The sequence below is a fragment of the Leptosomus discolor genome, chromosome 12 (assembly GCF_034619465.1).
Source record: "Leptosomus discolor isolate bLepDis1 chromosome 12, bLepDis1.hap2, whole genome shotgun sequence".
In the NCBI taxonomy this organism is placed as follows: Eukaryota; Metazoa; Chordata; class Aves; order Leptosomiformes; family Leptosomidae; genus Leptosomus; species Leptosomus discolor.
Window position 1 is genome coordinate 11205156 of NC_141402.1, and position 69481 is coordinate 11274636.

Here is a 69481-nt window from a genome sequence, read left to right on the forward strand (position 1 = left end):
AAAGCTGGTGCCAGCTTTTCGTGCACTTCTTGCTTTGTGCTATCTGCAGTCAGGCGTCTCAGGCACAGGCAGGGCAGCGCTAACAAGTTGCTTGAAAACTTTGCAGCTTTGTGTTCTGCGGCGGTCTAGCAGAGGACAGAACAGCTCAACAGATGAAGGATGGATGTTGAGGGGTGAGGAGAGTGAATCCACCCCTTTTCTCTGCTGGGAGAGTCACTTGATCTCTCTATGGTCCTATTATAACATGCCACCTTTTTTTCTTTGTCGGGATGCTTTGAGGAGCCAAAGGGTCTTTCAGGCAGTGGGATATAGAATGCTGTGTCACCGTGAGGCTAGAAATGTACCCTGTGGTGACACACCAGCTGCCTGCCCTCTCTTCCAAAAACCGCTGCATGTATTTTTGACAATGGGATTTAAAGTCCCACAATTTGTTCCTGAGCTTGATGAAGTGAACGTGATGGCCTGCCACGGGGTATGTCCCTGATACTGTGGGCAGGCAGAAAATCTACTGGGTTTTAGCTAGCCACCTTTTCACTGCAGAGATTTGTGGGGGATGAAACTGAAAGTACCTCTGCAATGAGTGCAGCCAGATTTTGAGTGCCTGTGCACTAGCTACAACCTGTGTTGTTCTCGGATTAGTCTTTACCCTGAGCTCAAACCACTGTGTGAAAACCCAGCTATTGGTAGAGAGTGAACAAATGGTTATCCCTATCGCTGCGTTACTTGGAAAGTGCTTTGAATTCACGTACAGAATTGCCTGAATAGGCTTTGTGGGGCCTGGGAGGATTTTTATCGTAGGATTTTTAGTGCTTGTTGGCTTTTTTAGCGCTTGTTGGCTTGGCCCTAGTATTGGCATGGCTGCAGGGCAGGGAGGTTTTGTGAGCACTCCCTGAAAACAGTGAGGACCCAGTGGCTTCCCTTCGGAGAGCTGAGCTGAAAATGATTGTAATGAATGGGAGGGGATCAGGCGGAAAGCTGATTCTGCACAAACTGTTTTGTTTAAAAGTGTGGTTTAATGCCACTGGTAGGTTCTGCAGTGCAGACAAAGCCCTGCTTTAAAAAAAAAAAACAAAAAAACCAAACAAAAAACCCCACAATGAACAGCGTTTGGGAAATAGAATTCAAAATGCCAATAGCAGGCTGCAGTGAAGGGTTTGTCTTGTCTGTTGGCTAACCCTGACCTATCTGAACTATTGTTCCTCGTTGTGGCAAACCCTCATTGCTATGAGCTCTCTGCAAACACACGCCAGGCACTGATTTCTGGGGCTTCGAGTGAGAGAAGAGAGGCAGTTATTGTTCCTCTCCTCAGTTCAATGACTAGTGAAGTGGTTCCTGTGTATAAATAGCATAAAGTGCTTTGGGATCCTTCAGGATAAAGGAGGCCTTATGACATACAAGAGGATGTTGTTTGACGCAGAAGGAGTTCCCGCTGGTCATGCAGTGTGTGCCTGCCTTCCAGCTCCTGATGGGGACTGGGTGCTTGGAGGGGCCGTTTGCTTCCCTGGTTATCCACTTCTGGGAGCAGCAGATGGGGGCTTTCTGCTCTTAGGATGTGGTTTGTTAGGACCAGAAAGCCCTGTGAAGGGTTTTTTGTTTGCTTTGTAGTGGAACAGTAGACACACACACAGTCCTGCGCACGCTCGATCGCTCTTTCTTTCTCTCTCACACTTTCTTTTTCTTAATGGTTGTGAAATTGGTTTTATGCTAAGGTCCCTTTTATCCTCAAGGATCACAAAACCAGCCATCACTTTGCCCAGGTTTGCCTAACTCCCTCATAAAATACTTAATTCGCAGGTATGTGTGTGGTGCTGAACATGTAAATCCTTGCTGAGTTTGAAATTTATGCTCATTGTTATTTGTGCTTCAGTAAGTCCCTCCCCTGGGGAGTAAACAGTCTTGAAAAAATCAGCGGAAGGGCTAAGTGCTCTTCTCCGGAGAGACAGCTCTTGTCTCCAAGAGCAGGCAGCTCCTCAGGTGTGTTAGGCACACAGTTCCTCACTGGATACCTGACTGTCATCAAAATTAGCAGGAGTTAAGGGTCTACATCTCTCTTGAGGGGTCAATTAAAATATAGCAGCTAGAGCTGGGGTAGAAGAAAGGAGGGATTTAGCAATGTCCTGAGGGGCGACAGCAGGACTGTGATGTGCCTGTGGAGATGATGCGTAGACCCAGAGGGTGTGAGGTGAGATCCTGCCAACTTGCCAGGATGGGATCTTGCTTATCCTAAGTTCTTTAGAAAGGTTGAGAGGCAGGGCCAAGCAGGGTCTGCCAAAGATGGCCAAGAGGTCTTACTTGTTGAATGTAGGTGGCTATCTAAGTTGTCTCCACCTCTCCCAGAACCGCTGTGCACATTCCTGGTAGGAGCAGGTGATGTGGCTGGAAAACATTGCTTTGTATTCCTGACTTCTCAGCAGCCCCTCAAGGCTCCGGGCGAGATCCTTTTGCCTGTACTGCAAGGAAGATGACTCCATGCCCTCAGGAGCCCGTAATCAGTTTAGATAAAGGCAGAAGGAGATAAAGGCACTTTCCAAGCTGTGGTCTGGGGAATCTTATTCAGCAGTGCCAAATGAGTTCAGCTTCCAGGTGAAGGGTCAGGGAGGAGGGTTTTGGACCAAAATCTGTTCCGTGTGCTTGCCCCCCGCCCCCAAGTATAAATGACAATTCCTGAGAAGGAGCTTCTGTGCCTCACTGGATGTCTGGCTCGTGTTTTGCCTTCTCCCCAGCCCTAGAGGCACAAGTACTTTGACTTTCCAGCACGTTCCAACATGCTGAGATGGAAAGCAAAGCATTCAACTTCGCATCCTGAGTTGGCTTTCTCTTCTGAAAGGGCGGGAGTGTGGGAGCAGCTTGAAGCAGATGAATAAATGGTAGGGCACAAGGGCTGCTGGAGGAGAGTTTGGGTCCAGCTTTGGGACTGAGGATGTTTCAGAGCTATTGCTTGCTTTGCAGGTGACCGCACTGCCTGTGCCTTCCCTCCTGTCCCTAGTTCCTCAGAAAGCTCCCTTGTCTGATCTTTACTGTAATTAATGATTCCAGGACTTCGTTTGGGCTGCTTCTCAATGGCTCAAGTGCTGGTATTTCCACTGTTTCTCTCAAAAGATGTTTTTGTGGTCTAGAGGCTACATAGTAATGTGAGCCAGCAAGTTTCTGGCTCTTACCAGAGCATTCCTTTTCATAGGGAATGGAAGCAGGGGTAATCCAAGCCGATGATAAATGAAGGTGTGTTGCCTGTGCTATACTAGGTAAAGGCCTGCAGGAACCTCCTCTTGAAGATAATAGGAAGTTAAAATGGTTATGAATTGTGTTAAATTTGATCCACTAGTAAAAAGTAACTTTTTTCTCTTCCTGGGTGGTTTGCAAACACCCTGTTATCCCACCCGGACACCTCAGTACTAGTGCTTCCATATACTGGTACGGGCAATAGATTGGAGTTTAAGCCTTAGGCTGTGAAGTAAGTTAGTGTCAGGATGTAGATGAAAGGATCATTAATTCGGTATCTAAACAGACAGGTTAGGGAGGAAGAACTGCTGTTCTCTTTCACCTCTCCATCCTGCTGCCTGCAATGCCAGTGGAAATGGATTGTGGGGAGAATCAAACCTGCCTGTTGTGGGATGAGGGTGAGGTGGCTGAGGATGTGGCAGTACAAATGATTGCAAAAAGTTTGGGACCCTCTGCCTTAGAAAAGCAGTACAGCACCCTTATTCAGCCTAGCTGCCTCCACAGAAGTGCCAAGCTGTGGGATGACTCGCCAAGGTTAGAAGGACGGGGTGCTGGCAAGGGCCCTCAACCTGTAGCTCTGTGATGTGCTGGGTACCCTGGAGCACACTTGAAGTCTTACCAAGATGAGGCAGGGGCTCCTGAGGTAATAGGAGCCAACAGGGAGACACCAGTGAAATACCTCCAAGAATTAAGGTGTGTTCCTCTAAAAAGGTGATGTGGGCAACAGCCCAGCTGAAGTGCCTCTGCACCAATGCACACAGCGTGGGCAACAGACAGGAGGAGTTGGAAGCCACTGTGCTGCTGGAAATCTATGATCTGCTTGCCATGACTGAAACTTGGTGGGACAAATCCCATGACTGGAGTGTGGCTGTCAATGACTACAAGCTGTTCAGAAGGGACAGGCAGGGCAGGAGGGGTGGGGGGGTTGCCCTCTATGTCAAGAAATAGATGGAGTGTGAAGAGCTGTCTCTGAGGAATAGCGATGAGCCGGTTGAAGCCTTATGGGTAAGATTTAGAGACCGAGGCAACAAAGGGAACCTTGTGGTTGGCATTTACTACAGGCTGCCTGATCAAGGGGAGCCCGATGAAGCCTTCTTACTCCAGCTTCAGGAGGCTTTGCGCTCACAGGCTCTCGTCCTCCTGGGGGACTTCAGCCACCCCAGCATCTGCTGGGAAAGTACCACAGCAAGCTGTAGGCAGTCCGGGAGACTCCTGTAGTCCAGAACATTGAGGGTAGCTTCTTAAGGAAGGTAGTAGACAGCCCTAACAGAGGGGATGAGTTACTGGACCTGTTGGTGACCAACACAAGTGAGCTAATCAGTAACGTCAAGATTGGAGGCATCCTGGGCTGCAATGGTCGTGCGCTCGTGGAGTTTGCAGTCCTGAGGGATATGGGTCAGGTGAAGAGTAAAGTCAGGACCCTAAATTTTAGGAAAGCAAAATTCCAGCTGTTAAAGGAGTTAGTCAATAGGACCCCCTGGGAAAATGTCCTCAGGGATGAGGGAGCAGAACAGAGCTTTCCATAGAGTGCAAGAGCTCTCGATCGCTGTGTGTAAGAAATCAGGAAGGGAGGGCAAGAGACCTGCATGGATGAGTCAAGACCTGCTGGTCGAACTAAAGGACAAGAAGGAAATGCACAGGCAGTGGGAGCAGGGACAGGCATCCTGGGAAGGGTATAGGGATGCTGCTTGCTTGTGTAGGGATGGGGTCAGGAAGACCAAGGCATGGCTGAAGCTGAACTTGGCAAGGGATGCAAAGAGCAAGAGCAGCTTCTACAGGTATGTCAGCCAGAAAAGGAAGGTCAAAGAAAGTGTGTGCCCCCCATGATGAACATGACTGGCAAACTGGTAACAGTGAACGAGGAGAAGGCTGAGATACTCAGAAACTTTTTTGCCTCAATCTTCAATGGCAACCTTTCTTCCCACACCTCTTGAGCAGATCAAACTCAAGGTGAGGACTGAGGGAGCAAAGTCACTCCCACTGTAAGAGAAGATCAGCTTTGTGACCACCTGAGGAACCTGAACTTACACAAGTCTATGGGACCCAACGAGATTCATCCCAGAGTCCTGAGGGAACTGGTGGACGTAGTTGCCAAACCACTCTCCGTGATATTGGAAAAGTCATGGCAGTCAGGTGAAGTCCTCGGTGACTGGGAAAAGGGAAACATTGAGCCCATTTTTAAAAAGGGTAGAGAGGAGGAGCCTGGGAGCTGTCAACCTGTCAGCCTCACCTCTGTGCCTGGGAAGATCATGGAACAGAACCTCCTAGAAGCTGTGTTAAGGCACATAGAGGACAGGGAGGTGATTAAGAGACAGCATGGCTTTGCAAAGAATAAGTCCTGCCTGATCGACCTAGTGGCCTTCTCTGATGGAGTGACTACATCAGTGGACAAGGGAAGAGCTGTGCATGTCATCTGTCTGGACTTCCGTAAGGCCTTTGACACAGGCCCCCAAAACCTTCTCTCTAAATTGGAGAGTTACGGATTTGATGGATGGACTGTTCAGTGGGTGAGGAATTGGCTGGATGGTCACATGCAGAGAGTAGCGGTCAATGGCTCAATGCTCAGATGGAGGCGGGTGACAAGTGATGTCCCTCAGGGGTCCATACTGGGAACAGTGCTGTTTAATATCTTCATCGATGACATGGACAGTGGGATCGAGGGCGCCCTCAGCAAGTTTGCAGATGACACCAAGCTGAGTGGTGCAGTTGGGTACAGGATGCCATCCAGAGGGACCTGGACAAGCTTAAGAAGTGGTCCCACGTGAACCTCATGAGGTTCAACAAGGCCAAGTGCAAGGTCCTGCACCCAGGTCAGGGCAGTGCCTGGTGTCAATACAGTCTGGGGGATGAAGGGATGGAGAGCAGCCCTGCCAAGAGGGACTTGGGGGTGCTGGTGGATGAAACCTGGACATGGGTCGAGTGTGCACTCACAGCCCAGAAAGCCAACTGCATCCTGGGCTGCATCAGGAGCAGCGTGGCCAGCAGGTCGAGGGAGGGGATTCTGCCCCTCTGCTCTGCCCTTGTGAGACCCCACCTGCAGTTCTGTGTCCAGCTGTGGAGTCCTCAGCACAGGAAAGACATGGACCTGCTCGAGCAGGTCTGGAAGAGGGCCACAAAGATGATCAGGGGGCTGGAGCACCTCCCCTGCGAGGACAGGCTGAGAGAGTTGGGGTTGTTCAGTCTGGAGAAGAGAAGGCTCTGGGGAGACCTTATAGTGGCCTTCCAGTACTTGAAGGGGGAGCTACAGGAAAGGTGGGGAGGGACTCTTGATCAGAGAGTGTGGTGATAGGACAAGGGGTAATGGTTTTACACCTAAAAGAGGGGAGATTCAGACTAGATACGAGGAAGAAATTTTTTAAGATGAGGGTGGGGAGACACTGGCACAGGCTGCCCAGAGAGGTGGTAGAAGCGCCATCCCTGGAAACGTTTGAGGTCAGGCTGGATGGCGCTCTGAGCAACCTGATGTAGCTAAAGATGTCCCTGCTCATTCCAGGGGGGTTGGACTAGATGGCCTTTAAAGGTCCCTTCCAACCCAAACCATTCCCTGACTCTATGATAAATGTAGTAAGGTTGTAGAGAAATAACTCCTGTTAAGTTTAAAGGCACCTTCCTGTAGCTTCTTGCTTATCTGAGGGAGGTACTGTGCATTTATTCTGGGAGGTTGAAGCCTTGCTTTCGGAGGGCTGGCAGCAGCAGGTGAATTCAGGGGAGCTGTTTTCCATCAGAGCCTGCCGTGGTGCTTAGGACCTGTGTCTTGATTAAAGACTCTATTAAAAAGAGGACTTGATGGCAAAGTATATTATCAAATATTGATTCCCAGAATAATCTTTGACATAGTTCATGGTTCTCTGTATCTCTCTTCTTTTTCAGCTTTCTGCTTTCCTGATACAGCAGAGGACCAGAGGCAGCAAGAAGAGAGGAGGTGGAAGAAAGCGCTTGAAGAGGATTGAACATTTGCACTGGTGCTGGGAGCTGCTTTAGTGGTGAAAGGTTAGTGTCAAGACTGTTGACCCATGTTGGCTGTCAGTTTGGGGTAGATAATGGCACTCGATAGTTGTGTAAATTGGAGCTCTTCACCTGCAAGTTTTAGAGCTCCTCTCCTGGGAAAGCTTTACTTAATGACTTCTGGCTGCTTTCTGGGCTGTATGAGATGTGCTGGCAAGTTGATAAGCAGCTGGAGGCCCTTTCTGAGGATGTTCAGTGGGGTAGGTAATGTTTTCATCTTACAGAGAGGGAAATTAGAGAGGTCATGCTTTCAAAGGTTCGAGTTCAGCCTTGCTGGAGGACTTCAGTCAGTTTGCTGAAGGTAACAGGTTATTGGCCCACGCCTACATTGCACATACCAAGGGGAGGACGTGTGCTTTGTTTGCTAAGAGCTGCCTCAGGGCCAGGATTATCTGGCCCAGCTCAGACAGACTCCAGCTGATCCTTGCCCTCCAGGCCAGCAGATGCCCACTGGGTGCTGTATTGGCAGGGGGCTGATGATGTTGGACTTGCAGCCCTTTGGAAGCTGCCCTTGCTTAGCAGCATAGCTGCAGCGGGATTTCCTGCAGCAAGTCTTTCTTGTGTGTGTTGGCAAAGGTGTTAGAAGTTGTCTCACTTCTGGCATACAAGTTATCTATGAAATAGATGTCTCTGATGCGCTGGATACCAATTTTCTTGCCATCATTCAAAAACTAATACTTAAAAATAATTATGCTTTTAATGGCCTGGGAGCTATTTCATTTACTTTGGCATTGTTTCTTCCCCATCCGTCAGATGCTGCTTTGGGGCAGGTTGTGCAGAAAAAGCCTGCAGGCCTGGCTTTCTTTGCTGTTTAATTAAGTACTGTTACTGTGCAAGTTGAGGCAAATGTACCAAGCAACGTCTGTGATGACTAAACGGCTGTCTGGCCAGCAGGAGTGTGTGTGTGTGTGCGTGCCACGTGCTTTCTGAGCTGGGATGTGGGGGTGTGCCTGTATGTGCCTTTGGGCCTGCAAATAAAAGCTCAGTGGTCTGGTGTGGGGTAACCAGAGCCGGTCCTGCCATGGAGGTTTTAGGTGGCTCAGCACAACAAAACAGCTGCTTATGCAGTGCTCAGCACCCAGAACGGCAGCCAAACTGCTCAATTTCTGGTGCATTCCTGTTGTCATGTTTGTCCTGAGGGTTCAGTCTCAGTAGGATGAGAGCCCAAGAAAATCAGGCTGTGGAATAGTTTTACTTTTGAGGTGACTCCTGCCTTGCCTGGCAGTCATGCACTGTGTGTTCTTACCCAGCTGAGAGGTTGTGGCTTGCAGTCAAACTGCCCAGGATGAGCTCGCTCTCTTTTTTCTTTTTTTGAGATGGTTGTACAGGTAGGTCATCTTTTCCTTCTTGCTGTTCATGCAGGTGCTCCGCTATTGCTCCATTCTCTCGTACTTCATTACTAGCATCTCTCAATCTTTGATGTGTTTGAGCCAGCATGCCTCACAAATGGTTGCCAAAATGGCTTTACCAAACAGTCCTGTCATTATAAGTATGGATTTTACTAACCCCAAAAAATGTCATTCCATTTCACTGGCCAAAGTAGCCTATACTGGCAAAAGCACTTCTGAGGCAGTAAAATTGTGTTGCTGTAGGGCTTTTGCCAATTCATCATTCACCTGGAGCCTGTCGTGCCTCACAGCTGGCATTCCTCTGTCAGCAGGAGTTCTTGGTGCGGATCCTTCCAGCGTCACTGGGTTTAGAGAAAGATGAGGATCCTGCACTGGGGAGGAAGAGCAGAGGCAAGGGACAGACTAAGGGACTTGCTCAAGGCCATGCACAAAGTCTGTGTCAGAGTGAAGAATTGGATTCAAGCTGTTCAACTCCCAGTTTCTTGAATTAATCTTCATGCTCTTACCCTCCCTTCCATGTGCAAGTTCTGCTGCACTGAGTTTGTCCTTGTTTTCTCCTCCCATTTTTTTTACTTAGAGCATTGTTTCTCCTTGTCACATTGCAGTGTGTGTGGGCATACTAGGAGCCTGTTGTTGATTTCTGGTGAATTACGTAAAACTACCTCTCTTCCTTGTATGTCTAAATTTCACAGCCTGTATCCCATGTTCACTTGCTTAAATTTAACTAGGTGGTGAAGCTACTGTGTGTTGGACTGGACCAAGTCAACTTCATTATGGAAGTGCTTTTGGTCTTCTAACCTCTTTTTAATTTAGCAAAGCACTTCCCATTATGAAGCTCATGTCTAATTAATATGTTTTTATCACTTGTAAATACACCTCTGTGGCATAGGTGCCATTTCCTGTCCACTGGAGAGCTCGTTCATAATTATTGATGTGATTCAGAATAGACTTTTGCCTTGGTGTTTTAAAATAGAATATAACCACGTGTGTCAATGTTGCTGCTTCTCGTCTGGTTTCAAGAGTGATTCGTGTCACTTCTGAGGTCTGTTACAAAGATGACTGAAGCCAAGAGACCCTGGTCACATCAGTGAATTCAGGATGAATTCAGGATTCATCCTGACGCTGTGGCACACATCAACACCTCTGTGCTTTTTCAGACCACGAGGCTTAGAGCCTGAAGTCACCCTTAGCCTGCGAGGCACATTGTGGCTCCCCTCTCCACTGCCTGGGCTCTTCGGAAGAGGCATTTCACCAGTGTCTCCTGCCCTCCCTTGCTTTCCCTGAAGACCAGCATAGCTCCCTATAGCCTGACCCTGGCGTTGCAGGCGATGGGAGGCAGCAGGCCACCCTGTGTGAGGCGAGGAGCACAAGCACAGGACTTCCAGAAAGAGGGTCTGGAGAGAGCTGCCTTTAGCTGAATAGCTCGCTGTGTGAGTCGTGAAGCATGCAGAGGCAGCCACTGCCATCAGCTCCGCTCCTGGCCAGGAAGGTTAGCTCGAACAGGAGACAGCCCTGATTGCTTTCTGATTCATGGGCTGCCGTCCCTGCGTGAATCACCCTGCTTTATAAACCTGCAGCTGTTCCCTGCCAGCTTTCTGGAAATGGGCAGGTCCTCCCCTCCCAGAGCTGAAGCCCAGCTGCCTGGAAGGCCTGTACATGGTGCTCGGTGGAGCAGGACCTGCGGTCTTGAGGGGAGTTACAGGCTGTCTGTCATCTGAGTGCAGGTATGGTCTCAGCTGTGTGTCTGCCGGGTCCTTCCCCAGGGTAAGGTGCAGCTTGGTTTGGGATTTCTGAGCTCTCGGATCCCAAGGAGGGACAAGTTAGCATTCCTCGCTAGGGCCCAGAGCCTGCTGTAGGTGATACATGGAAATACTTGTAGTGGCTTTTTTTTTGGTGGGGGACATGCTTTGAGGGGAAGGGGAAAGGTTCCTGAAATCCTCTGGAGCAAGAGGGGAACCTAGGTCGAGGAGCCAGCCCCAGGACAGCGAGCGTTGTTGCCGTCCCCTGGCTATCAGTGGTATGAACCAGGGTCAGTCTCGGCAAACCTGTGGTGCGTTTTCCATTGTGCACAGCCCTGATGTTAGAAGAGGGGGACAAAGAGCCAAGCAGAGCCCTTAGAGTCTGTTACTGGGGAGTGCCTCTTGCATCGGGGCTGAGGTCCCTGTTTTGGGTTGTGCAGGCGCATGTGGCTGTGGGAGCCCGCCTCGCTGCTCCCATTCCTGTTCTGTGGCTAAATAAAGCCTCTGGGCGCTGTAAATCTGTCACCTTCCATCAACATTGCGTTCACGGGGCGTCTTCTCATGGAGAGCTTACAAGTCTGTTCAGCACATACGGTACCACCAGCATCCATTCCTCCCCACTGCCCTGGGCGTTTTTGTGCTGCAACATGGTAATTAATCTGAGCATTGCTAGAGGTTCCGATCTCTTCTGAAGATAGCTCTGAAGAGTTATTCTCCTTGATATATGCCACCATCTCAGAGCTGCTCCCTTTGCCAGTGAAACAGCCTTCTGCTGCCAACTGTTGTTGCCAGATGTTATTCTAGAGAAAAATGTTTTCTTGTGAAATGGCAACAGGGGACAGGCATGGATGGGACTGCTGGCATGTTCTCGCCCTTGCCTTCCCTGTTAGCTCCATTTATTAGTTTCTAAAGCACAGGCCTGGCTGGGGTTTTTGAGTGGGCTGGCATGAAGCAAAGGGAAACAGTTCCCTGCAAATAAAATACGATTATGTTGCAGAATGGGCAGCTGCTGTTCCCAGCCCTGGTTCATCTGTCTCTGAAGGCAGATGTTAGCAGTGTAGCAGCAAAGATAATAATGACTGACTGACCCAACCTGATAGCTGCTTGGTGTGCAGCCTGGCTGTGCGTACCCTTGGCTCGCTTGCTTTACTGCCAGCTGTTTTGCAGTGGGCTTGCCAAGGTCCATGAGCGTCTTTACTGCATGGCTGGGTTGCAGCTGCAGTGGGTCCCTGGAGGAAGCTCGCCTCACTTGTGGGAAGAAGTTGTGTAACCTAAGTGAGCATGAGCTCCGTACCTCTGGAAAAGGGGAGAGGCTGTTTGCCTGCTGGCTTTCAAGGGAATTGCTGCTTTAGGAAAGCCTTTTGCTCTGATATGGGTGCAAGATGTTTGCGTCATTCCCTGCCGGCTGGCAGGGGAGGAAAGGGATGATGTTTTAATTGAATGCAGGAGAGGTGGTGTGGATTTGGTTGCACTTCTGCAAACTGCCTCACACAGGTGATGCTGGCAGGGATGCTCTGGGCAGTGCTTTTGTCCAGTCTGCCTGGTCAGGCAGTGGTGAGAATGGTTTTATTTTTTTTGAGAGGTTCAGACCTTGTGACATCAACAGGAGGCAGAGAAGTGACATGGAGCTGCACTTGCTGCAGACCTACTTCTGAGAAACTTGTTCAGGGGTGTAACAGATCTGTAACACTGCACTGGGACTGACCCACAATGAAGTCCCATTCATTATGTATCTGCAGTGGCATTTTACACTGTCGGATCATCTAAAGCTGGTGGTTATGTAGCTGGGACAGCTCCCCTAGGAGACAGCTGTCCAGTGAGAAGGGCCATGAGAAATGAGCAGAGTGAAGAAGAGAATTAATTACTCCGATGTGTTGCTGGGGTTAAAAAAGGATAGGGCATTTGAGTGGATAACAAGTACATTCCCAGTTACAGTTGTAAAGATTAAAAATACCACAACCTTAGAGAGTGATCTATTTAAGGCAGTTGTAACTAATGCCAGTGAGGAAAGAATATTCTTTGGAGACAGATTATTCTGTAAATGTCAAAGACAGAGGTTTCTGTCGCCACCTTCAGAAGCAGCAGTTACAGGCTGCAGTCAGGAGCCAGATAGTGGGATTTTCTGGAAAACAGGTCTGGGATTTCATATAATTCAGTTGAAATAGGAAGAAGTGAGCATGAACTATACTGAAGTTTCCTCACTGTAACGTTGATCACAATTCATGGTTTCGGCTTGACCGCTTGCCCGATGGTAGGTCTGATCGCTCCACTGCAAGTATTGATCTAAAGGAAAATGAGTCTCCAGAAATGACAGCAGGATGAGGAGAGAGAAGGAGGATGAAGGCAGTACAGGAAGGCCACGTGCTGGTACCATCTGCCTCCCTTTCACATCGTGCAAGGTCTCGTGCTTTGTAGGTCCCCCAGATGGATGCAGGAGCCCTTTAGCTACGCAAGCGCTGCCTGGTATCCCTGAAGTCAGCTGAATGGCTTGCTCACTGGCTTACTTCAGCAAAAGGTCAGAAGTGTGAGTTCTTGCAGGAGGAGAGTAGTAGTGCTGGCCTTTTGGGGGAAGGGGTGTGATGACTGACTGACTCAAGCTTTTCTGGTTTTTTGTTTGTTTGGTTGGTTGTTTTTTTCCCCAGGAACTTGCTGAGCCAGAAAGATGCGCGAGTATACGGAAAAGAAGGAAACATGTGGGACCATCTGTCTCAAGTACCTGCTTTTCATCTTCAACTTCTTTTTCTGGGTAAGAAACTTCAGTCTCTTTCAGAAGCACTGAGACAGCACTGCAGTTTTGGTGTCAGTGGTGCAGAAATCTCGGGCTTGATGAAGTCTTTGGCAAAACACACTGATGTCAGTAGGACACGGATTTCATCCTGTGGGGTGAAATCCCGTCCTTTGGGCTTGTCTACCAAGGCTGCAGAGGTTATGGTTTGACGCTGTAGTTTCTGGCTCTTCCTAGGTCATGTTACCAAACATAGAAAATAACAGAGAGCCTGAAAACAGGCTTTGTTTTTTCACCTGGCTTACTGTCATGGTTTAACCCCAGCCAGCAGCTAAGCAGCGTGCAGCCGCTCGCTCACTCCTCATTCCCCACACCAAGGGTGGGGGAAGTAAAACTCACGGGCTGAGATAAGAACAAAAATAAAATATAATAATAACAACAGCAATAATAAAATATAATAATAATTGTAATGAATATAATGAAAAAAGAGGAAATCAAACCCAAGACAGACAAGTGATGCACAATGCAGTTGCTCACCACCTGCTGACCGATGCCCCAGCAGTGATCCCTGCTCCCAGACAGCTCCCCCTGGTTGATATACTGAGCATGATGTGCTATGGTATGGAACCCTGGCCATGTTCCCTCCAGCTTCTTGTGCACCTGCTCGCTGGCAGAGTGTGGGAAACTGAAAAATCCTTAACTTGGGATAAGTGCTATATAGCAACAACTAAGACATCAGTGTGTTATCGGCGTTATTGTCACACTGAATCCCAAACACAGCACCAAACCAGCTACTAGCAAGAAAAGTAACCCTATCCCAGCTGAAACCAGAACACTTGCTTTTTCAAGGAGCCTGAGAACTCCACTGTCTTGTATTTCCTCCTCTCAAAATGGCAGAGGGAGTCCTGGCAGTGGAGCGGGTCAGCTAGAGCAAGGATAACCAGCATCTTGCAGCTGGGTCCACACTAGAGCTTCCTAGGGTTGTGCTTTCTGCCAGAAAGTTACTGATGCCAAAGGATGGTTTTTTCCTTTGCTGCATGGGACAGAGCATTGAAGTGTCTGGGTCAGACTTTTAAGGAAAACTAACTGAGCTTACTAGAAGCTGAATAAAACCTTCCAGAAGTGCAAGGCATGCAGAGAGAGAAGGACTGCTAGGAGTCTGGGTGGCTTCTCCACTCCATGTTCATTTGCTGCAAGGGTTAGAGTTCAACCAGCCAGGCTGTTCAGCTCTTTCTCCCCAAATGTGCAGTCTAGGAATGATATAGTGGTTGTCATTTATTGGTAGCATTGCTCCTTGACAAGCAGCGGCAAGCTTGCTGACGTAAAGCTGTTTTGTCCTCTCCTGCTGCTGGGTTGCACCCCGATAGATTTGACATTTTTTCGTATCGTACAGTGTGGCTACGTTTGAGAGGGCTCTGGTCCAAGTATGAGTTGCTGTGCACAGGCAGCTTGCATCTCGGGCTGCCTGGGGTGCTAAACTGGCCACCTTGAAGCCCAGTCTCTCGCAGCGCACTGGGGCCCAGTGAGACCTCTGGGAGTCCTTCCTTCAGTGTAGATCATCTTTGTGTCAGCTTATGGAGCTGAGGCACCTCCTGGGATCCCAGTCCAGTTGCTCTGGGAGGTGAGGAAGTTCACGCATCGGGTACCCTTCATTTGCCTCTCCCTCTCTCCCCAGCTGGCTGGCGGGGCCGTGATGGCAGTGGGCACCTGGACCCTAGCTGAGAAGAGTGACTACATCAGCCTGCTCTCCTCCAGCACATATTCAGCAACTGCTTATATCCTGGTGGTGGCTGGGGTGGTTGTCATGGTTACTGGCATCCTTGGTTGCTGTGCCACCTTCAAAGAGCGTCGGAATTTGCTAAGAGTGGTAAGTTTTGCTTGGTTGTTTTGTTTGGGGAAGGATTCGACCCGTTGTCTCTTGATGCTGGGAGAGAGGAAAACATCCTGGTTGTTTTCTGCACCAACCTTATTTGTCCTAGAGCAAATACCACTAAGGCCTCCAGCTCCTGACAGCAGTGCTGGCCTTGTCCTAGGGGTCAGGTTCTACTGCAGAGCATTTCCTTTCTTCCACCCGAAGAATGTGCTTACCACTGCATGGTTCAAAAGTGCCAAGTATAGTCATAATACCTGTACTTTGGGTAAGAACATCTATTTGAAACTATTCAAAACAGAATCTTGTGGCTTTTGTCTCATTGGAAAATGGGAAGAGAGAGGAAAATATGAGACACCTGTAACAAAACTGGCTTTAATGATAGTAGGTTCAAACCAAATTAACACGCTTTTTCACTTAGCTGTCAAAAATCAGAACATTTCCAATGAATGTTTTCTTTAGTTGCAAAAAAAAATTTTATTTTAGTTTTGCTTCCACGAAAACAAGCCACAGTTTTGATAATCTGCTGCTTCTTTTACAGTTTCTCTGTGTTACTTCCTGAGCTCCCTGCTCACACACCTACACTGGAGTTTTTGACAAGCCCTAGGGTTTCTATTCCACTTCCTCCCTCTCAAATCTCCTTTTCAGTTGGCAGTGTGGCAGCATCTCTTTTAGTATCTGGGCTACAGTGGTGAGCTCAGTGACTGAAATAACAATCAGTGGCTCTTTGCTTTCACAGTTACAGAAAAGGATACTTCAGCAACTCTTCACCAGCTCCTTCCATTGCCCCATTTCCCCCCTTTTGTTTGGATAAAGGAGCAGAAATAGGAGTCATGAGCAAGCCTGATGCTTGTACCACTGCTTTGAAGGCCTGGTAATCCTCGTGAGAAGGCAGAGTAGGGCCAGGAAGGGAGTGTAAAACACAGAGGAGGACACAGAGTGCTTTGCTGGTGCTTGTTCATTAGGCTCCTGGTCTGTAGCAGTCCGTTTTGGCCTTGCTTCACTTACCCTCCATGCCAGAGAGATCTCCCTTTGTCTTTTTACCTCAGCCAGAAACTACAGATGAAAATCCGGTGGGGTTTTCTTTGTTATTCTGCCACAGAAAACTAATAATTGTCTCTTGGGAACAAAAGGTCGCTGTGTCTCCTTACACCACGCGTCCTTTTGGAGTGGCTGGTTGTGACAGGCCTATTGTCTCTTCTCGCTTGTGCTCTGCTTTGGTTGCCGGTGAGTAATCTGCACGAGAGATGGGGCCGTGCTTGCCAGGGCCGGGTGAGCCTGGCTGGGGGCCTTTGCCAGCTCTGAGCTCAGACAGTAATCCTGACAGCTTCACAGTCAGTGCCCTGGGGTTGGTGCCAGCCTGTCCCAATTTCTCTCTGTACCAGAGGCCCATGTAAATATGGGAGGGGGCGCTGTAAGTGGCACTGCCCGCTCTCCCCAGTGCCTCCTTCCTGCTTTCAAAAATCAATTATTGACAACTTTGGGTGCTCTTTGTAAAATGCACATCTGGTTTTTAGTTTGTTTTTCTGTTGAAGACTTGAAGCTGTGAATTTTTTTACTGCCTTTCGACCTAACTCGGTGAGTTTTATGGGCCCACCTCAAGGCTTTTCATAGTATTTCATCGCTCATCACTCACAGCTGTGCTGCTTTTTTTATGTCGTTGCTTATTTGTCTTCCTCGTGTAGCCCCTTAGCCAGGTGATGTGCTGAGGCTTGGGCAGCAGACACAGAGTTTCTCTGGCTCCAGGAGCAGGTGTGGCAGCAGCTCTGCAGCCCGGCTGGCCAGGATGCTGCAGCCCAGCTCTTTCCAAGCACACAAACCGCTGCTATCTCACCCTTCAGTCAAGATGCTTGCTTTCACATACAAAAATGTGCAAACAGGAGTCTTGGGGAAGGACCCATCAAATAGAAGACCTTGCATATAAAGAGAGAAGGTGGGTTTCTTGTGGGGTGTGGCCCCTTACACTGCCACTTTGGTTAGCTGCCTTGGGTAGGGAGAAGGGAACACATGTCGGTTATGATTTCTGTTCCCGCTCCATTTCAGCCTGGAGCCCTCCCCCTGAAGTGAGATGGCTAATTTAGGAGTGTAGTTGCTGTGTATTTGTTCTTCAGGTAGTAGAAAGATCTCTTTAGTGAGCGATTTGGGTTGTAGGTGGGCTGAACCATTCTGGGTTATTCAGAGGAAACACACTAAAGCTTGGTGCTTCACTCAAACTCTTGAAGCTGGTTGGAAGAAATCTGGACCCTGTAGATCTTGAGGAGACAAAGGATAGCCCTGACTCTGGCTTGGAGCCAGAGTAAGAGTAAATTTTGTCCAGAGCCCACCTAGGTCCAGGTATACCTGTCTACTACAGGCCTTTGGGTGGTCCCACAGTTCTGACTTGTTCTGCAGCCTCTTGAGAAGTGAGTAGGGCATGAGGGCGTGTCCCTGCTGCTCCGTGCCAGCACTGGCCTCACTGCTTCACTCCCCCCAGAGCAGACCTCTGTAAGAAAGCCCTGTGGCTCATGAAGAGCAAGGAGAGCAACCCTGTGCTCTGTGTGCATAGAGAGTGAAAGCTGCTGCTCTCTTTGTCAGCATGATAGTTGGAAGTGGCCCTGAGGGACTGATGAGACTGAGATAAGGATAATGACAGAGTGTTTCAGCAGAGACAGGTTGGATGCCTGGGTGGCAGATGCACTAACCTCCCTTACAAGGTTTGACAAGGGCCTTGTGACTCAAATTTTTTCAGGTCTGCTGGAAATGTGTTTGTTTCTATCTGCTGTAAGCCAGCCCGGTGACCCGAGCTGTGGGGATGTAGCTCAGCTCTACCTGAATGACTCTGACATGATGGCACAGAGCAGGGGAAAAGAAATAAAAGCAACTTTCCAGTTCGTTGGTTGTTCTCAGCATCCTACTACCCTCCTGCCCCCTCCTTGGCAGAGAGGTGACGTCAGAGCAGTTAAGGCAATAACCAAGTCCCCACAAAAGAAAGCCAGCCTTTGTATCAAGGCGTGCTGATCCTTCCTTGCCCCCTTTCGCCCTCCTGCGAGTGTTGGGACCAGCCTTTAGCTGGGTGACTCATTCCCCTGGTATGAATGGGTACCTTGTACAGATGGCTGCAGAGACCGGCAGTGTTGGACCGCGAGGGAGAGCGTGGGGCTGGGGAGTGAAAGCCTGAGATTGTGCCCTCAGATTAAAGCCCGGTCTGCAGACAAAACCCAGCTGGCCGTCCTTTGCAGCTGCTGAATCCCAACAGGGGCAGAAGAGGGAGCCTGAGTGTTTGTGTCTGTGTCATTCTAATCCTGCAAAGGGGCTTGGAAATACCATAACCCTCGTGCAACAAAAGGCATCCCTGCTGTGTAGGTCAGCTCACTGTGTCCAGGTCTTCGCTGTCCTTCTTTGTGCCAGGTAGAGATGGCTTGATGTCCAGTTATATTTGTAGGGAGCCGTTTGCTTCGTCCCTTGGGAACAGCCGTTTGTTAAAGTCAGGGTAAACCAGAAGATTTTGTTTGTTCTGTCCTGGGGAGGCCAACTCTTACAGGGACTTAGCATGAGGTCCTTGTTATTGCTGGAACTGGTGTCTCTTCGCCTTTGTCTACAGAAAGATGAATTTAATAGCAGTCATAGAACAGCCTGGATATGTAAAGAAACTGTTCATTGCTGACCAGGAGCAAGGCAAGGGCTGTGTGTCAGGACAGGGGTTCTCCCCAAAAAGCTCTCTTTGACCCTAAGGAGAAAGTGGCCACATTGCCCTCTGTCTTCTGGCCTGCCCAGTTGTTTTAGTCTAGTACACGTGTTCCTCGTCAGTTTGGCTCCCCTTCCTGTTCGTGTATAGGAACAGTGCTGCTCCCAAACAGTTTTCTCTCCTGTCCATTTGATTCTCCTTGTAGTAAGCACAACACATTCCTTACCATTTCACTGACATTAAACCCTTTTAAGAAACAGTCATGTTCTCCTCTTAGTCTTCTAAGAGCTCTTCTCACTTGGGTTTTGAGATACCGAGCTTTTCCCTCTAGATCCTAGTTCAGCAGAACATACGGTCACAGTCCTGAGTGGGAATCAGTGCTAAAGTCCATCCTCTTCAATAGCACCCTTCAGCCCATGGCTGAGTGCCATGGAAGTCAGTGGGAACATAAATCTATGGTTTATGCTTATACTTAGCTGGTCTGCTATATCTTTGGTGAAGTGCGCCCTTCGTTGCTTTATTGAATCATCATTACAACATATATTGCTCCTTGGTAACTTGGTGAGATGCCCTAAACAATATCAAAACAAGCAACAGTTTCAGATTTTTTTGTATTGATGTCAGAGTCAGATGTTTTCTGTGACACTGAGTGTAGTCGTCAGGTTATCCAGCAACCACTTTCTTTTGTCCAGTGATCTTATCTCAGTTGCTTGCACTTTTCCATTCTCTTCATCCCTCTGGGTCTGAGAGTTGAACTCACACATGGTGCTGCTTGTCTTCAGTTATCCTTTGGTTTGGTTTTCCCTTTAACCTGTGGGATTGTTCCTTTCCTACCCTGTTGAGGTCTTAGTCCCAGCCCCTGCCTTTGAACACTGCTGCAGAAAAGCATCGATGAAGACAGTCATACATTTTACCAGCTGATGAAAACCTGGCTCCCGGCATCTCCTTACTTTCTGTTCTAATGTCTTGCTTTTCCCATTATTTTGCAGTACTTCATATTGTTGCTGTGCATCTTTCTGCTGGAGATCATTGCTGGAATCCTGGCCTATATCTACTACCAGCAGGTGAGTGGACCTTAGCCCTTAGAGACTCAAACCAGGGAGAGAAAACACCTTGTTATCATCCCATTTCTCTGGCCAGAGTTGGGCTTGGAAGCTTGGGACCTAGGGTCTGGTTGTGGTTCACCTTTCCACGTCTCTGTACTCGCTCCCCTCCCCACACAGAAGACCTTGGATTATTTACTGGTTTTGACAAAGTGGTGGTGGTTACTCTAGGGAGGCTGCTCAGCTGCTTCTGGTGGTTCACCTTTGTGCGCCGTTTTTCTGCAGAGCCTTGTAGAAGACGATTTTTGAGGCTGTGTAGATTTAGGAACTCTCATAACGCCCTTCAAGGCACAGTGAAGAAGCTGAAATCCTGTTAGTGCCACTTAGTATGTTTGGGACATAGGAACAGTTCCTGCTGCATCCCGCCAGTTAGCTGCCATCCTTTGGAACTGGCGAAGATAACAGATGGTCCAGCTGAGAGGTCCTTTCAGGTCAAGAAGTTTTTGAGAGCTTTACTTAACCGGCCCAGCTGAGGAGCTGGAGAACAGCACAGGCTCCCAACAGCTGCAGCTCTAGCTTGGCGCTTTTTGCAGTTGCAGAGGGCAGAGGCTTAAGTCATCCCTTTGTTTTCAAAGGGAGTTGAACCACCGAGGCACAAACAGCCTGCAAAGTTGCTCTCATGTCTGGAAATTGATTGGAAATGGCGAATTAGGATTGTTGTCAAGTGGCTGTCTGAAAAGCAGCTGGACATCCCATCTTGTTGGCTTCACTGCCAGGGTTCCTTGTCATTCCTTTTTCTCTTGGGCCTTGTGTGCTTTGCCTCACTAAGATGGGTTTGTGAGGAGCCAAAGAACTGTGCTGGCTCCTGGCAAGAGGGATCAATGGTACGAGTGTGCGTATTTAACAGGGAAAGATCAATCCTGGCAGGAAGCCAGGGTCTGTCCATCCATCCATGCAAAGGTAAGAGGTTCATACGTGGCAGCAAATGAAGAGGACCTGATCCTTTGATTGAAATAAAGGACAACACACTCAGAACTGTACCCTTGAGTGCTTTGGGTCACTTGAGGGTGTCTCTGATCAATAGCTGCACTTCCCCTTGCCCTCTGGCTGACAAATCCCCCTTTCCTGGTTGCAGGCTGCTTGCTCTGTTTGCCACTGGTTTTATTTCAGCCCTTGCTTTGGTGTCTAAGGCTTGTGCGTGTGTGTCTAAACTGTTTCTTTTGTTATCTTTGTTCCATGCTGCAGTTCTTCCCCGTCAGCCTGCAGGTAACTGCTTTTCTCCCAAGTAATAATTCTGCTAATGGACTCTTCTCTTTATTTGCCTCTGATGCCTTCCAGCTGCTGAACCTTTTCCTTTCTTTTTATTACCCTAAGTCCTTTGCAATTCTGTAGAGCTTCCCAGCCCAGGATCTCAAAGTTTTTTGCAACTATTAATAAATGAACTTCATACCATCTCTGTGAGGTAGGTGCTGTCCCCATTTGACACACGGGGTTGGGAAAAACAGTGTTTGAAAGGGAGAATAAACGGCAGACTGTAGTTTGCACAGTTCGGCATAACCAGATGTTTGTGGTTTAACTCTTTAACCAGATGTTTGTTGTTTAACTCCATAACTCTTGTTTACAACTTAGTGTGTAGAATAAAAGCTGTAGAGAGAGGCTACCCATCTGTTTCGTTCACTGACCCCGTCTAAAATGCCTGTTGACGTCTTTTGTCGGTACAGGAAGCTTAGAATGTCAAGGTGTTGGAGTAAAGCAGTGTTGCTGTAGAACCAGGATGACAAAAAGAAGATGCAGCTCTTTGGCACTTCTTGGCTGTCACCTGGATGGGTGTGAAGAATTCAGCTAGATTAAAAGAGCCTCCACAGGAATAAATGTTTGGATCCAGTCGCCTGAACATGCCAGTGGTTTATGATGATGCTTTCAGAAATTCTGAACTTGCAAAATCAGACTTTGTCTCTCTCTCACAGTTATCAAAAAAGGCCTTGTAGTACTTTTGCAATCACACACTTCATTCCCTCCTGGGGCATCCTTTTTGAGGCCGATGCAAGAACTATTTGGGCTAGGTGGCTTCAGTCCAGTATGCCCAGGACTCTGATTTCTTCGTGCTCCTGGACAGAGTGATTTGGTTTCTAGTATTTTGTCACAGGCTTCAGAGGGAGAAGACTGCATGTGGTCTTGTAGGCCTATTCATATTCAAGCAGGCACAGTTTTGTATTCCCTTTTGATGCGGGTGTGTCATGGCGATCGTACATGTTCACTGTGAGGACCCATGTGGTGACGTGTAACACAGGCTGAAGTTTGGTCCTGAAGCACCTCCCTCCAGTTACTGAAGTGGAGATGTGATCTGTAATCAGTTGGAAATAAGCCTGTCCAGTGCAACCTTGAGGGTGATCTTGAAGGAAGCTGTAGCTTCCACTAGGCTCTCTGCTTTCTTCCTGGAGCAAAGGCAATGAAACGTGTGCAGGGCTCTGGGTCGCTCTTGAGGGGTGAGTTTACCTTGTGATTTTAGCCCATTTCTCTCTTCCATTCAGCTGAGCATGGAGCTGAAGCAAAACTTGAAGAACACCATGACGCAGAAGTACCGGAAGGAGGGAGAAGAGAGTGTTACCAGCGCAGTAGACAAATTGCAGCAGGAGGTGGGTGTCTCTCAAGGCAGGGAGAGTTAATGCCATTGCAGGGTTTAAAATCAAATGCACAAAAGGTATCGTGGCTCTTGACATCCAACGTACAGATGTTCCTTCTGTGTGCGGAGTGTATGTTCTGCTGGTTATGGTTGCAGACAAGGTTGGGTGGGGTGCAGGGCTTGGGCAACCGGCAGGATTGCATGGTGTGATCTCTCACTGGCATGCCCAGTAGTGCTGGGGGAAACCACATGTGAACTGCTCCCAGAGTGAACTGGAGCCGCCAAGTCACTCTGACAGCCGTTTCTACTTCCCACTTCAAAGCTTTGGAGAAATTGCTGACATTTTTCATTAAGCTTCTTAGTACCCTGGAGAGCAAGATGTAGTGAAAGAAGAGCCTTCCTGCTGCTGTCGCTAGCTGTGCCTGGCTCAGGGGTGGTTTGGGTGAGGGCTGCCACAGTTCTGACAGGCCTTCCCACAGAAAGGACCTTTGGGCACAGGTACTTTCAGAGTGTGGGCCCTATTATATGCACATGGCCATAGCAGGTGCATTTGCAATAGTAACTGATAATTAAACGTACCCCGTTATCACCATTAATGCTCTCCAGTCTGGTGGTTAAGAGCTGAGGCAGCTGCAGGTGCACTCTGGTTACAGTTCACCCCAGCAGCAAAGGTCACAGCTGCTGAAAGATGGATGAATCCGATATTTAATGGCCATTTTGGGGACTCTTAACACGAGAGTCACTAATGATTATAGTAGCCAAAAAAACCCAAAGGAGCCCGTGAGCTAGCTGGAGTCTCTCTGCAAAGGAGGGTGAAGTCCAGGGCTTGGTGTGGGAGGCTGGAGGGAGAAGGAGGTTGCAGTGCTTGCGGGCTCAGCCTTTGCTCTGTGTGTGCAGTTCAAGTGCTGCGGGAGCAACAACTACACAGACTGGGCCGACAGCCTGTGGATCAAATCTCCAGAGGCCAGTGGACGCAAAGTCCCAGACAGCTGCTGTAAGACAATAACCGACCTGTGTGGCCGAAGAGACCATCCTTCCAACATCTACAAGGAGGTAATTCAGAGCAGCCTGTCACAAAGTATGTAAAGGAGGTGGGCAGGGTGTGAGGGTGTTGGGTTATTGCTGCAAGCTGTTGGTAGGCTTCAAAGTCAGTAGGATTTCTTAGAAAGCAGAATTCGTTTCTCTGGTTGAGTGTTCAGCCATCTAGGCTATTATTTTATATATAGATATAAAGAAAAATTATAAATTATATTTGTTACTGCAGGGTATGCTTGTGATAGGAGGAAGTGGGAGAGGTTATTGGTTCTGGCAAGAGACTTGGATGTGAGCCCTACTTTTGACATAGCTTTCTGTCGTTGGAATTACTCAGTGAGGTGCAAATGGAGATACTTCTGGTCCTGGATTGAGATGGTGGGATTTGACCTACAGCATGAAGGAACAGCATATGGGGAAGCAAGAGGGCCCCATAGCAAACAGACTAGGCCAGTTCCAGGTTGGGCTTGAGTTAAGATAGAGGGGATTGGCTGTGTTCTAGAAGCAGCAAACTGGATCCCAGACTAGCTGAGTAAGTAGCTCTCAGACCATTTATTCCTCCAGTTTGCATAAGGCTAGTAAAAATTCCTGCGTTTATTTTGGCACCCTCCGTTCCTGTCACCTGGCTTTGACTTGCTCACTGGGATGTTCTCTTGAGTCCTTTTTCTCATCAGTGGAACCAGCAGCTTGGCTGGCTGTATTGAGCCTGGGGAGCAGCAACTGGAGCTTCTTTCTTGCTCCTGTCCCCATGGCCATTCAGGAGGGCTGTGGATGAAGGTGTTCCCTTCAGAGCAGGTTTCTTCTTACAGTCTGTGCTTTGAGCAGAACTCAGAAGAGCGATGTAGATAACATCTGCATTAAGCCAAGCAACTCGAACAGCTTAAAGGAAACCAACCATCTAACTTTGTGGAATGAATAGGGAGATAAGTCCAGTCTCTCTGATCTACCAAAACCTCTCTTACGTGCAGCTGCTTGGCTGGGTTTTGTTCTTCAGGAAAGAAGGCTTTCCCATAAGGTTTGTGCCTTCCAGGCAAAACCCAACGAGGCAGTGCTGAAAAGAGTCCAAAGGCTGATGAGGTGCTTCTGAGAGTGGAAACCCGCAACCATTGGAGGGGCAGGGCTGGCAATTCACATCCTCCCTCTGTGCTGCGCGAAGCTGGAGGCAGCTGCCAGCTGCATTACTGAGAGAGGCCCTGTAGTCTGCCAGATGTATAGGGCTAGCTCTGGAGGAGAAAAAGCTGTAAGGGGAGGTTTGGATCCACGAGTCAGATGCTGCGTGTACGAGGTCTCAGTCAGAGTTCAGAAAGGATTTTAGTGGTATTGGGGAAGAGGAACCTAGAAAAGGGTCAGATCAGGGAACAGGAGTAGCTGCTTCATACTAGGGCAGCTGGGGCTGACTCTAAAACCTAATGCTGGCATGGGAAAAGTGAGGCCTTTGCCATCCCTCCCTGGAGGGCTGCGTGATTGCTCCTTCCCTCTGCCTGCATGCATGTAGTTGTCTGTGTTCGCTGTAAGCTCTGGGCAGGAAAGCCCCCAGCACCCTTGGGGCACTGCTGTACCCTTCACAATAAATCCCCCTGATGTTACCATGGAAAACCTGCCTCAATAGATTAAACAGTTTAATTATTTAAAGGAAACTCTTCCAAAAAAAGAAAAAAACAACCACCAAAACCAAACGAGAATACTCTTACTGATTTATTTTTGCCTTATGACAACAAAAGCTTGGGCCTGAAACAGGGAGGGAAAGGTCACACTGCCAGCCAAGGATACAGCTGCAAGGCAGAGGCAGGCAGAGCCTGGCTTTCCAGGTTCACATGGAAACTTACTGCTGTCAGAAATAGCGGTGGGAGGAATTTACTCTTAAAGCTCCTGTCATGTTAGAGTTCTTGGTGCTGGCTCCACTCAGCGGCAATTCCTCAGCCTTGTGGCCTGACAGGAGTAAATACCCTCTCCAGGCATATGCTAGGCAGCGAGCGAGGGAACCTTTCTCCACATCTCTCAGGAAAAAATGACATGCTCCCTCTGTGTGATGTGCCTGGTGGTTCTGCATTTCGCCTGCCTGGCTATCGGCCACCGTGGGTTTGTTTGATGGTTCCTGAGCCAGTAGGTCCAGAGCAGTACGAAACACGATGCAGGTGACATCATCTGTGTAGCTTTTCCAGTGAAGAGATTGCTCACAGATGCTGCTTTTTGTAGCCTTGCTTTCAAGGGCCACAACCGTTGGAGTAAAGTGAACAAGAGGTTAAAATGAAGCTGATTTTCCATGTCCTTCCTTTCATCCTGCAGAGCGGTTGCATTACCAAGCTGGAAAACTTCATTCAAGAGCATCTGAAAATTATTGGGGCAGTGGGGATCAGCATCGCTTGTGTGCAGGTAAAAGGGCTGAGTGGAGTTTTGAGGGTGCTGGGCAGAAGTTAAAGGAACCCCAGAGCCAAGGGATGGAAAAAAACCTGATGTTTTAGGCTCTCCCATGCCTGGCAAGAAGTTGCCGGGTATTTTGGGGCCCTGAGGGTTCACTAGTTCCAAAGCAAAAGCCTCTCCTGCGGACTGTAAGATTGGCTTCTGGTGAAGGGGGAGAGCAGCTCTGCCAGGTGGGCAAGAGGGGGAGATTTCTGCTCCGGGGCTGGGGGAGAGGCAGGGCTGGCCGTGGCAGGCGGTTTGGCGGCCTAAGAGAGACCTCTTGTGGGGATGTGCCGTGGTTGCCCGTGCAGCTGGAGAGCAGGTCCGGAGGAGTTTCCAACCCCTGCTCGTTAGGATTACTTTAAGTCCTCTAGAACATCTCCCTTGGCTGTGTCACGTTGAAGAACGGCACTGTGGGTCGGCAAATGATTCCGGAGAGGGTGCTGAATGGAGGGGTAGGATATGGGTGCCCCCCGCTCCCGTTTTAGAGGAGAGGGCACAGGATATTCTGTTCTTCGAGATGCAGGTGTCTCTGGGAGTTCCTCATCTGCCCGTTTGTTCTGGCGAGTAGCCAAATTACACCCCGGAGAAGCTGCTGGTGATTAATTATGGGGATTAGCACAGATTATGTTCTCTCCTGCTGCTTATCGCAAGCTGGAGTGTGGTATCCCCAGGCAGGAGCTAGCTGCCGCTCTAGCCTGGGTCTAGACCGTTAATTTGCAAGCTGCTGCTCCGTACCGTTTTGTCATGTATTCCTCTCTTCTCTCTACACCCTGCAGATCTTTGGGATGATTTTCACCTGCTGCTTGTACAGGAGTCTAAAGCCAGAACCATATTAATAGCTGCGGGGACTCTGCCGCTCCCCCTCTGCCGCTTCCCTTAGTGCCTGCCGACCCGACCACTCTCCACCACCGCCACAGAAGCGTCTGTAACCTGAGGACTTGGCTCTGTCATGCACCGCCTTACCTGCCCCCTTGGGGGAAAGTCGCCCTCGCTGTTGTGTACGAGGCAGCCAGGAGTTCAGTGGGTCCCCTTCATTGTCGAGAAACAAAAGAGCTGTGGATCTTCTGCTAGAAGCTTTAGCGAAACAGTCCCTTGATGTAACTATGAAGCAAGATTTATCCAGGGCCATTTCTCTTGAGGCTTTTCCTGAGCCAACGTGAAGGTATCGGGATGCTCTACAAGAACATAGTTTGCTCTCTGAGAAGTGGCTCAGCAGCACCAGGCATTGACTGTGAGGACAGATGACGTTTCTGTGCTGAGCTGGAGCCAGAGCTGAGTCTCTCATACGTGGGAGATTCCTCTCCCTCCTCCCAAGTGGGTACCAATGTCCTAACGCAGCTGTGTTCCGCCTGAGAGGACGCCTGCCTGGTTGCTCAGGGCAGGAGCTGCTCTTCCTGCTGATCGGGAGCACAACTTGATGCAGTTGAAATCTTGTCATGACTCTGACGTTGCCGTGATGTGGGTGCCTTAGGATTTCTCAGCAGTCCTTCCTCCTCTTCCTTGAAGCTTCCCCCAACACAGTGCCATTGGGAGCCACAAGAGGCCTTTTGCCTTCTGGAGCAAAGACTTTCTAATTCTTTTGGGTCTAGTCTGTTTTATCAAGTGGCTTCCAGCGTGAGTGAAAAAAGTTTGTTTCCTCCTAGTTATCCCCTGCTGAGGTTTGGTGAAGAACTGATCTGTTTGAGGAGCTGGCATATCTTGCTACCCTTTGGCCTGTTTAGTTAGTGGCAATACTCACATGTTGAGAGATGTCCTTGGCTTGTTTTTTCCAATGAAAACCTCCAGGCTTGTCTCTCTTGGGCAGGAAATGAATATATAGAAATGCTTTGTCAGCCTCCAGAGGGATCATTGATCAGCTGAAGGTTTTCTGGCTTCCGTGAGATCTGGAAGCCCACTTCACTGGTTACTGCCGAGAAGATCAGGAGAGTCGGCTTGAACTGGTTGCCCCAGCGTACTCGGTAGATTGGTAGTGCTGGGTTAACTGTCCGTTTGCTGCAGAGAAATAGGTTTTAATTACATATTCTGTGCCTTGGGATCCTGGATACATACAGGACATAGACATCATGGCTGCCGTAGGCTTAGTGCCATTGTGATGCCAACGGGGTCTTAGCCTGGATCCATAGGATCTTACGTGCCTCTTGGCTGGTTCTCCCCTTCCTGGTATGTCTGTTACACCCCTGAAGCAGAAAGGGCTGTGGGGTTTTGGGGTTTCTAAGCAGTGGAGACAAGCCCTCTTACAAACAAACAACTTTAATCTCTCTCCTGGCCTTTTAGTGGTGCTGGTGGCTGAGTCCTGTCCCTCGGCAGCAGGCAGTTAACATGAGCAAAGTCATCCAGACCCCTGAAGGGTCTTGCAGCATCGGGGGGTTTTTAGTTCGCAGAGCAGAAATCCTGGACCGGCGCTAAAGGGTAACAAGTTGAGATTCAGAGCAGGTCAATCTGAACGTCCCCCATCAACGTCAGCCCCATGAAGTAATCCTTAACTAATGCAGAAAGAGGGGTGGAGGAACTGAGTGAGGTCTGTCTTTGGTTCCACAGCAGTAGGAAAGAGGGGAAAAAAAATCTAAATTATTGTGTAATGAGCTAAAGGAGAAATCTCTAAATTATTTCTTGTTTTATAATCGAGTTCCTGACAAGTATTGACTACTAACTAAGAGGAAAATATTGAGCATGTTGCTTGAAGCAATGTTTCTAGTTTCTTAAGCATATCTTCATAGCTGCCTTCACCCGTTCCCTTCAGATGTGTTGTACAGGGTTGGGGGAGGCCAGGAAGAACGAGACAGGAACAGTAAGCTGGCTTGTGTCCATTGTTGTATACTTTTTCTCCGTGTAATAATATTCATTGCTTTTTTTTTTAACCCAGTTTAAATTGCTGGCCAATAGAAAAATAAAGCTTAAGATTCTGTACTGTGCGTAGCGAAATGGAAGGGGTACAGCAGCCAGGTGGCTGTGTGGATTCCTTGGATCCTGCTCCTGCTGAGGGCCCAGTTCCTCAAGAAGCAGCTGGTCTGAGGGACCAGGCAGAGAAGGGAGCCAGGGAAGAACCTTCCTCGTGTCACTGGCCGTGCCAGCCTGGTCACGGGCTGCTATCGCAGCTGGCTCCTCTGGGCGGCACCCGGGGCACCAAAGGCGCAGAGCTGCAGGGTACCGGGGACTGCGTGTCAGCCGGGGCGTGGGGACGGAGGTGTCTGGGGTCTGTGGTGCACCCCGCCGTGGGGCCCGGTGACCCTCCAGGCTGGCAGGCGCTGCCAGCGGGCGACGTGTGCTCGCCTGCCGCCTGCCTGGCCACTCGGGTTGGCTTAAGGAGAGCAGGTGAGGGTACAAATGGTCTGAAGGCTCTGCTGTTCTCTCCTACCCCCTGTTTCCACTTACCCCATGGATAGTGGAAATCCTCCCCCATCCCACCGTGACGATAAGGACACGGATGGGCTGCTGCGGCCGGGCTGCCTCTTCCAACTGCTGTGGGATAATGGGGTGGGGGGGTGTTTGCTTGCTGTGCTGCGGAGTGGCTTGTAGCCACCTCGCATCATGGATGTGTCAAAAAGAGAGAGCAGATGGGACCCCTTTTTTTGTTACCCTTTGGGACTGAAGGGTGAAGATGACACAAGTTCCCAAGAGGCCTGCAGGCAGCGGGATGGCAGCGCCTGCAGCGAAGGGACACGGCCACTCGGTGGCTCTTGGGGCTCAGCCCAGGGCGCCGTGAATTCAGCTCCTGGAATTCGAAGGAGTCTAATCCGCTGCTTGGCTCTGTGGGCAGCAGGGCCCTGGTGTCACCAACCGCCAGGGAGGCGCAGCACAGGTCACGCTGGTGTTCCCTCGCCTGGAAGGGAAGGTCGCTTCTTCCAGTCACGATTTTCGTGCTGCAGGAGGGCACTGGCTGTGCGAGGCTGAGGGCTTCACTTGGCTCAGCACAGGGACTTCTGCTGGGGAAAAAACAACCCTGCAAATGTATTGGCAGGTGCCAAGGAGGCAGACCTGGATGGTGAGATGAGCCAGTGCCACCGCTGCGGTGCAGGGGGAAGGCAGGTGCGCTCCTGAGATGCCTTGGGTAGGGCAGGGGGGTGGTCGCGTCCGTTTATAAGACCTTGTTTCCAGGCCGGCGCGTGGCTCTGGCCGCCCGTGTTCAGGAGAGGCGAGTGGGAGGTGGGGCATGCGTGGAGAAGGGGGGCTTGTCCTGGAGGGCTGTTGGCCGAGGTGCGGCTGGAGGAGCAGGTCAGGCTGGGCAGCGGGGGTGCAGGAGTTGGCATCGATGGCTCTGTGTTAATGGTGTGTCCCAAACAGCCACCGGGCCACCATCACGGCAGAGAGAAAGGCCAGCAGCTCCCCTCCTCGTGCCTTGTCCGGTTCCCCTCTGTGTCATTAGGGGAGCAGCATGGCTCCAGTCACCCTTTCCCACCTCCAAAGGGAAATTATCCCCCCTTCTGCAAAACTCTCATGGGGTGGTGTCAGTGAAGGCCGTAGCACAGTGTCTTTCAGCGTGAAGCAATTGCTTAAAAGTGATTTCTCGTTTGAATTGCCTCGTCCTGCAGTGTCTGTAACTGGGGTGCAATTACCACCTCACAGCATCCCCACGGGGGCTGCGCAGCTTCGGGGCTCCAGGTGCTGCTGCCTCTCCCGAGGCAGGAGCACGATTTCTCTCCCTCGGGACCTGGCGATTTGGGCTGTGCTAATCGCCCTCCACAGCAATTAGCTCAGCCGGTGGTCTGCTCTCTTGGGGTGCCCGAGTGGTCAGTGCAATTTGTGCAGGAATAAGGGGGAAAACAGATGTAGCGGTAAATGGTTTCTGCAAGGGTCCAGCTTTGGGGCAGTCACCCTGTTCCTGCAGTTTCAAACAAAACACGAGTATTTTGTGCTCCCCTGGCCCCAAACCAGTTCATAAACGTGCCCTTTCCGCTCCTGCTGTTTAATTGGGAGGAATTTTTCCCCCAGGGTGGCCTTTCTTTCGCCATTTATAAAGCCTCCCCCCTTCGGTGGTGGTTGCCATGTCCTTCTTTTCCTGCTGGGCTGGGGCTGAGCAGGGCTGTGGCGTGGAAAAACGAGGAGCAGGAGATCCTCTCCTCACTGGTGAGATACGATAAATGCACCGTGCTTGGGAAGTGGTGAAGGAGGGAACGCTCTCTCCTTTCCTGCCTGAAACCTCCCCAGGTTTCCCTGTGTACGTGTGTGCATGCACCCCTGGGAGAAGAGGCCGGGTGCTCTGTGCTGCTCCTTATCACGTGGCACCCAGCAGCGAAAATTGAGGCCTCGAGCTGAGACAGTCGGCGTCTCCCAGCATGGCTGGTTTTGCTGTGGGGCCTGGGCTGGCTCCAAAGAGCAGCTTTTGGGGCTGCTGGCTCCCCAGCGAGCTGCTGCTGGAGGAGGAGAGCGTCTGCCCACTGCTTCTCTGCACCCGAAGAGAGGTGGTGGTTGTGCCGGTGGCACCGCCCGGCTGGCGGAGGAGGCGACGGGGACCAGATTCACGTGGTGCCTTCAGAAATGACGAATCTCTTGCAGGGAGGGGGCATGGTGCTCTCAGATGAGCTGTAATCACATGGACAGCAGGGATGCTGGGGCCCACCAGCTTCATTCGGTGACTCATTCCAGCACAGCAGTTTGTCAGGCACATGGAGGGTTTGAAGTCCTCTTACTCCCTGCAAAGGAGGCTGCTCCTCCCGCTTTCTTGGCTGCCTGCATAGCCGAAAGGATGCTGCGTGTGCCGAGGCCATCGGGGTCAGCAGTTTTCTCTCTTCTGATGATGCTCCTGCCTACAGAAAAGGAGCTGCTGAGCATCAGGCATTTCCAGGCTTCATTTTTTTGGATAGCAAATTGTCTCGCTGACAAGGGAAGAGCAGTTTCTGCCTACACGGAGTGTAGAGAGAGCCCAGTGCCCCAGCAGGGCCTGATCCTGCTAAGGGCTGCTGTGTCCCCTCCACGGGGACAGCAAAACCCAACCCTCCCCCCTTGCAGGCCCAGAGGTGGCTTTGATGGCTGTAGGGGGAGCATGAGGGTCACACTGAGTCCCTTGCACTCCTCTGTCATTAGAGGCCAACCCAAACTAGGCGTTGCCCCGGGGTTACAGGGTGTGTGGAACGACGCTTCACAACTTTGACCATAGGTGTGTGTACGTATAACTATATGTATCCCCTCCTGGCATGCTGGAGGCTATCCACTGCCTGCAGGAGCTTTTACAGGTGAGGTTTATATTTCTTATTTTTATATTTCTTATTCCAGAAATGCTGGAACCCCTTTACCCCAGAAACGTGCCACTGTAGAAATGTGCTCGGTCCTTCCAGAGTCGTGGTCACCCTCTCCCTTCCCAGGGGAGGGACGTCCCCTCCTGCAGTGGGTCAGCCAGCAGCCAGGGAAGCTCCCTACCTGCCAGCAGTCACAGCCTCAGCCCCCCTCTTCTGAAGAGTTCCCCGGCCCTGCGTTGGCGAGGAACCAAGGCGAATTGTTGGACCGCAAGCAGGCGGGTTTCTCGTTCACCTGGCAGCGCCCTGTTGATGCTCGGCTGCCACCGGCTGTAAATACACCGGCACCTGCCCCGCAGCACCTCACCAATGGCAGGAGGCAGGCGCCTGCATCAGTGCGTGGCCACCGTCCTCAGGGGAACGCAGGGCACTGCCAAAAACCTTTGGCCCCTTGCTTTGTTTTACAGGAGAAACTGAGGCGAGTGGTTCGTCCACGCTCGTGCGGCAGGTGCGTGCTGGATGCCGGGGGCCCGCGGCCTGGGGGTGTCTGCAGAGAACTGCACGCTGTCCTCATAGCAGGTGTTTGAAGGGTTGACAAAGCCTCCTCTTCCCTAGGAGAGCTGCCTCTTCCATCGCCTTTTAACCCTCCCAAACCACCTTTTTCCCCGGTGGTTTTACACCCTTTGATTTCTTGCTGCCCATCCTGGGATGCAGCGTTAAGCAGTGATGGCCTGAGACGTGAGGCACCAGGCTCAGGTTTTGGGATTGGGCCTTCAGCTGCTATCTCTGCTCCTGCAGGAGCAGAACAAAATAGCAGTAATACCACTACAAAATGACTTCTGAAGGCATGTCCCTCCACACCTAGCTCTCAACAGCTCCTGTCTTGCATGTTATTCCTCTGTTACATGCTCAGCATTGTCAGGTACTGTTTTATATTCCTCTAAATTAAATCTTGTCCCACTTAAACGTGCCCAACTCTCTAAGATATCCCAGGCTAATTCACAGTTTGTCCTTCCTTGCATTCTCCATCCCTCCTCCTCCATCGATCCACAAACATGATCAATATTATAATTTATTTCTTTTTCCTCCTTTCTCCCTCTCCCACTGCTCTCTTCCAGGACTTTAATGAAAGTTTTTAATAGCAGTCAGCTGAAGGCTGACCTGCTCTTTCCTTTGCTGCCTGCCTCGTGCTCTGCAGATGGGCTCATGAATGATTCAGTTGTTTGGGCTCTAGCTGGCAGCTGTGGCAGAATTACTCAAAAGGAACATTTCTGAGGTTTGTCCATGCTTCCAAGGTGAACAGTCCTGAACCCCACAGCAGGGAGTAGACAGCAAAGAGGGCTGCGTACGTATTGAATATGTTTTTCACCCCCCTTCCACCTGCCCCCCCCCCCCCCCCCCCCCCGCTCCAAAAAAAACCCTAACCAAATGTTATTCAAATGTGTTTTACACTTCATTTGCCAGTTCATGGCACTGGATGGCGTTATTAAAATCACCGTCCAAACTGCCCTTTTCACCAAAAAGCCAACGCTGCTTTCTGGAAGTGAACTGAATTTAAACAAACATGGGCGAGAAGAGGCAGCATTTCACAAGCGGAGCAGTGAAAGTGCTGACTGGGAATACAGGAGCTTAGTGTTGGGTCCCCAGTTTGCCTGGAAGTTTGAGGACACCTCTTGCATCAGGGTTTTTGGCAGAGCCAAATGACCCCTTTAGCAAAGCCACCAGATACTCAGATGCTGTTGGTGCTGGCCAGGAGCGGACAAGCACACAGCGCCGCAGGAGAATTCCGTCCTCACCTGCCTGAGCGAGAGCTGAGCCCCTCTGCACCCACCAGCCCCTGCCAGGGGCTGCTGAGCACGGCAGACAAAGTAATTCCTACCAGTGTTTCCTCTTTCCCCTCTAATCATATTTCCTTTTCCTTGTCCCCTTAGATTGAAAACTTCCTTTTAGTGTCTGTACAAGCTGTGCCAAGCTCGGCACAGCCGTGGTTGCAGCTGCACCACTTCAGTTCTGCCCATAGTCGAAGTAACAATAAAAATATTGTGCCAAAGGAGTTACGACCCTACGGAACTGCTGAACGCTGGTGGCACTCCTCTTCTGAAACCGACAATGGGAAATGCAAATCGGAGTCGAACTACAGCCTGTGGTTTAGCCTCAGCAATTTTTTTCTAGTTTTGCATGGCCTGGAGCTTCAAGTAAACTCGATTCCACTCTTGCAGGCAGAGGTTTCTGGAAGGTGAAAGCAAATAACTTCTGCTCTCCACTCACCGCTGCAGAGACACTTTTGTTTCAGTGGTTTAGGATTCAGAGTCCTTCCCAGAGACAGGGTCCAAGGATGCTCGTCGGCTCCCAGGGGGACCGCGTGCTGCCAGCTGTGGGTTAACTGGAAGCAGGAACTAGGCTGGAGCAGAGAGGGAGCCCAGGGTCTGGGGAGAGGGAGGCGGTTCGCTTCACCTGTTCAGAGCTAGCTCAGGGGCAGGTTTCCTTTTCTGGCCCAGTTTTTAATGCCACTTTTGCCCAGGAAAGGCTCCTGGCTGGGGGAGGCAGCGAGCCACAGCCCCTCAGGCGCTTGGCCCCAGGCATGGAGCCCGCAGGCAGGGGTAGCCCCGGAACACCACAGCCTGGGCATGAGTCAGAAACTACAGGCTATAATTAAGGCAATTAAGCCTTTAATTAGGAATAATGGAGCTAATGGCTTTTTTTTCCAGTCTACATCCCCTCTCCTGGATAACCTATGAGCCAAACTCTAAGCTCCCTTTTAGGGCCTGCAGGAGGCAAATGTTCACCCCTTGTTTCCTCCAGCTAATTAATCCTGTCCCCAGTCCCGCTAGGGGTAGCAGGAGATGCCCCCAGTTCCTCTTAATGAAGCCAGTTGGTGCACGAGGGCTATTTGAAGGCCTGAAGGGGCTCCCAGGTGGTTTTTGCATGGCTCCGTCTTCCCCTCTGCACCTCCAGCCCAGGAGAGCAGCTCAGGCACCACCAAACCAGACGGTTGCGGCTGAGCCCGGCAGTGCTGCGGGCAGAGGAGATGCTCTTCAAGGCGAGAGCAGAGCAGACGGAGGGCCGGGAGCAGTGCTGTGTGCTGGAGGAAAGGCTGCGGGACGGGAGAAATGGAGCTGTGTGGTTCGTTGTTGTAGCCCACACTGCACTGCAGACGGGCTAGCAGAAAGCCAGACGTGGCCCTGATGTGCCACCGCCATCAGCTGGCTCACACGGCCAAGGGCAGGAGCAGCCGCCTCCTTCCTGGTGCCCTGCCCCAGCGAGATGCAGATCTGGCCCTGCCTGGCACATCCCGGCCGTCGCAGCATCCCTGTCCCTGCCTGGGGAGTGGAAGCAGCAGCTCCCACAGCCCCTTGGGGGGGTTGGAGATTTAGGTTTTGGGGTCTGCAACACTGCAGGTGGCCTCAGCTCTTACTCTCTGCAATGCAGGAGCTGCGGGATGAGCCAGGGAAGGGGGATGATGCATCCTGCATGCGGGGAGCAAGGGTTAAATAAACCCTGCAGTGAACAAATGTCACGTCCTCTCAGCTGTGGCTTGCTCTGGTTTTTCTTTCCAAGAGCAAACCCAGCCCCACTGTTATGCAGGTAAGTGCTAGTTTGGATGTCTCTGACACCAGACTGAAGGAAGCTGGTCCCAGCTCCTGCTGGGCAAGTGATACAGAAACAAAGGCGGGGAGCTGGGGGGGGGGGGGTGCGGGGAATAGAGAGATGCTTTTTGCTTCTTGCTTCAGCCATTTCACAGAGCTGTGCCCGTGCCCATCTCTGTGATGACTTTTTGCAGCTGGCCTCTTCTGCAGCCAGGCTCAAACACCGCTTGACCTTGCTGTTGAGCATTTGTCTGCTTACGGGGCTCATTCTTCCTGCCATACTTGACGAAGAGAACATCTCTGATGTCTCCTGGAGAGAGGAGACCTCGTCTCAATCTGTTCGCACGTGGTGAGAGATGCCACCTCAAACAGGTCTGGGGAAAACGGATTGGAAAAGGGGGTTGCAAACGGGGCGGCCATGCTGGGGGTGCGTGGGTCTCCTCCCGAAGGGGAACAGTGCTGCCCCCTCCCTGTGTTTCCCTCCTGTCTGTGGGCTGGAATAAGCCAGGAGAAGTAGGTGGTATCCAGGTAGCAGGAGCCTGAGCAAGGTTTAAGGTGCACATGGGCCCTGGCGGTGCCCTTTGGTAGAGTATGGGTATGAGATGGGGTGGCGTGCTCCGTATCTCTGATCTCTTCTGACCAGAAGACCTCTCCAATGCTGGGGGTGTAGTTTGGTGCAGACGGACATCTCTGCATTTTGAGCCAAGCCCCCTGAGATCATCCAGCCCTTGCTTTGGAGAGGTCACCCAGCCTGCTGAAGCTGGGAAGATGCCTCCTTCCTCACCGCAGGTGCTGCTGTGTTGATTTTGTACATGCATACACCCCGTCACTCACACCCACTGCCAGCTGCACATCTCGACACCAGGTTGCACACCAGCTGTTGCTCCCTCAGCATGTGGTGGGAGATGGGCAACTACCATCCTCCCCAGCCACTGAGGTCCTACTGATTGGGCCAGCCTGCAGGCTGAGGTCCATGCTGATAGAGGCCAGGGAGCCTGGTTGCCAGGCTTAATTTGGGGCTGCTGTTTGCTGCACTGACAAAACTAAGGCTGAGAAATCACCTGCAAGCGAGGTCAACCTCAGACCTAGTGCTCCCAACTCTGAGCTGTTTGTGGTGGCCCTGAGCTCGGTGGGTGTGCTGCCTTCTTCCCACCAGTAAGCTGGTGGTGGCTGCCCTCTCTTACAAGCCCGCTTGCACCCGTTTGCAGTGGCAGCTCACCGATGGCTCTCAGGGAGGCTCCTGCCTGAGGCTGGGGGGGGATGAGCGGCAGAGCCGGGATGAGGCACGTGGCATCTGTTCTCGTGTTGGCCCTGGTTGCTGCTGAGGAGCACCGCGGCCGCGCTCTCCCGCCCTCGCAGGCAGCTCTCAAAAGCATCTCAGCGCTTTCTAGGCATCCGGCCCAAATCATCTGGTGGGATTAAATCCAGCCTGTATCACATCTGCTTAAAAGTTTCCTGGGGACCTGGGGCTCAGCTGCTCCCTGGAGCAGCATCTCACATTGCCGCTGTCACTCAGGTGCCAACACGACTTTAATACAACTTTTTAGAGTGTGCATTTGTATCTAGTAAGCCCTTGAGTACAGCAGAGTCCCTTTTATATTGAAATTCAGGCTCCTCAATAACATTTTATTATGAGGCTTGCTATTTTTAGAATTGCTGTTACTCTGTTATGAGCAAGGCACCTAACATCCCTCGATATGAAATCATTAAGGGCACAGCAGAGTTCATTTACAGGGGCATTTCTCTGGATTAAGAACAAATCAATACCACATACTAATATCACAGCCTGGTACCTGGCTTCGGTTGCAAATAGCACATCCAGAGGCAGATACTCTCCTTTTGGCCTCTTGTGCTTTTCTTCCAATATCTTATTTACTGTTTTCCCCCAAGCTGTTGTGATGGATTTATGAGCAGACAAAATCCAAAGGTTGTTTTTCCTTGAGCTTCCTGAATATTGTAACTTTCAAAATAAAGAAGAAAGAAATAACCAGCTTAAGTTTGTGATATTGTGGTAACCTCACATGCAATATGACTTCCCCACTTCTGCTGGCAGAGCCCCCTGGCAGCAAACGTGCAGAAGGGAGCGAAGTCCCAAAGCTCTCCCCAATTACATTTGGCTGATCACATTCAGAGTTTAGAATAAGTTTCAGATGTTTTGAGCTGGGAACACACCTGGGGGAGGTGGGTTGGGAGGGAAAAAGGATGAGGATAATTTATAAGGAGCCTCCAACAGAAGGAAAAGCTCTGCTGATCAAGTATCCCCTGGAGGAGTCACCTTCTTTTGTGAAAATCTGCCCTGGGTTGAGAGGTGGAAGTGGCTGGAGTTTGTTGTCCTCCTGGGCACGCTGCACGGGCAGGGAGCAAGGATACACACCCCTGTCTTGCTGGGCCTGGGGCAGTATGGCCACGGCCTCCGTGAAGGACCTTCAATCAGGCAGCGCATGACTACCTTGATCCTGGGTGGAGGCTCCAGCTTTGCTCCGGTCAACGCAGATCTGTGTCCTGGACCTGGCCCAGAGCAGGTTTGCTTGAGACAAAGGCAGGATAAAAGGGTTTTAACTGTGCTGCTGCTCAGTATGTCTCCTGCCATAGCTGAGATGGGAGTTTCTCCATGTTGCTGCTCCTAGCAGCACACAACGTTCATTTGGTTCAGCAGCAGCTTGGGTCGTTGACATGAAAGCTGCTGGGGCCGATGGCATTTGTTTCTCTTTATTTATTAGAACTAAATATTCATCAGCAGGATTTGATTGTTACTTTTTTTGCCTTTTTAAAATGTTGCTTAATGGAGGGAAGTGGCCGTTTGTCTAGGCTGCACTTAATGCTGAGTGGGTCTAAAGGGGTTTCTGTCAAGCTGTTTTGACAATAATAATAAAAGAAAAAGAATCAAGTTGGTGCAGTGCAGAGCTGTAGGCCGTCTCTGTAATGATCTGAAGCACTCAAGCCCTTATTAACTTAATGCTTTCATTTACTAGCTCGTTCCTGGAGGAAGACCTCCTGGTCAAACTGCTATTGCTCCTTTAAAAAACTAAAGTTAGTAATTGCTTCAGCTGCACATCTCATTACGAGGAAAGGCCTACAGCTGAGAGCAGCACTCATCTTGGTTTTGCTTTTAGATTTTTGGAGGGAATTTCAGCAAAACCTCTTGTTATACCTCCAGCCCAAGCGTTACCTATTCCCTTGCTGCATATGAATTTATAAACTCAATTATAAAAGTTCTGCATTTCCACTTTCTTTGGAAACAGGAGCCTTGCAGGCTTGGCCATATTGCAAACCGTTGCCGTATTGACGAAGAGCTGGGCAGAGCCTGTCAGCTGGTGGGCAGTGGCTGATGGATGGTGGTAGGAGCACACTGTATTTACCAGTGCAGCCTTTAACTGGGAGCAGTTGACACTGCTCTGATTACCATTTACCCTGTTGTTCCCTTAAGTGGATGTTTTCTCCCTTCCCTCTCCTAGAGCTGGCTGGGAAGGAGCATGCTTTCCCACAGGCTGCCATAGGGAAGACTTAGTTAAAAAGCAAAAAAAAAAAAGGGAGGGGGGAAGCACTTTCAGGCAGCTTTGAGCAAATAGCTGGAGATAATTGTGCTTTAGCTGCGTTCTCGAACCTTCTGGACTGCCAGGGGCAGTGATGCTGCCGATCTCTGAATTGCTGCACAAGCTCAGGGCAGCAGCTTTCTGTCAGCAGTTCCTGTGCTGGGCTCTGCTTACAGTCAGAAAGCGCTTGTTCTGTCTGTTTAAAGATAATCCATCAGGATTTAAGGGCCATATACGATAGGGGCCCTTGATAAGAGGGAGGCAAGAAGACACCAGGGCTTGGGTGAGATTAGGCTTCTCCTTGTTGCCCATCTCTGTTGCCTCCTGAACAGTGGGATGAGTGCCACCGCAGAGGCACAGGCAGGGAAATTTAGGCACCGCACTGGTGGCTTGCCCAAGGCTCGTGCAGCCAGGCCATCGGTTCCTGTCAAGGCCTGTCCCGAAATACCCGCCTCAAGGTGGAGCGTTGTTCTGTCTTTGAAAGACATAAGCAATGACGTTACATGGAGGTGGGCAGAGGGGTTCTCTGTGGCTGATGTGACCAGCCTGAAGAAAGCAAAGAGGAGGTGGAATGGGATGGACCCGAAGTACACCAGCATTGGAGGAAAGATTCCCGTTGAGCCTCATGCACTTGGATCAGGTCTCTGGAGTGACGCTGGTAAGGACAGTGACATTTAGGTCAATCTCTGAAGCAACTGAAAGCTTGTAGATACCACTGTGGTGAACCACTAGAAAATGTGGAAAGCAGCAGCTCAAGAACAGTCAGCACCTACAGGTAGGTGCTGAGCCCAGCTGTCCTACTGCTGGCAGTGACTTGTTCCTTTTTTTTTTTTTTTAAAGCAGTTCATTTCTTGGAGCGCTCCAAGTAGACCTGCTCTTAAAAGGAGGTCTGATTCCCAAAAAGCAGGTATTCTGTATTCATTCTTCCGAGCTCCAAATCCAGCCTGTGGAGTGGGGAACAGGTTAATTCAAAATCACCAGTGCCTACAGAAAGGCTTGACCACAGCCTTTACCGCTTGCTTTGAAGTTTGCTGTCAACTGCTGGTTTCTTGTGCTCGCCAAAGCACACGGGCTTTTAGCTTTTGTCTGCTGTTCCGCGCCTTCCTTTGATTGCTGTTTGTTCAGCTCCTGAAAGCAGGAAATAATGAACCCATTTTATTAAAACACTTGCTTCGTATTTGGGAGGGATAAATGAAGTACTTTCCTGCATGAATTTTCTTGCTTGGCTAGACACAATATTTGATATGGGAGCAGATGCATCAGGAAGGAAATTGTGGGGAAACTCGTGTGGTGCTTGGGAGGCTCCCTGTCTTCACTCCAGCTACGTGTGACCTACAAGCACAAGATAAGGTGTAGGTCACCAAAACGGCTGACTGACAAAGTCTGGAAGATGTGCATTTGTGGAGAAGAACTAAGATTGGGGGTGCGAAACATAATGCTCTGCACGTCTTGGCTCCACATCCCCTATGTATTTCTGCAAGGGAGCATCAAGGAGAGCAAGGTGAGGGTTTAAATGAGACCTACTCCCACGTAAATATGGTTTCCAAGCGAAGCCGGTTGCCTTGCAGCTCCCCCCAGGTGGCTGGAGGTGCTGAAGCCAAAGGTAATTTCTCACCTTTTATTTTTTTTTTTTTTATGGCCTTACGCTGGAGGTATGCAGCAAGATCTGAAAGCTCTTTGAGTATCTAAGGCTTGGGCACCTCAAACAGCTTTTCTTAGCAGAACTTAACAAAATGAAATTAATCCTGGACACTCGGGTGGTGTCAGGCACCACACGATACCAGACCATTTTAAGTAGCATTGAAGTTAATGAAAAGACTCCCACCGACTTCAGTGGGCGACACATCAAACCCTGCAGCACAGCAAAGCCCGGGTCTCGGCCACGTGCTTCTGCGCTTGGTTTTCAAGCATCTCCATTGTGCTGTCCCTATTGAACAACTAAAAATTCTTTCTCACCGGCTGGAGGAACTGAATAAAAATAGGATCTGAAAACAAAGCATAACGTAAATCACGGCACAAAGGCGCTGAAGGGGAAATCAAAGCTGTGTTCATCATCTGGTCAGTCAGAGCCAAGTGGAAACAACATTATTTTGGAGATTTTGTAGATTTTAACGGTTTCAAACTGAAAGAGGGGAGATTTAGACTAGATATTAGGAAGAAATTCTTCCCTGTGAGAGTGGTGAGGCCCTGGCACAGGCTGCCCAGAGAAGCTGTGGCTGCCCCCTCCCTGGCAGTGCTCAAGGCCAGGTTGGATGGGGCTGGGAGCAACCTGGTCTGGTGGGAGGTGTCCCTGCCCATGGCAGGGGGTTGGAACTGGATGGTCCTTAAGGTCCCTTACAACCCAAACCATTCTGTGATTCTATGTCTCAACTGAGAAGTTCCGGGTGTAAGAAAATCTCCCTGACTAATTAAGCACAAATGGATGTACATGGGTCTGCTCAGAGAGGGGACTAAGTAGAAGTGCTATTTTCTTACCAGCATCAGTACTGAATTTAGAAACTATTTGGAATTAAACTGCTTTTAGAGGCAAATAGGCTACTAGGGATTTTTGGTAGGGGGAAAATTTGCCTTTTCTTGTAGAGCTATTTGCAGGGAAAGAGGTCACTTGTGTTCTGGATTCTCATAGTTTACTAACAATTAAATGTAGTTTTGCAGCCCCAGGGACAGGCATCTCTATGGAAATATACAGCTACGGGGTTTGTGCACTGGTTGTAATCGGGGTTTTAATTTTTCTTCATACAGACAAGAAGCATATACAAGAAGTCAGACTTGAGTATCCAGTTCCAGGCTGTGTTTGGGGAAAGCTTATGGGAAGAACAAAGACCCAGCACACATCTCTCAGTAATCACCCTGGGGTGAGACCCTCACAGGAGGTTGTTTTTCAGAGCAAAACTCCTTTTTGAAATATAAGGCTCGAGGCTTGTTACAGCTGGGCACGAAGGCTTCCTTCCTGTGGATGGACTCAGAACTGTGACCAAAAGTTGGTTTTGGTTTAAAACTGTCATTTCAAGAAACGTAAAGCTTTCCAAGCACACACAAACCTCGGTGCTGATGCTCCAGGCAGAAGTAAGATGGACTCCACAAGCAGATTCCTCTGGACTTTCATGACCTCAGCTCCCATCATGTGCTTCTTGGGCGGGCCGTGCTTTGTTATTGTTGTAGGACAGCCGTGTGTGGAAGTGCTACCCGAGGCCGCCCTGGCCCCAGGGGGCTGCAGCCTGGGTGATGGGTTCTGCTGCTACACTTCTGATCACGCTTCTTTGCTTTTCTAGTAGCAGGTTAGTGTGATCCCTGCAACAGGCTTTCAAAGCAGGCTTGAAAAATTTCCAAAATGCCTTCTATATAACGTGAATAAATGACTGCAGAGGAGTGGCAGGATTTTTGGTTTATTTTTTCAGCAATCTTCCAATTGACAGATTTCTGCAGGTAATTAAGGGCTGCATATCCAGTACCATTTCTCTTTTTTTTTTTTTTTTTTGCCACTTCTGCTTATCTGTTGATTCTGCTAAGGGCTCCTATTTAGTAAGATTCAGGGAAAACTGAGGCACTTTTTTTTCCTGTGTACATGTGCGTCTTTCACATTGGCTTTAAAGAGTATGGTGGTTGTGAGCATATTTAATGGCTCTTCTCAAAGAGGTTTCTGGCAGGTTAGAAAGCAGATCTAATACACTTATCTTATTAACAGCTGCAGAAGCAAGCATGGGAGAAATGATAGCGAAGAGGGAATTACTTTCCTAGTTACCAAAGAGCAGGGGTGAAAGCTGGGATTTATAGAAATCCACTGAAAAATTCACTGACTCTTATGGAACAGGATTTAAGCTCTACTTCTGCTCCCACTCCTAACCCTCCCAAGGACAAAACTCTTGAGAAAACCTTTCATACAAATACGGTAAACCATTTGCTTCGCCACATTACAGAAATGGCTTTTTTGGTGAATGCTCCCGAGGAAAAGCTGCGAAGCAGGCAGGTTGTCATGTGCTGCGCGAGCTAATAGTAAAGCCTGCTGTGACTTAGTCTTGCTACTCAGGTTTTTTTGCTGCTCCTTGTGTAACATCTGCCTGCTGGAGCGACACTAGACTGTCGCTGGCTTCCACTGCACCTTGTTTTCTGTCTGAGAAACAGTAATGAGAGCAACCAAGGTGGTTTTGCTTTTCCCTTTGAATTTTTGAATGACGCCTGCTGTGTTCTTGCAAATTGCATCTTCATTGTAAGTATTTAAGAGCCATAGCTTTTCCTATCAGACAACTTGGCATCAGCTTTGGAAAGAAACATGTTATTCTAAAGCAGAAAACCAGATTAGAAAATTGCTTTTGCAGAGAGAAACAAAGTCCTGTCGGCTCATCTACCCCGGCTCCTTGGCAGTGACGCAGGACAGCTTCCCGCCCAGCACACTGCCTGGCTGCCGCTGCCAGCCGTGCCAGCCGGGGCTGCTGCACTTTCTCAGTGCAGCTTGCGGAACGAGCGCCGAGCCTGGCGTTTTGATCTTTCCGCGAACAGGCTGGCACGGATCTCCATGTAACGCTCCACTGTAACGTGGAAAAGGCTCCTGCAGGAGTTCAGTTTAGAAAGGTCATCCTATATTTCATAGTGTCCCTTTTAAAAAATAGCCTGAAAGAGAAGTGAAGTTTTGTTTTGTTTTTTAAGAGCACATTTAGCTGATGCAGCAGGCACGCAGAACATAAGCTATCCAACCAACTATGAAACAAACACCAGAATTAATTGCTTCGTTCTCTTTGCATTAGGATAAAGCACATGGTTTTACAACGTCTTCAGCGAAGAACTGCTGAATACGGGAAACATCTACTACTGCCTTACGCTAAACTGAAAAGCAAGTTCAAGCGTAAAGATGGGTGGGGCGATGGCCAAAGGCAAGCTGTCCTACAGCTTCTTTTGGGAGGCCATCTGGTTTTGAGGTTTGCGCGTATGAGTTTGACCCAGCAAGCACGTTAAAGAATTACCGCCTCTGCAAACCCAGGTTTTGTTCAAACCAACTTCTTTACAGTTCTTCAACTACAGAAAAGAATCCACAGAGACACTTCTTACCAGCAGTTGACAGATGAGTGCCAAAAGTTTAACCGTACCGAGGAGTAACAGACTGCAGGCGAAGGGATGATCATCTGTTCCAGCCCGCCTTCCGCAAGGCTGCTGTGACGATGGTTTGCCTGACATTTGCATACGGGCTAACGCTGCCTTTGGACAGGATCCCGAGCACGCACAGATGTGGGAATTTGCCTTCGCTTTTAGGTAGGGCGGGTCTGCCTGTGCACCCCCCGCCTGGAACGATGCGTGTTCTGGCTGGTGGAGCCACGCAAGACGAGGCCCGGCTTTCAGGCCGACAGTGCACCAGGACGGTGAGACCTTTGGCAGGGTGAGCACCTGCCTCGGTGCAGGTGACCCTCACCAGCCCTCACGCCCAGCTGACCTCTCAGCGCGCTCTCCCCGTGGCCAGGCGCAGCACGGCGTGAAGCCAGCGCAGCGACTGACGGGGCACAGCTTGCCTGCGTGCCAGCCACAGAGCAGCGCAGGCGCTTGGCGAGACCGAGACTTTGCTCCTGTTCCCAGCAGCACGCGTCAGTTCTCACCTCCAGTGCTTGCCGCGGGAACACTCAGACACGTTTTACCCAAGCGAAGGGTGCTGCACCGTCGGATGCGCTGGTTTTCACGCTACGGCAGCCCCAGTGGTTTGGAAGGGCTGGGGTAGGGACCGCAGGCTGACTCCAGCTGCAGCGGCAAGCGCGCTCTGCTGGCTCTGGAAGCCTTCAGGAGTAACACCTCGTCCTGTCCAAACAAACTTGCCCACTTACCTGCTGCTGGCACCCTGAGCTTCACTCCCAGGGCTCCAACCCCCTCGCCCGCCTAGCACAAGCAAACGGCAAGATCCACGCATACACTTCGCTCTACCTAGAAACTGCAGGAAGGCTACAGGGAAAGAGCTCCTTTATTTCAACATTTGCAAGAAGTATAGTTTCTCTACAGGAACAAACATTTAGTTTTGCTGGCAGAAGCATCTAAAAATTAAAAAAAAAGAACTCCAAAGACGAAGCATCCAAACTTTTAATTGAATCTTCAAATCTTGGTGGTTAAGTGGACTTCATCCTTCCTTTGTTTCCTCGAAAGAGGTTAGTGGCTCAGGGCCATATTTTCTCCAGAAGGTAAACATCTCTCAGCGGGTGCACTACAGGTGGCTTTCATCCTTCACTACCTGAAGTTCAGTTTCAAGTTTAGAATTAGAGATACGTCCCACACAGCTCGCAGCACGGTACTTTTTTCATCTCATTTCTCCAGGGGCGCATAGTTCAAAAGCTTCTCAATCAGATCCACATGGGCCAGGAGCATCCTGCGGCAGCAGTATCTCTTCAAACCAAGAGCATCCAGGGCATCTCTGTTAATGAACAAGAACAATAAAGAAAGAATAACAGATGAAGTGAGTCAGAACCACTTGTAAGTGTTCCTAAGCAACACACCGATTACTTTGAGCTTAGTCATAGAGGAAAACTTCGTTTGCAGTTCAAACTAAGGAACAGAAATTCAGCATGTGCTTGTTAATGTTCTTTTCCAGGTCCTGCTGTCGACAAGGTGTTCGCCTGTTCTCTGGCCCGCGAGAGCACAGGACCTTCTGCTGAGATGGCATCTGGCCGACGCAACCGCTGAAGGTTCAGAGGTGGGTCTGCAGAACGCCCTCGGGAACGGAGGCGTCACGGACTAACTCTTACGAATCTCCTCTTCTGAGCCACGCCACTCATGAGGGCACATTTGGTTGTGAAACAGCAAAGTTAAGTGAGATGCAGGTATTTTGGCTTTGGAAATAAAATTTTAGTCTTCTAAAATTTGGAAAGAGACTTGAAATATGCCACACTTCTAACCTCAGTTATGAAGTTACAGTAACTCAAGTCTTCCTTTTACAAACACCAGTCTGCAGAGAAGAGAGGAGCCGATCTGGTTCAAAATTTGATCAATCGAGAGGTGTGAATGTAGTAACAGGAACACAGTTCTGAAACACGGGAAGTCGTTTCTACTCCTCCTAAAATCCCGGACAGCCCACAATTACCTGTGCTGGCTACAGCTCCTGCTGCTTGTACAGCAGAGGGTAGCATGAAGGCACTGGTCAGTCTCCTGACAGGAGTGAGGAGCAGCATCTTCAAGCACTGTTATAACACAACGTTCCTGTTAACTGAGGATGATACTTGCCTACTTCACAAGATGAATTTGTGATCTGAGCCATGCTAAAAGGGTGAGAGAGATACAGAAACTGAAGTAACTCAAAATGCAAAGTACCCCTGATGGATGGGATGCTAATCCCGAGGAAGGCTGACACCCTTTCCAGTGCCCCTATCAGCAGGCATTCAGTGATACAACTGCTCCCCCCAAACACACAAAGAAGGCTCTGCAGACTACTCAACGAGAAATCGGTGTGTTACGGTCTTTCCACTTCACTGCTTCTGCACAACGGCTCAGATCCTTACAGCCGGGTAGAGAACGCCGGTGCCATCCCAGCCTGGACCACTGCGTGGCCCTTCCACCGCCACTGCCAGCAGAGCTCTTACAGGCAAGTGGTGCTACCCAGGCTGTTCAGCACCAACCTGTTAACCACAAAGCCAGCCTGATGCTCCTTCACGATTTGACATTCAGGAACCACAACTGATCTCAGGTCTGTAGATCTGTATGACGCAGGGCAACAGCCCAGCATTTGCTTGAAACAGCTGTAATTTCCCGAAACCTGTAATTCTCCTGCAGGAAGAAGCTGATAGATACGTTTCTAAAGCACAAATGACTGAAGGGAAGCCTCTGCATAAGCCAGACAGTGGTAAAAGGTGGTTTGGCTTCAAGCAGCACAGTCTCACCGCACGGAGTCAAATGCCAGCGGCTTCCCTGATGACGTCGGTTAGCCCTTGTGCCTACCAGCAGTTCTCCAAGGGCTCAAATAGCAGGGCTGTTCATTTCAGGACTAGTGTTTGCAAAAGCTATTTAACAGAAGTATATGACCAGTATATTTTGTAAAAAGAATGTTTATAAATAGTATCACATGATGTCTAAACTTGCCAAAACACTTGAGAACAGAAGCATCTGATGTCTGTGGGTACGCAAGCTCTAAGAGCTATCTGGAAAGCTCTGAACTTTCAAATACAGTTATCAGAGATGCAAAGCACTAACATTAATCACAACTTTACAAGTCATCCTACACATTTCAGCTAAAGCACCTTCAGTTGTATTTCCCTTTCCCTCCAGCTTCCAAGAGCCTGGGGAACAAGACACTTGTAAGGGACATACAGAAAGGTGTGGGTCTGGTCGTTTAGACAAGTTTACTTCTTCCATTTTGCCCAACCATTTCTTAAGCTGCCATTACGAGGGATTCTGACACTGTCTGCACCCTAAGATTTTAACTGCTCCTATCTGGAACTCTGCTCCTGATCTCATAACATACCACCACAGCATTAGCTTGAACAGGCAGCCCAGAATCACACCAGCACGACAGCAATAGTTTTTAAGTGACCATTTATCAATGACAACGTACATCAGCAGAGGAATAATGAAGACAGGAAAAATATTAAAATGTAATACTTGGAAAACAAGTCAGAAGTGCTACTAGAACAGCTCTGATAAATTCTAGTATTAGTGAGAAATGATTAGCCACCCATCCTTTTTTAATGTTTTTTTTTAACTTCATAAATGAAAGAAAAAAATTTTTTTTTGGTATGAACTTCCCAAATACCTTTAGTTTAGCAGCTGCAATATTCTGCTCAGCTGTTTGACGGGTTCTGGGATGTAAATGCCCCCTAAAAAGGCCACTCACAGAAGTAATGAGATTTAGGAGAAGTATTGAATGATTTTTCACTGGACAGTTTTTAATGAAACTGATAAACGGTGGGGGGACAGGACATCTTTCCCCTGCAAACGCCACATCAAGCAGTGAGAAGCACTGAGAATAATCACAACTTCCTACAAGTTCAGATGAGGCTCAAACCCCAATGTTTTCCTTCCCTGTTTGTTCTGCACTCCAGTGTTCAATGTTTGACAAAATAGTGTCCTAAACTGTAAGAATTTTCAGATTTACTTCAGAGAACAGGCAGTGATACCTGTGTAGTTAATATACACTCTTCTGGTAGTTCACAGACATATGACCATTTAAGAACCTATTAGTAACCCGAAGTATTTGAATGCAAAACAAATACTCTTTTCTTTCTACTCAACAGTTTCAACAGCACTTTGGGAAGAAGTCTCTCAAACTTCTAACCTTTTTTTTTTTTTTTCACTCGAATTTCAAACATCTGTGGGTTTTTCCCCCTCCATATGAAACCTGGTGACAATGTAAATATTTCTCAAGAGTTACCTTCTTGAACCCTTCTGAAGTAGTCCCACCACAGCCAGACCCTCCTTGAACTATGAAAAGACAACTCTGGCTATGCAAAGCACGCACAGACTTCTTTAAATATAACTGTTAGGACTATTAGTCAGGTATCTAGAGCAGCTAAACTTACCCTTCCCCCAAACAAACCAGTGCTTTCAAATAAGGTTAGCAATTCTGGGTGGCCAACATGAAATGCTTTTAAAACCGCCTAAGAGGGGTATACATTGTTAACAAAGTGAGTTACTTCCTACCTTGTAACTTCTTGTTTCTCTCCCCTTTAAAAAAAACCACGTTGGTGTCAAAGTTGACTGCAGTCCTTCTTTCTTTCCTTCCCGTTCCATACAGAGGTAAATATTTCAGACTGTTTTGGGTGTAAGGGTTATGACTTGGCAACTTCCATACTACTACCCAGAAAGATTCAGTAGGGAGACAAGTACTTTCTTACCTATTAGAACTTCTAACCTCTGGTTAAATAGTTAAGACTCAGAATGTATCTGTAGTTTTCAGCTTCTTTACAGCCCTGATCCTGCACTTCCACACCTTATGCACTCTGCAACGTCATCTAAAGTCCGAGTCAAAGAACATACAGAAACAATACCCACCCTTCGGTATACTCTGCCTGCAGAAGGCCAAGGTAGGCTTCCCACTTGTTTCCAACTATTTTGCCGCACGTGAAACATCTGACCGGGATGATCATTTTTGCTCTGCAGCTGCAACATTAAAAAACACAGTCTCACACCTCTGCAAAACGACTAAATACCACAGTCAGACACAAGAAGGGAAACCCCGAAGTTGTCCAAGCCCCAGGCGGCAGCGCCCCAGGCGACGTGACAGCCAGCGAGCGAGGCCGCGCCACGGGGGTGCCAAAGTGGAGCACAAGGCGGCTCGGGTCACCCCAGCGCCCGGCCCACGGCCCCACCGCCCACGCCAGGCAGCTCCCAACGGGGCTCTGCTGGAGGCCCAGCGCCTTCCGGCTGGCGGGACCGGCCCGGGAGCGGGTCACCCCTGCGCCACGGCCGGCACAGCAGGCCTAGCGGTGGCCTAAGAGGCGGCTGTAGGGCTGGGGCCGCCCGAGGCCTCGGCCTCCCCGGCCGGGCCAGCCCTCCCCAGGGGCGATCGCTCGCCGTGGGCCCGCGGACCCCAGCCCGAGGCGGCCAGGCAGCCCCGGCCCGCCGGGCGCGGAAGGGACGGCGGCCCCGCGGCGGCTCCTACCGCAGCGGCTCCTACCGCAGCGATCTTCCGCGCACCCGCAACGCCTGCCAGGGCGCTACCAGTGCGGCGGGGCCGGGGGGGGAGGCGCGCCTCCTCCGGGCGGGCAGACGCGGCGGGCGGGCGGGAGGCGGCCCGGCGCACCCCTGCTCCTGCGCAGGGCGGCGGGATGGTGGCGGCCGAGCGTACGGGGTCCCGGGTGGCTCAAGAGAGTGGCGGGCGCGGGTCGGGCTCGCGTTCGCGTTTCGCGTGAGGCGCGCCGAGCCGAGTAGCAGCGGCGGGAGCGCGGAGCGGCGGCACCGGCGGAACGAGCGGCCGAGCGCGGCGCCCGCCCCTGCTCCGCCTCGTCCCCAGGTGGGCGGGCACTTGTTGCGTTCCGAGAGCGCTTTGGCGGCGGCGAGACTTCTCACCCCGTCCTGCCTGAGGTACCGGCGCCGTCCGGGGCGGGAAGCGCAACTGGTGGCTGCCACCCGGCACCGGCCGTGACGGGCACCCCGGCGGGCAGGGCTGTGGGACGGGCACCCCGGCTGAGGGCCGCTCCCTCCTGGGCAGGGGCGCCAGCTGGACGGCGGGAGAGCCCTTCCCCACCGCGGGCAGAGCCCCCCGCCGCCCTGGCTGAGGCGCGGCCGCCCCGGGGAGGGCGTGAGGGAGGACCGGGGCGGGGGGTGCGGCGGGCGGGACCCCCGGCGTTGCCTCTCGCCGTGTCGCGTCCCCGGGGCCGCGTCTCCGCCGCGTTTCGCGCCGCCTCAGGAGGCGGGAGCCGCTGCCGCCCGCGCCCCTACCCCGCTCCGCTGCCCCGGCGCCCGTCCCCTGGGTTGACCCCGTCGATCCGCAGCCTCCCCGCCGCCTGCGGAGGCGAGCTCGCCCCTCGCGTCCCCGTCAGGGTGCGGGCGCCGCCGCGGCTCGCCCGCCAGTTCTTAAACTCTAGGCTCGGCGCCGTCCCGCTGTGCGCGGCGGGAGCGGCGGGACGGGGCCGCTCGGCGGGGCCGGGGCTGACCCGCGGGTGCTGCCGGTGGCCGGGGCGGTGCTGGCGGTGCTGCCGGCCCGGCCCGGCCCCGGGGACGGGGCAGTTGTCCCGCTTGGCGGGCAAGGACTGGTCGCTGCCGAAGCAACTGGCTGCCCCGGGTCTCCCGGGCCGGGGATTCGGTGGCGGAGGCTGGCGCGTCTGGAACCTGTTCGTTCCGTTGGGCTGAGGGCGGAAGCGTTGGGCACAGCCCGGTGCGCTCAGCGGGAGCCGCCAACTTCAGGGACAGATGCTGCTTTTCGGGAGACTCCGGGGTGAAGCGTTAGTCTGAGCGCTGCCCTCCCGTTACAGCGTTAGCGTTGTGCTAATTGTCCTTGAGCAGCGCAGAAATTCTCCAAAAGTGTTCTGTTTTCCTGCCAAAGTATCTGCGCGTTGATACAGCGTGCAGCGCGGAGCCATTACTGTCAGGCATTATAAATAATTGTGTCTTAATGCACAGCTTATGTTAATACGCCTTTCGTGACTATTTTTCGAACGACTGGATTATTGACCCTCTGCGCAGAAATGCCAGACCTAACTTGAACTGTAAAAGAGCAAATAGTTTTGCTTTAACAAGTAAGGGTTTGATGTTGTTTGAAAGCATTTTTACAATTCTGATTGCTCGTGAAAAGACAGTAATTTTTGCAGTCCTGGGAACAATTATATGCAGTTGTGAACAGAGCGAGTTGACTTGGCGTGGAGGGTAGAGGAACCTCCTGCAATCTCTAGATTATTATTGTTATTGTAGGCCAGCGGGAGCCAAACTGTGTCTTTTCTTTTTCGCCTTTGATTTCTTTCTTTTTTTGGGGGGGATTGAGAATTCGGAGGTTGTGTTTCGATGCATTCTCGGCTCCAGGGCTCCGAAGTAATTTTCTTGCTGAACTGTGCAGTGAAAAGCATTTGTGTTTGGAGATGGAAATTTGCAATTGGGAGTGAGAAAGAGGGGCTGTCACAGGGGCTTTGTTAGCTGATAGGTTGGCATCCTATGGCTGCCTTGTAGAAATGTGCTTGTTTATTTCTTAGAAACAAAACTAAATTTTAACTTTCAGACCTAGTTCTCATATCTGACTATGCTGAGCATCTCTTTTTAAAGAAAAACTTACTTGGCTTGTTCTCAGGGTATTGCTTTAGCTCTGTTATGTCCTTTTCTGGATAACCTGCTTTGGCTGGGTGATGGGCTTAATAAACTACTCAGTCTTTTACAGCTGTAGCTTCTTTGATGCTAGAAAATGTAAGGATTTTTATGATCTGTGACCTGGAGAGACCACTACGTACTGAAAACATTCTCTGCTCAACTTCACGTATCCTCTGCTTCATCTGACCGTTTGCCAAACTGCAGAAGTCTGTTTAAAAGAGTTGGGGGGTGTGTGCAGACATGTGACTATTAGGAGTCAAAGTCAGTGTTTTATGGGCTGTAGCTCATGCTGGTTAGGGTGACTGCAGAGCGAGCCACTTGTGGCATGCCACCTTTCAGCTCTCTCAGGTGAGCTGGGTTCTGCTGACACTCAGCTGTTGCAGTTCAGCATTTAGTCAAGTTTGGTCTCTTCAACTGTCCTTCTGAAGAGGGATGAGGAGTGGAAGAATTGGAGAATTAGGCTTCTTTAAACATTCTTTGAAATAAAATTGCAACCATTGGAGTCCTAGCTCCTAGAACCAATCCTAGAACTGTATGGATCTTTCTCACAGTAAGTTATTGTCCCATTTCTGGTCTCTTGCCACCTCCAATAAGCAGCAGTCCCCGAACTGCTGATTCTTTGGGCCTTCAGACAGTCTAGTGGTCAGGAAATCCATCGGGGTGCTCCTCAGCACTGAGCAGAAGAGACTTGCCTAGAACTAATCGAGTTGAAGTGAGTTTGAGAATGGTGGACTGCTCTTCTGATGTGCTTCTGGAGCAGCTTCTGTCATGGGAGGCATTGTTGTGGGGCATTGCAGGTAATACATCCCACTTCTTGGTTAATGCAGTACAGGCCTTCTTCCTGTGATCTGAACAACTTTTGAAAGCTCACAGTGTTCTGTCCCACCGTGACTGTTGGGTTGAGGCTTGTTCTTGGCATTTTTTGTGGATTTAGACCTACAAAATGCAGCGAGGCATGACCCCGCTGTGGCATTGTTGGTGATGAGTGCTGAAATCCTAGATTGGTGACTAAGGAGTAGATCCTGCTTCCTGTTCTCCCACCCACAAAATATTAGGGAAAACACTGCTCCTTGTTTAAAAAAAAAAAAACAAACACAAAAGTCAGTTGAGTGACCTGACTGACTGAACTACTCTTAAAATACTTTTATAGCTTGAGTGGCCATCTGACCTCCTGCAGCTCATGTTGGCAGATTGTGTCTTTTGTGACCTTTTCTCTGTAATTAGGGCTGTAGAATGGAGTCGTGGGATCTCTGCACTCGTACTGGTAGCGTGAGAAACCAGTGGCTAAGACTTGTCTTCATTTTTTTTATTTTTTCTTTGTGGGTTGCAGGAAGTCAAGTTTAGGTCTGCACCCTCATGAGTCTGGAGACTTTTTGCCTTTCACTGCTTTTCACCTTCTGTGGTTGTTCCCCTTCTTCTGACTTTGCTTGTTTCTGCATACGTGTAGGTAACCACCAGAACTGAAGAGTTGGGTCTTTTAAGATCTGATATGCTGGTTAGGTAGCAGTTGTGTTCAAGGGTAGTGAATTTTTATTTCAATTCAGGACTTTTTAGAAGAACTTTTCAGTGAAAGATTATTTTGGTACTATTGATCATGACTTGCAGCCTTCTATAAACCTGTGGACAGCCCTGTTGGCTCTGTTGCAGTTAAAAGCTCTGTTTCCTGTTACTTCCTGTGGTCACTTAGAGTGTTACAAGTTTTGCCTCCATCTCTAACACCTTGGGATCCTGTACATGATTGCAAAAGTTCATGGTACTCCTCTGATCTCAACAGAGACAGAGAGAGAAGAACCCTAAGAGAAAGAGACTTGCATGACTCTTGAAATGAGTGATTAAATAGGATATTAGTCAGGAACTGAAATGTGACATGGAAAACTTAATGAATAAATACATAGCAGCAGAGTGCCAGAGCGACATGGGGAAGATAAAAACAAAAAAGGCATGACAAAGCTTGGCTGCTGTTTTCTCAGCCACATTCTCCACTCCAGGTCTATTAAATCCTGCAGATTTGCTGTTGGGCTTTCTCTAGTCCTGCTTCACTACTCAGAAGTGTGTCATTCACCCCGTTCCACAAGAGGGAAAGAAAAGTGGCTCCCCCTGGAGCTAGCTGGTGTGGCTTTGGAAGGACTTCCCTCCTTTCCCTCTAAAGCTTGCGGGCTCAAGGAGCAAAGACTAAACTGGAATCTTTATTTGTTGTCCCCTTGATTTTTTTGAGTGGGAGGCTTTCTGCCCCATTATGTGCCCCCCCCCCCCCCCCCCCCCGCAATTGTATATAGCTTTATATGTGATGGTAGGGAGGTTGAGAAAGCCAAGGAGAGACAGGGATGATGGAAGGAGGAAAGACTTGTCTGCTCTGTAGAGCTTTGCATTGTTTAGTTCTCTGCAAGCTGTTTAATAGCTGCTTAGGCCCCTGGATTTAGCGAAACAAATACAGAAGCTGCTAAGCAAGTAGAAATGAAGAGAAACCTCTCTAAGCTGGGGATGTGACTGCAGCTTCACTGTAATACCACACAAGCCTGATGCTGCTGATTTCATTAAAAGCAACATTCGTGGCCTCAAAGCAGGGTTTAATACTTGCTATATATTTTTTTAAATAGGCTGACCTTATCTGGTAAGCCTGTAATATTTGTTGCAATGAAGAGCATCTGCTGCATAAATGCATATATAATATCAGTTGCCAACTCTGAAAGCTGTGCTGAGACTGACTTGTTTGAAGTGGGGTTGCTATTAAAAGGCAGGTGGCAGGATGTTTATTTTACACCTTGTTAATTGCTTGTTTTTCCTGCTGTAATTGGCTTCCTAATGGGGGCAGAATGTACTTGGTTTTGCACACAGAGCTTCATTAGTGACAACCGATGGACAGGATTCAGAGGGTGGGATTTATATGAAATACATATATATTGAGTAACAGATGTCTCTGCTAAATAGAGTGTATGAGGAAGTCCCACGGATGTGTCCAAAAATGCAAATGTTTTTCCATAAAATGATTTAAGGTGTCCTTGAGTTAGATGTAAAGATCATTGCCTCTTACTTGAGAAGGCAGCAGAAACTTCGCACCTCAAACACCGTGTGCAGTTTTGAGCCCCCTCCCTACAAGAAGGACATTGAGGTGCTGGAGTGTGTCTAGAGAAGGGCAACGAAGCTGGTGGAGGATCTGGAGAACAGGTCTTATGAGAAGCGGCTGAGGGAACTGGGGTTGTTCAGCCTGGAGAAGAGGAGGCTGAGGGGAGACCTTAGTGCTCTCTACAACTGCCTGAAAGGGGTTTGTAGTGAGGTGGGTGTTGGTCTCTTCTCCCAAGTAACAAGTGACAGGAATGAAAGGAAATGGCCTCAGGTTGCACCAGGGGAGGTTTAGATTGGGTATTAGGGAAAATGTCTTTACCGAAAGAGTAGTCAAACATTGGAACAGGCTGCCCGGGGAAGCGGTGGAGTCGCTGTCCCTGGAGGCGTTCAAAAAACATGTAGATGTGGCACTTCAGGACATGGTTTAGTGGGCATGGTGGTATTGGGTCAATGGTTGGACTTGATGGTTTCAGAGGTTTATTCCAACTTAATGGTTCTATGACTTTATCTTGCTATTTTTGTGGGGCAAAGACTTTGTTCTGCTTCGGTGAACAGGAGTTAGGATGCTGGGATGGTGCTCTGTACTAGAGACTCTGACAGCATACATGTATTCACAAAGATACCTTTAAAGATCTCTGTGGCATATCTAGTGATCGCTGCTGCTAATGAACTGGGAGGAGATGGCGAGCAGTGGTGGTGTTGAGTAGCTTTGTAAGATTTATGGAACCTTCCCTGCTGCTGGTGTATGTTGGGGCTATTTCAGGTGTCCTCCCATTTGCACTGGGCCCGTGGAGGCAGGGCGTTGCTATGGAGAAGCGTAGCTGTACCATCTGTATTTTCAGGATCCTTCTGCTTGTGCTTAGAAGTGAGAGCTGAGGTGTTCTGGCTAGGGATGGGTGCTCCACAGAGGCAGTTCTTGCTTTAATAATTTTTTTTTTTTTTTAATGTAGTGTAAGAGACTGGTCTAAGAATTGTCCATTGATGATCATCATGATGATCATCAGACACAATGATGTCTGATGCCATGACAGAATTTTGCGCTGTTTGGTTTAAAATGCTGTTGTATCTGTAGAAGTTGCTGTAGGTGGCAGGTGAGTGTAGTTTTGTTTGTGTATGTGTACATGTATATAAAAGCGATAATGGAAAGGTAAGACAGTCCTTCATGGAAATGGCTTATCGCCCTTAACTCCCCCTACCCCACCCCAGTTATTATTTTTTTTAAAAGCACAGAGATGGGATTGGAAAAAACCACTCACCTACTCCCTCACTTCTGTGCTTCCTCAGATATCAGTGTTTAACTCATTTAGGACTGGTTTTATCTGTCAAGTTTGTTGTCATTAAGGTCACTTGAAGGCAGAAGTATAATGTTTGCCAGTGTTAGACTGATGCATTTTATAAGAAAAATCCTTTATTACATGAATATATCACAGCCTAATTGACTGTTTCATGTTGGGGGGGGGGGGGGGAGGGGGGAGAGTAATATCCTGAGGCAGCATTTTAATCAGAAATATCACAGGAGCTGCCCATCAGCTCTGCTCTTCCATGCAAGTGTCCTCAGATGACAAAATAATCCCCTTTCTTGGGATAATGCTTTTCATTTCTGCAGAATCTTTCCTTCCAGAGTAAAGGATGGACTGTGAAGGTGAGGCAGGGCCAGGACTTTGGAATTATGAATGCTTGAAGGGAGGAGCCCCAAGATGGTGGTCTTCCGTGATGAAAGCAGTATGCATGTTCTCACTGAGCTTATGGATGTGGTTTTGTCTCTGATATACTTCCTGTCTTTGGCTGGAAACTTCTTTCTCTGGATGTATAAGCAGGTCCTCTCCCATCAGGATTGATCTCTAGTTAAAAAGACTGCAGCAAGCCAGTCCCCTTGTATTAGTTTGCCCTGGCATTTATGAGTCTCTGAACTCCAATGAAAAGAATGGGGGGATCTTCTAACTTAGTTTTGAAGTCTTTTCTCTGAGGCTGTCATAAGTGATGATGGATGGATTTGGAACAAAGAATAAAAGAGCAGGCTCTGCTGAAGTCTATCCTTTGGGACTTTTGGGGATGCTTCTGTCTGTATTTGGCCTTGATGCTTGGGCTTTTCTTTCCATCTGTCTTCTAGCTGGTCTTGCATCTTGCAAGCCTTCACGGGAGGGAGAATAAAAGGCGGTGGTTGTAAGTAGGAGCAAAGATCCATCTCTCAGAGTACCTTGTCTCTGACAAGGTGGCTGCTTAAGGAAGCAGGTAAACTTAAAGCAAACATGCAGTAGTAATACAGTGGGCTCCTTGCATTTGATGTTTCATGAAAGTCTGTGACTGTAGTCTTGTTCCAGAACTGACCAGGTAGGGAAGAAAATGCAGTTTTTCTGATGAAAACCACTTACTCAGCTTGGGCCTGTCATCCTGTTGTGTCCAGACTAAGGTGCTGTATGGAAGCTGGATGTCCTAAACCAGCTCCGAAGCTGCTCCTGTGATGTGCTGCATCCTGGTGAAAGAGCCATTTCTGGAGGAGTTCCTGCTGGTGTGCAGAGCCTGAGATCTCCCAGTGTACGGGGCTTCCAGCATGGGTGTGGGGAGGAGGACAGAGTCGATGCATGGGATGCCATGTCATCACTTGGATGAGTGGGCTGCTGTGCACCTATCATTGTGCCATCCACAGGGAATGTTCCATTGCTTTGTTTATTGGGCTGCTGTTTTTAAAATTAAAAACAGCCAAATGTTTCATAAAATATTAAGAGGCACTGTTTTAGCGTCTCTCATCAGATTAAGTATGTAACTTTGTGTGTCCTTAGGGTGATGAAGCCAATCAGCTTGGTCGTTCTCTCACCTTAAGGATGCATTAAGGTGACATGCTTCATCTCACAAGGGAAGCTGAAGCTATCACACTGCAGAACTGGTAACTGTGGGGGTCCTGCACTTTAACTGTGGATTCTCAAATGAAATTTTGCAGAAGCAATACAGTTTGCTCGGTACGAGTGAATTCCTTTTTGTAAGAGAAGTGTTTATTGAAAAAAATACCGAGGTAATAACAGTGGTAGACACATGCACAGTGACTGCACTGCAGGAAAGAAAGAAATTACGGCATGTTTTGTATGACAGACCAAGAACTGTTATGTTTTGGTGAGTAAAGGGAGAGAAGCCTCTACATTCCTCAAACATTCTTTACGAATATGGATTTTGAAGCTGTTTTGCTTGCAGGTGAATTTCTTTTTCATTCAAGAGCCAGTTCCAGCATTTTAATCACAAGACAGTGGCACTGGAATAGTGGAGGCTTGGGATACTGTGGAGTGTAGTAGCCCCAGGACTAGAAAGCTGAGGGAGGGTCTCCAGCTTGCTGCAGAGAAGCCTTGAGGGCTGCATGCTGGTGAGACACAGTATGTTGGAGCTGGGACCGAGCTGCGGAGAGCTAGCTTTCACTGAGTTTTCCATCATCTCTCGCCTCTACCCTACAGTTCTAGCAGTCTTCAGCATGCGCACAGTACTTGGGAATACCACAACATACTGGGTTAAATAGTCATGAAGTTTTAATAAACTCAAACTACACGGCCAGCTTGACTTCTGAATGTCCTGGTTGTTTTTGGTTGCGTTACCTCTTTAAACTTGGAAAGTAACGGCACACGTGGCATGTTACTCTTGCATTCCCACTGCGCGCAGCTAAATCACACACACGTGCACATCAGGGAGCAGTTATTCAGGAGTCTGTTCTGAAGGGCAGCAGTTCCTTTGTCTGATCTGATACGCTGCTGCTGCTTTGCTTGCTGGTGGTGTGAGGGGATAATAAAGTAAAGCCTTCAATCATATGACCTGATCAGAGAAGGTTGTCTGTAGTGATTGATAAGTCCTCTTGGAACAATAGGCTGCTTGAGCTGTGTCCAGGGACTGATGGGTTTGGTTGGGGTTTTGCATTCATTTTTGGCCTAAGTACAAAGAATAGTGAGATCAAGGTTGCAGTTTTGTTTGCAGCTTGCCTTCAAATCCCTGCCTGATCTAACATGGTACTTAACTGTATATATCTCTCTGCTCTCCCCAAAGCTACTTGGAGAGCACTTTTCCCATCTCCTTTAGGATATGCTGAGTATTTTGAGGACACCCAAATGATTTTGATTCCTTAAATTGGCTGTCTCCCAAGTAGGCATAAAACAAAGACATCTTTCCACCTTTTGCCCTTGCACCCTGCTGGCCTGAGGAGTGGCACGCTGAGCAAATGGACATGGGTTCTTTTCCCTGCGACGTGCCCCCAGCCAGGGCTTTTTCCTGCAGGCCTCTTGAATGACCTTGTCAAGCTGCTTCGCTTCCTTTCTTGATTTATGACATTTGCCATTCACAGTAGAGAAGCTAAAAAGCTTAATATTAAGAAAGTGTTTGTAGTCTGTGAAGGATAGCTTTTTCTGTTTGTATTGAGAAACCTCTGAAGGTGAATGTGTGTGTGTGTATTCTGTTGAGCTCTGTAATAACTGAATTGTGCAGTGGTTTATCTGTAATGTGGGAGAACGTTAGCCATGCACAGTGTTACACAAAGGATGCCACCTGTCTGCACCTGGGCCAGTGGTGTATTTGGATGTACTTGCATATCTGCAAAGGTTTCTGCTTCTCTGTTGAGCTACATCCCCAGTGCGTGGGGTCAGTTTAAAGCAGAGATGCTCTGTCGTCTTAAAATGCATGGTGAACAGCTACACTTTCCCTCCTATCCTGCAGAACAAAATGGTATGCAGGTGAAAGAATGGCTTTCCCACCAGCATGTGTGCAGCCACTTTATGGATCGAGGAAGGCTTTGTAGAGCACAGAAGAGCTCTTGCTGCTGTAGAGAAGTGCCAGTTTGATGCTCTCTTTCAAGCATCCCTAGCTTCAGCCACAGTGGCTGTGCTGCAGTGGCTCTGCCTCTACTGCTGCTTAGGCATTCTGCCTTTGTCAGAGGAAATCGGGACATCTGGGGGTAAGGGACAGTGGGATGACTAGGGCTTTTCTGTCACACACACAAGAAAATGCCTTACTTTGTGAATAGATAATAGAATGCTTTTATACCAGAAGGCAAGAACTGCCCAGAAGATCCTGCTACCTTGTTAGAGGTGAGGACACAGAGAGCTACGCTCAGAAGAAGAGGAGGTTTCTTCATCTAGATGCAGTGGTAGGGTTGAGAAGCAGTTGTTTTCTGGAAGTTGCCTGTGATCTCTTACTGTTCTATTGAGGTTTTATGTTTCTTTGCTCTCTCTGTCAGTAAATGACCATTTCATTTTGGCAGTGCCCTACTGTTTAAGTTATGGCTAGGGCCAGTTTATTGTGGACCTGTTTAGCATCAGTTTTATTGCTTGCTTGCATTCCCATTCTGCTGCGGGATTGCCATTGCAGTGCCTTTTGGGTGTCCTCTTTGCTGTCAACTGGTCCGACTCCTAGGGCTTGAAAAGCTGTTTGAGAATTCCTCTGGGAGCCTAAGGAGGTTATTGGAAAGAAGTCGAATTCTCATACGTTCCCAAGAAAGCTGTCATAAGCCTTGTGGCTGCTGGGTTGTTGCCAAGCCCTTTGTTCATGGGGCTCGTGATGAGCCATTGCTAGACAATAATGGTTTTGGGTTCCTTTGTACTGCATTATGAAAGGAGAACCAGTTCTGGGCCATTGTTCTGTCCAGTGTAAGAACACATGAGATACTCTGTATCAAAGCATTTGTGGTTTAATAAGCCTTGCTTTCTGGCTTCCCCCACCCCACCGGGTTCTTTCCCCATGCACCCAGTTTACCTGTTGCAGGTTCAGTCCTAGCACTGGTTCATCCAAAGTCAGACTGCTTTTGCACCCCGTGGCTTTTGGCAACTGGAAGCCCCATTTACCGTGCACAGTACTGATTTTGATGGCAAGTGCTGCTGTGGTTGAGCCAGCTGTCCTTTACTGGCAAAGTTATTTGTTACAGTGAGGGAAAATGGTTTTGATGACCCCTCCTCGTGGTGTTTCCTTCATCTATGTATAACTATATGCACATACACACTGACAGAGTGTGTGTATTAACCCTGCCTGTTGGTGACTAGTTCTGTTGGGCAGGTTTTTGTGTAAGTTGCAGAGTTGCTCTGGCCCTGCATGTTCACCCCACATCCTCAAGGGATTTGGCAGTCTGTTGCTCCCTTATCTGCCTCTGTAGTGAAAGGCAGAACTAGCTTATTTGCCTCCTGGAGTTTCCTTTTTTTGCTGCTGGCTCACGGCTTTGTCCTGCTTCATGGTGGACAGCGTTGGTACAACTGAATTTTGAATAGCTGGTGGCAAAGTTTTCATGTCCTGTGGGAAGGTGGTACTCCACCCAAATAGCTCTCATTTTGTGGATGTCTGTCTTGGTGCAATCTTCTTCTGTTTTTACTTTAGTCTAATTGCCCTACACTCTAACCACTTAGTAAAAAATGGGTGGATAAAAAAGTTATCCAGAATAGTATTGACATGTCAAGAATGTGCATTCAAAGTCATTTCAAATACTTAAATTCAAAATGAAATGTGTTGGTGCATAGAAATTGTTTGATACATCTCTCTGTTCAGGACTGAGCTGGGATAGAATCCAAACCAAACCATGCGAGATCCCTGGAGGGAAAAGTGCAATGCAAATTGGAGGTAGAAAAGTCACTCTGAGGTTTGGTTTGGCTTTGTCTTTGCAGTCTCTGAATGTGTGCCAGCTATGAATGAACAGCAGTAGGGCAAATATTTAGGTGCTGCTCTACAGGCTATGGAAGCTTTTCTTCAGTGGCATGCATTGCAGATTTCATACCAGATCTGAAAAATTGTGTTTCCATCAGAACCCACAGCACTTAATTTCAGCACAATGTTCTGCCAGCCCTGAGACGTGTCTGCATTTGCTCGCAGAAATCTTGCTTTGATGCAGGGCTTGGTTCTATCTATTTCTCTCTCTTCTTGGCTTGCCTTTGCAGGTATAATAATAGTAATAATAAAAAGCCCCAGAAAAATCCTCTCCAAAATGTTGCTATTGCAGCTGATACATTGATGATTTTAGCAGTCATTTAAGTTGTTTGTGTTTGGTGGGAGTTGTTTTTAAATTTGGAACTTCTTGTTTTGATTTGAAGATTTACATATGATAGCACTATGGCAGAGCTAAGTGTTTGGTCAGCTCATGGATATCGTCAAACAAGTCAGGGGATGTGTTTCTGAGCCACAGTCTGGAAGAGCTGGGGTGTAAGGAACTGACTGAAAGCTGGAAGTTTCAGGGAAGAAGCAGCTTTTCTGACGTCTGATATGCCAAGGTGCCTTAGTGTATATTAAGTCTGAAGGGTCAGAGTTGGCTCAACAAATTTGAGGGACCGGGGAGGGAAGAAGTCACAGAGGACGCAATAGCCAGGCTGGTGTTTAGCACCTGTAAGTGCATATGTGTGTGCAGACGATGAGCAGAGTGTGACTGTTTGTAGTTTGTAGATTTACTGTGGAACAGTTTGCATCACCACAGATGCACAGAAAGTTGCTGCTCGCTAGTCTGGCCTTGACTTGTGATAGCTGCCTGTGAGCCTTAATGTCAGTGAGGATCACTGGAGCGCGATGGATCTAGTGCGGTTTGTGGTGCTTGGCATGGACGGGACCAGGTGTAGCAAGGAGGAGATGATGTCAACAGGGTGGGAAAATCCTCTCATAACTTTATGGGGCAGGCTGCTGCAGAAATAAGAGGGCATGGGGAACTGGTAGTCATGAAGGAAGTCAACACAGGGTTTTACTTTCATGTAGCAGTATATGGATGGATGGGGGTTGAAGGTTGAAGATTCTGACTGTAGATGCTTCAGTGTATCTTCAGAAGTCAAAAGTATCTCCTGAAAGGTTTCCTTCTAAGACATGCGTAATGTGCATGCTGTCATGCCTGTATGATGTACAGATGTAAAATTGCCTTTCACAGTGTCCTGCTGCTGCAGAATGGGTCAGACTGGCTCTCCTTCTTGCTTATGCCAGTGAAAATAAATTGCCCCATCGTAACCTGTGAGGAAAGCAGCGTTCTGTAATACTGTGTATAAGGCCGCGGGCCAACAGTGTCCAAAACAAAGCCAGCCCTTCCTGTGGTGTTGGATGCTGCTTCTAGGCAGGTCAGAGAGCCAGCTGGGCAGGGAGGCAGCGAAGCTGTCACTTCTGCAACTTGCTTACTCATAGCTGCCGAAAGAGGCTTTTCTCTGAATGGCGGACAATAGGTATTTTTCTTGCCCCTTTCCTCTCCCCCGTCCCCCGATTATTTAAGACAGCCCTGTTGCTTCTGTCAGGGAAGGTGCTGTTTTCTTTTGCAGCTCACAGAACAGGGGAAGAGGCATTGCACATATGGTGTTTTGTTCCAGACACTTCTTACACTCCTCCCATTTAATGTCAGATCTGTTTTCTCTTTCTAAAAGCTTCGCAGAGCAAAAGATGAGGCTCTAATGATGCAGGAGGAGGGAGGGAGAAGGAACCTTCCCTCCTAATTTTTTGCTGCTTATGTGTCACTGACAAAGTAGAACATGGTGTGAGTGTTAGTGTCTCTGCATGCATAGTGGTGTGGAGTAAGTGCCTCAAATTTGAGTCGTATGGGGGATAGCTGAAAGGGTCTGCATGGTCAGGGCTAAAGGACAGAGGCAAATACTGGAAGCTGGAGCTCTGAGCAGCTAAGAGAAGGGGGCTGCAGCTGACCCCTACCTGTCTTGTCTTGTCTTATTTTATTTTTTTGCCAATTCTGATAGAAGAGCAGGTACAAAGTGTGATTTGAGGGGGCTATCAGGATCCTGAACACTGCCCACTGCTTGTGAGACCTCAAGCCTTCCAAGCTTGTTTGTGCTCTCTCATTTCACACTAGTCATGTGCTGTTCTCGGTGATCAGCATTGCCTGCTCCCTGTTTTCTCAGGTTTATGCAGCTGCTCTGTCTGTGAGTTGATGATGAGAAACATCCTGCAATACTTGGGATGTTTCTCTCTCATCCCCTCTGTGTTCAGTATGTGTATTAGGGTCGGAGGTGTTGGAACATAAAAAACAGTACAAGGAGATTCCTTGTCATCAGTATGCCATGATCAGCTTGTATTCTGAGAATACCGCCAGTTATCAGTAATGTTCACCTGTAGGTCAAACCCCTGCTAAAAGAGGGCTTATTTTATGGGATGTGAGAACTGAGGCAGAAAGTGAGGTGCCCAGCAAGTCACTGAAAGGAGCTATGGCTCAAGTCCAGGTTGTGCTGCCGTACTGCATCCACTTGGCTAGCCTATGTCCTGTGTGATGCCTTCATTGTTTCCCCTGAGCATCTGAGTTGATACTTGGTTGAACATGAGTGAGTCACTGTAGTGTTTCTGGGTTACTGGAGCTGCAGTGTTTCTGAGCTTTCTGTCAGGGAATGAAACTATTCTTAAGTCTCTTACGGTAGAATGATCACAGTAAGGTCACCCATTCATGCACTTGACCTATTACTTTTCCCTGATGTTTGTCCCTTGCTACGGTATAGTTGCTATTTCCAAAAAGCACTGTTTCCTTAGAAAAATGACAATTCAATTCTAGAAAAAAGAGAGTTGTCTTTGCTGGAACTTGGCTGAAGGTCCCATTTGTCTTTGTGCATGTGGTGTGGGTTGTAAACAAAGTTTGCCCTGCTGTTCTCCAGAAGGAGCCACAAAGAAGCTTAAAATATACATTTCTGTGTCTCTCTGGAGATGACTGTGCTTTCACCATTTACTTTCGTCTGAATTGAGCATTGCTACTCAGATTTAACACTGGTGCAGGCCAAGTAAGGGAGCACAATATTAATCCTGTTTAGTTGGTCCTGTGTGATCCAGCTGTTCCTGATACACTTTGGCTTGGATTCATGCCGCTTAATTGATGGCTCTAAAAGAAGAGATGGAGAGATGCTTATGTCTAGATGATGACTTCCATCTTAGTGGGAAGAGTTGTCCATCTCTCTCTGTTGCCCTTAGAGGAAGCTGACTATGATAATCTGCCTAACTTGGGTATTTCACAAGTGCCTAAAGCTCAGTTGGGTAGAGTCAAGCCTAGTGTTGGAGAGCCCATGCAGTGTGTGGGAGACCCATTGTGCATGCCACCTTTTGCAGCTTTGCTGCGTTTAGTTTTGTAGAGATGCCAAAAACTTGTTTCAGTTGGATCTATTTTCCTTCTTTCTTTTTCTAGCGTGGAGTCTGGTCCTATGCTGCTAGTAATGTGAAGGGTGATGCCTTTTGTTTTGCCCACGTTATCTTGATTGGTTGTTGTGGGTCATTAAGTCTCTCTTAAGCCAGGAAGTGTGGCTGCTGCTGGCAATGATAGCAGCTCAACAAGGAGCATTTAGCTGCCATTTGACCTTCAGTGAGGTGTAGCACTTGCCCCTATCTCTGACTGCAGGTAATGGTTACCCAAACTCAGCCAGAGACCTCAAATACAGGAGAGCCTTGCCTGCGGGAACTTCCTGAGGAGCGGCAGAGCACAGGAAGGGCCAGAGGATTTGGTAACATCTACAGGCGCAAGATAAAGCTTGGCGTGAAACCTTGCAGATTGCTCCTTTCTCTGCACTTTCTTATCGTTTGTCACTCATTCAGAATCAGGTCTCGCTCCTCGGCCTCCCTATCCATTCCCACCCTCAGTCTGAGAGCTGGAGGTGGGCACAGAAGCACCCTGTTGATCTGAGTTTGTACTAAATAAATTACCTGGGAGGAGGGTCTCCCTAACCTTCCCATTAATTATACGGGCTAGTGAGGTACGATTCAGGCACTGGGTGACTCTGCAGGGCTCCAGGCACATTTAGTCCCTAGAAAACTGGCACTATGGTTGTGCATGTTTTAGGCCACGGTTTGTGGCTGCAGTTTTGTTCTTGTTTTGAAGGGCATCGTGTTCCCTTCTAGGCTGACAGCTCAGAATGTGGCTTCCCCCCTCTTGAAAATGGAGGTAAGGCAGCACTATGGGTTGCAAGTAGTACCTGTCTTGTCCCATTCAAAGGGCAGCAAATTCCCCAGCCTGATTTAGCTTTATTGCTGTTTCTGAACACTGTACCTCTCTCATTGCACTATGCTGTGCAGAAGGTCTAAGGGAGGAGAAAGTTAGCACAGCAGCTTTGCTCCCTCTCCCCAACTGATTGGCTTTTTGCTTTTTCCCTTAGCTGTGACAAGCTTATTCTTGCATGTACATTCAAGTAGATAATTAGCCTGTCTCTCAACAGGGCTCTGCTAGCCACAGTATTTTCTTCAATTCCAGGGAAAGAGTTACTTTTTCATTATGATGCTGGAAGGGTAAAAGGCAGCCTATTCTTTACTTTAAAAATGCTGTGATAGAAGGTAAAGCTTTCATTAAACATGCCTGGCTGAATTTATACACTTAAGTATCTGAACTGTGGCTAATATCTTTTGAAAGAGAAGGAAAGAACACAGCTGTAATAGCCAGCATTTTGTGTTTGGATGGTTAATCAGTAGTATTGTCAGTAGTTAATCAGTAGTATAGTAAAATAATTGAATTCCTTCCTTCATAGATTTAGGCCAGGAAAAACCCCAAATATGAAGCTCTGTAGCTGTAGGGTTGTTTTCTCCTTCTTTCCACCTTACAAGCATTTAGGAGTGGTGATCTCTCAGCGGTTCGCAGGTGATGGTGTCCATGTTGCAGCTTTCTTTGCTGATTATTAACTTACCTGATGGAAGATTTGCAGTGTAACAGCTGATAAAACAGCTGACTCGTACCAGGAGCTCTTTCCTGCTGATTTGGCTTTGAGTGGGTACCTTGTTATGCTGAATGGTGTTTTGGCAGTAAGTAGGTAAGCTTGCCAGCAGCTGGACACATTGTTTGGTCCCATCACTTGCTTGTGTGCTATTTGTCACAGACTTCAGTGCAGTGGTGCATAAATGGTGAGACAGGATTTTGCTGGACCCAAGCTGGGATTTGAGCCTACCTGAGGTGGCATTGGTAAGTTTTGGGAGTGATCAGGGTGTTGCTCACTTGGTGCTTTGCTGAGAGGTGTTTGGTTGAACAAGCCCCAGACCTGGGATTAACTGATTCTATGGATTTCTGGCAGTGATTGTAGTAAGATGAGCGAAGGTGGGTATGTTGTGTTCAAGACTAAGTAATATTAGTAATTTTTTTTCCTGAATTGGTTTGATGGCAGCATTTGGCTACTGCAGTGGATAGAATAAACACACCGCAAATCAGCTGCTGTGGGTAATAACTTGCTATGCCATGCAGAGCAGCACGCTTTGCAGTTGTAGGGGAGCTGAAAGTTGTCTCACTGTACCGACGTAACGCAATTCTGATCAGCTGCTTGGTGGCTTGTGTACAGGGCTTAGGCTTGCAGCAACATAAACTGGAGCTCTGTTCATAAACTTTGCACACACCACACACACACACACACGTGGACAAGTGTTGTGTTCATAGCTGGCCCTGCCAAAGTTTCATTACAAACTGGGTTACAAGTTGGTATGTAGAGACAGCCGTAGTGTGTGTCTTGGATAAATGCCCCTGTTCTGGATACATGGGAAGGGTGGTTCTGTGCTTGCCCAGACCATTTTCGTTGTAGGGTAGAGGCTTGCAGTCCAGTGGAAGACCAGGAGCTAGGAATCATGACAATACTGTCATTTCTATACTATAGAGTCAGAAGAGGATGTCTGACCAAATAAGATGGGGAGCCCAGGACCTTTGGAACAGTTAGGGTTGAAAACCATGAACCTAGCAATTGTATTGCCATTTCAAAAAGGTATCTTTTAAATCTGCCCCTTGTCTTGTCTTGGAAATGTTCAACACTCAACCGCACGTAGGCACTAATATGATTTACGAGACCTGACATTGGTTTTTGTTTATTCCTCCTCCATTTTCAGTCTATAGAGGTTATTTCACTTCCATGGAGGCAGAAGCTTCTATTTTACTAGCCAACCCGTGTGGCTATCTGCAGCTGTAATTGGGAAGGAAGGGGTACACTGTTGAATTTTCTTCTCACCACTGCATCTCAAAGGACTGATTTGGCTGTTGGAAGGTGCAATATACTTTTTTTTTTTTTTTTTTGTCGAGGTGGTTGAAAATATCACATCATGACAAAGAATGTTTATTACAACAACAAAATGTTCCTTGAATCACCTGCTAAACCCTTGGTAACAGAGTAGGAGCTGAACTGTACAGGTCTGCATGGGTGTAATGTGGATAAATAGCCACTGCTGAGGGGGTGAAGGAAAGGGGTACTGGGAAGGAATTTTCAAGGTACAGAATATAAGGATCCTGCATCATTTAGTTTCCTGTAATCTCGGTCCCGATTCAGCCAAAGTGCTGACAAATCCCTATTCAGCTAAGTATTCAGAGGTACATTTCCAAAGGGTTTCAAGTCTGTGAAGACATAGAGAGTAGCACTTCAAAGGGATTTCAAAAACGTATGTTGTAGATGCCCTGAGCCTACAGAGTCTGTGGAGAATTTCCTCCTAGGTCCTTGCTAGTCTCCTTCCTTGAACGCCTTGGCTCCGAGACCTGTCTTGCATCAGCCTGGCTTAGCCAGGGCAGAGTAGCACATGTCAGAGTATTTCTCTGAACTGAGGCATTTATGATATAACAGGTCAAAAAAAGAATGATGGGAAATGTTGACCGAAACAGGGTTGTTAGTGAGCCCAAATGACTGCATGAGCACGCAGGTAAACACGGATGCCCACTGCGCCAGTGGCCCAAGCCCACTGCTGTTTGGTGGCAAGATGGCCCGTGTGTTCAGCAGCTCAGGAGGTTGGACCAGGCTGGTGGAGGCAGAGCCACGAGGCTGCTTTACTTTGCGCAGACATTCTGTGTGAAATACACTGTAGAGATTTGAAGGTGTTGCAGCGATTAACTAAATGGGAACTCGAATGACAAAATGATCCTGTTATGCTGCTTAGGCTTGGCAGAAGGAGAGGTGTCGGGGTGCTGCTGCAGTGCGTTTCAGAGCTGTGGGAGTTTGTGACAGCGGAGCAGGTGTGAACACTCCAGATCATGACTAAGTGATGTCTTGGCTGATGAAGAGTGCTGTTTTATTCCTTTTCCTTCAATGTTTTCTTCCAAATCTAATTTGCCTCAATTATGTCTTTTTCTCTCTTATTTACAGTTACTGATGGCTTGCAGTTTTGTGTCAGCCTGTTCCTGTTGCAGGTGTGAGGGGGAGGGAATTAGTCTTTGCTCTGCTGTTTATTGGAGACCCTGTAGCATTAAGGCACTGCACAAGGAAAGAGACCTCCTGTCCTCAGGAGCACGACCTCTGAATGGAGGAAGGTGGGCAGGGAGTGTCTCTAGCATACCTGGAGCTGGAAATAGAGCCCTTGTCTCCTGAGCGCTTAGTCCAGCCTCCCAGGTACCGATGGGTACACAGGCTTGTGTGGCACTCTTTGCTGGCCTGCTGATTTTTGGTGTGTTCTATATTTTAGCTGCTGCTCTCTGGAAGTAGCTGTTCTGTTGTGGCTATTCAGCTGGAGAATTTTGGAACTTGGATGTGCAAATAAATGGAATGAAAATAAGTACGACCCCAGGTTCCTAGCAGAAGCTGGGATTCTCTTCCTGACAGAGTCTCACCTGTGGATTGACAGGAAGTCTAGAGGAGGAATATTTATCAATATCTTGTTTAGGTTTCTGGAATTGCCCCAGGCTGCAGATTGGACTGTTTTTAAAAAATGTATTTCAGTATTGAATTCCCAAACAGAGGGGCCATTAATGCAGCTGATGTTTATTTTCCTTATGCCATTTAATAGTTAGGGAAAATGAGAAAAGTCCAGGGCAAGGAAGACCTCATGAAGGACTTTTCTTGCCCTTTTGGCTTACAATCACTTCTTTTGAAAAGTACTAGCAACTTATTTCTTAGTCTATGTAGGTTTACTGACCACTTCTCAAGGCACTGA

At 48.9% G+C, this 69481-nt stretch overlaps 2 protein-coding genes across 4 annotated transcripts; one reads left to right on the top strand and one right to left on the bottom strand.

Moving 5' to 3' along the window:
* The first annotated feature begins 12974 nt into the window (after positions 1-12974).
* On the top strand, positions 12975-26571 carry CD151 (CD151 molecule (Raph blood group)). 2 transcript variants are annotated; one of them, XM_086472183.1, is made up of 8 exons: positions 12975-13058; positions 14713-14904; positions 19561-19635; positions 20860-20880; positions 22146-22250; positions 23135-23290; positions 25556-25642; positions 26449-26571. In XM_086472183.1, the coding sequence occupies exons 1-8, from the start codon at positions 12975-12977 to the stop codon at positions 26506-26508; spliced, it is 780 nt and encodes a 259-aa protein (XP_086328309.1). In that variant the 3' UTR covers positions 26509-26571. The 2 variants fall into 2 exon arrangements, with proteins under 2 accessions (XP_086328309.1, XP_009957767.2); XM_009959465.2 differs by lacking the exon at positions 20860-20880.
* An 18311-nt stretch (positions 26572-44882) lies between these two features.
* Positions 44883-49562, bottom strand: POLR2L (RNA polymerase II, I and III subunit L). Of its 2 annotated transcripts, none has more exons than XM_086472128.1 (3): positions 49536-49562; positions 48911-49018; positions 44883-45344 (listed from the first exon to the last, which is right to left on the bottom strand). In XM_086472128.1, the coding sequence occupies exons 2-3, from the start codon at positions 49003-49005 to the stop codon at positions 45236-45238; spliced, it is 204 nt and encodes a 67-aa protein (XP_086328254.1). In that variant the 5' UTR covers positions 49006-49018; positions 49536-49562; the 3' UTR covers positions 44883-45235. The 2 variants fall into 2 exon arrangements, with proteins under 2 accessions (XP_086328254.1, XP_086328253.1); XM_086472127.1 differs by having other exon boundaries at positions 49521-49555.
* Between the last annotated feature and the right edge of the window lie 19919 nt (positions 49563-69481).

What these genes read in the sequence shown, in the direction of transcription:
- POLR2L (XM_086472128.1), bottom strand. Translation starts at nt 49,005, where the DNA reads ATGATCATCCCGGTCAGATGTTTCACGTGCGGCAAAATAGTTGGAAAC. An exon ending in CAGGCAGAGTATACCGAAGG is followed by an intron (nt 45,345 to 48,910) that starts GTGGGTATTGTT and finishes GTTCATTAACAG; the next exon opens with AGATGCCCTGGATGCTCTTG.
- CD151 (XM_086472183.1), top strand. Translation starts at nt 12,975, where the DNA reads ATGCGCGAGTATACGGAAAAGAAGGAAACATGTGGGACCATCTGTCTC. An exon ending in TCTTCAACTTCTTTTTCTGG is followed by an intron (nt 13,059 to 14,712) that starts GTAAGAAACTTC and finishes CTCTCTCCCCAG; the next exon opens with CTGGCTGGCGGGGCCGTGAT. An exon ending in TAGACAAATTGCAGCAGGAG is followed by an intron (nt 22,251 to 23,134) that starts GTGGGTGTCTCT and finishes CTGTGTGTGCAG; the next exon opens with TTCAAGTGCTGCGGGAGCAA.